Source organism: Phyllostomus discolor, chromosome 13, assembly GCF_004126475.2.
Source record: "Phyllostomus discolor isolate MPI-MPIP mPhyDis1 chromosome 13, mPhyDis1.pri.v3, whole genome shotgun sequence".
Classification (NCBI taxonomy): Eukaryota; Metazoa; Chordata; class Mammalia; order Chiroptera; family Phyllostomidae; genus Phyllostomus; species Phyllostomus discolor.
In genome coordinates this window covers 72,087,898-72,159,986 of record NC_040915.2, presented here as the reverse complement: position 1 = coordinate 72,159,986, position 72,089 = coordinate 72,087,898, and the positions used below count along the sequence as shown (strand labels likewise).

The 72,089-nt window shown below is 42.7% G+C and overlaps 1 long non-coding RNA gene and 1 pseudogene across 1 annotated transcript; both read right to left on the bottom strand.

Annotated features, from left to right (window-relative positions):
* Window positions 1-31,129: 31,129 nt before the first annotated feature.
* Window positions 31,130-39,834, bottom strand: LOC118497840 (annotated as a pseudogene).
* Window positions 39,835-44,262: 4,428 nt separating this feature from the next.
* On the bottom strand, window positions 44,263-50,065 carry LOC118497899. The gene is made up of 2 exons (XR_004900413.1): window positions 48,738-50,065; window positions 44,263-48,594 (listed from the first exon to the last, which is right to left on the bottom strand). It is a non-coding gene; the product is annotated as an uncharacterized LOC118497899 (long non-coding RNA).
* Window positions 50,066-72,089: the final 22,024 nt, after the last annotated feature.

The window sequence follows — 72,089 nt, the reverse complement described above, 5'->3', positions numbered from 1 at the left end:
CCAAAACTAGGAACAATAAAATGCCAAAAAATACATATCTATCCACAATTGAATCTAAACAACAAACTTAGCAAACAAGAAGAACTGAGACAGAATCATGGATACAGAGAGCATTTTGATGGTTGCCAAGTGGGAGGGGGTGTGGGGAAATGGGTGAAGAGGTGAGGGGATTAAGAAGTATGAATACATAGTTACAGAATACCTAAGGGGTTGTAAAGTACAGCATAGGAAATGAGTAGCCAAAGAACTTATATGCATGACCCATGGACATGAACAATGGTGTGGGGATTGCCTGAGGCGGGGGGGGAGTGCTGGGTGGAGGTGGGCAAAGGCGGAATAATTGGAACAACTATTATAGCATAATCAATAAAATATAATTTAAAAATAAATTTTTAAAAAGAAACTATTACATTATCTGGAGGGTTCTCTGTTTCTCTGGCCTCACATCTTCATCAGTATTATCAATGACTGAATTAAAGATATAAAAGATATTCTTGTCAAAATCAGAGGTAAAGTGATTGCCATGGTTGAAGCAAAATGCCTAAATATCTTGAAACCCTAGAATATAAGCCAAATATAACAGGACAAAATGTAACACAGACAGACAGCCTATGAAGATAGTCTGAAAATTTATCTCTAGGAGCATTAGGGTATGTTAAGAGTAATATTCATTATTAACCAATATTATGAACGAGGTGTCAACAAAAGAATTCTGTCTTTCTTCATTGGATTCCTATATTCATTCTTTTTCAAAAAATATATATTTGTTGACTATGCTATTACAGTTGTCCCCCCTGCACCCCCTCCCACCCGCATCTCCCCCCCCCCCCTTTAGTTCATGTCCATGGATCATATATATAAGTTCTTTGGCTTCTCCATTTCCTACCCTATTCTTAACCTCCCCCTGTCTATTTTCTACCTACCATTTATGCTACTTATTCTCTACCTTTTACCCCTCTCTTCCCACCCACTCCCCTGTTGCTAACCCTCCATGTGATCTCCATTTCTGTGATTCTGTTCCTGTTCTAGTTGCTTAGTTTGTTTTTGTTTTAGGTTTCATTGTTAATAAATGTGAGTTTGTTGTCATTTTAGTGTTCATATTTTTATCTTCTTTTTCCTAGATAAGCCCCTTTAACATTTCATATAATAAGACTTGGTGATCATGAACTCCTTTAATTTGACCTTATCTGAGAAGCACTTTATCTGCCCTTTTATTCTAAATGATAGCTTTGCTGGATAGAGTCATCTTGGTGTAGGTATTTGCCTTTCATGACTTTGTTTTGTGTGTGTGCGTGCTAAGCAACATTAATTTTATTTAAATTGTTGTTGCAGTACAATTTTCTATCTTTTACTCCCATCCCAACCCACCCACCCAGCCCTCCCCTCCTCCCTCCCATTTCCACCCACCCCTAGTTTTTATCCATGTGTCCTTTATACTTGTTCCTGTAAACCCTTCCCCTTTTCCCCTGAAATTCCTTTCATGACTTTGAATATTTCTTTCCAGCCCCTTCTTGCCTGTGAGGTTTCTTTTGAGAAATCAGTTGACAGTCTTATGGACACTCCTTTGTAGCTAACTGTCTCCTTTTCTCTTGTTGCTTTTAAGATTCTCTCCTCCTCTTTAATCTTGGCTAATGTAATTATGATGTGCCTTGGTGTAGTCCTCTTTGGGTCCAACCTCTTTGGGACTCTCTGAGCTTCCTGGACTTCCTGGAAGTCTATTTCCTTTGCCACATTGGGGACATTCCCCTTCATTACTTTTTCAAATAAGTTTTCAATTTCTTGCTCTTCCTCTTCTCCTTCTGGCACCCCTACGATTTGGATGTTGGAACATTTAAAGATGTCCTAGAGGTTCCTAAGCCTCTCCTCAGTTTTTTTTAATTCTTGTTTCTTCATTCTGTTCTGGTTGAATGCTTATTTCTTCCTTCTGGCCCACTCCATTGATCTGAGTCCTGATTTCCTTCCTATCACTGTTAGTTCCCTGTACATTTTCCTTTATTTCACTTAGCATAGCCTTCATTTTTTCATCTAACTTGTGACCATATCCATTCCTGTGGGCATCCTGATTACCAGTGCATCTGATAGGTTGGATATCTCTTCGTTGCTTAGTTGTAGTTTTTCTGGAGCTTTGATCTGATCTTTCATTTGGACCATTTTTTTTTTTTTTTGTCTCCGCATGCCTGTTACATAGTAAGGGGTGGAGGCTTCGGTGTTCACCAGGGTGGGGTAACCCACATTGCTGTGTTGTAATGCTGTATGTGGGGGAGGGGTTTGAGAGGCAACAATGTGGCTTACTCCTCTCTCTGCCGGTTTTTAGTCAATTCCTCAGCTACCCACAATGAAATTGGGCCCTTCTGGTGCTCATTCCCGAGTGTTTGGGTTTGTGTATGGTCTAGGACCCTGTTGGTCTCTCCAATGAACTCTCCTGTGAGGCTGGGAGTTTCTCCCACTGCTGCCTCAACCCCCACAGATGTTTTCAATCAGAGGTTTGAGGCTTTAGTTTCCCGCACTGGAACCCAGGGTTGTGAGGTCTGTCTCAATCCCTAGTTGTTCCTAGGGATTTATCTAGGTTTAAATAAATAAACCTAGATAAATCTAGGTTTATCTGCATGCGAATGTGGGACCCCCCAGTCTGCAATCTGCCACCTCACCAGGTCCACCAGCTGCAGCCTTGCTCACCCTGGTCTTCCGGCTGCTGCCTTGCTTCCAGTCCTCTGCCCAGCTGCCTGTCTCTGCTCCTCCTACTGGTCTGGATGAATGTGTTTTAACTCTTTCATTGTCAGACTTCCATACAGTTTGATTTTGTGTTAGCTCTGGTTGTTTTTTACTTTTAAATTTGTTGTTGTCCTTCTTTTGGTTGTGTGAGGAGGCACAGTGTGTCTACCTATGTCTCCATCTTGGCCAGCAAGATGTTAATGGATTCATATATTCATTCTACAATCAGCCAGGCACCATATGAGACCTTGCGGCTATTGCAATAACTAAGACACAGACATAGCCTACATTTTTTTAAATTGTAGGACCTAAAAGTAATGGAGGAGAGAATCACATTGTCATCTTTGCTTGGTAAGATTATATATGACTATTGAGCCAGGATTCAGTTGATCTATAGAGAAACCAGAGTTTGGTCTGAGAAGACTTAATAGAATAGACATGGTACTCAAAGTGTTGAGAATAACATAATGTTTATTAACTGTCTACTGTTTGTCTAGGAAAAATATGTCCAGAGAGGATGGGTTAGAATAGAATCTTGCGAAATATCAGTACATAAAGAACCAGCAGAGAAGAGGATCTGCAAAAGAGGCTAAGTAGGAAAAGCAAGAAGTCAGAGAAAAACCTGGAAGCTAAACCAAAAATGTACATCAAAGTTCAAGGGTATGTGATTTGACACCTCTCCTTCCAATCTCCTCTCTACCCCTCTCTCATCCAAATACTTGGGTCTTCTGGTCATTCTTCAAATATACCACCTCATTCCTAACTCTGGGTCCTTGTCTTTGCTTTTCCCACCAGCTGTCATGCTATTCCCCAGATCCAAGAGGGGTCCAGTCTTTCCTTCCTTCAGATCTCAGCTCTGATGCCACCTCCTCAGAGAGGACTTCTTTGATCACTCTAGCTAAAATAAGAGCCCTCCTTCCCTGATTTATTTTTCATCTCTGCAGTTATTACATTCCCTGACATTTTATACATTTACTCGGTCATTTGTTTATTATCTCCTCTCCATATCCCCAACCCCATACACAAACACTGCTCCTTTCACTGGTGAATCCACACTGCATACCACATTGCCTGGTACATTGCAGTTGCTTTGTAAATATTTGATAAAAGAATAAATTACATAAAATCAAAATAATCAAAATGCCAAGGACGACTTTGGTCATCTTTTTTTCCTATTTTATTGATTATGCTATCACAATTGTCCTGATTTTTTCCCCCGTCCATCCAGCACCCCCAACTTCCTCAGGCAATCCTCACACCATTGTTCATGTCCATGGGTCATGCATGTAAGTTCTTTGGCTATTCCATTTCCTATACTGGCTATTTACATCCCCATGGCTATTCTGTAACTACCTATTTGTACCTTTTCATCCCCTCACCACTTCACCCATTCCCCCACACCCCCTCCCATCTGGCAACCATCAAAATGCTCTCTGTATCCATGATTCTGTCTCAGTTCTTCTTGTTTGCTTAGTTTGTTGTTTAGATTCAATTGTGGATAGATATGTATTTTTTGGCATTATTGTTCCTAGTTTTGATCTTCATTTTCTTAAATAAATCCCTTTAACATTTCACATAATAATGGTTTGATGATGATGAACTCCTTTAGTTTTTCTTGTCTGGGAAGCTCTTTATCTGCCCTTCTATTCTAAATGATAGCTTTGCTCTCATTTGATAGCTTTAGTGTAAATGATAGAGTAATCTAGGTTGTAGCTCCTTGCTTTTCATGACTGAACATTTCTTTTCAATCCCTTCTAGCCTGCAAAGTTTCTTTTGAGAAATCAGCTGATGGTCTTATGAGAACTCCCCTGTAGGTAACTAATTGTTTTTCTCTTGCTGCTTTGAAGATTGTCTCTTTATCTTTAACCTTTGGAATTTTAATTATGATGTGTCTTGGAGTGGGCCTTTTCGAGTCCATCTTGTTTGGGACTCTCTGTGCTTCCTGGACTTACATGTTTATTCCTTCAACCAAATTAGGGCAGTTTTCTTTCACTATTTTTTCAAATAAATTTTGAATTTCTTGCTCTTTCTCTTCTCCTTTTTGCCCCCCTATGATGTGAATGTTGGACATCTTAAAGTTGTCCCAGAGGCTGCATTGACTATCCTCATTACTTTGTAATGAGTCTTTTTTCTTCTTGTTGTTCTGAATTGGTTGTTTTTCGCTTCCTTATGTTACCAACGATTGATTTGATTCTTGGCTTCATCCATTCTACTGTTGTTTCCCTGTAAATTGTTCTTTATTTCAATTAGTGTATCCTTCATTTCTGACTAGATCTTTTTATGCTGTTGAAGTCCTCACTAAGTTCCATGAGCATCTTTATAACCAGTGTTTTGAACTCTGCATTCAATATATTGCTTATCTGCACTTCATTTTGCTCTTTTTCTATAGTTTTGATCTGTTCTCTCATTTGGGCCATGTTTCTTTGCCTCCTTATTTTGGAAGCCTCCCTGTGTTTGTTTCCATGCATTAGGTAGAGCTGCTTAGACTCCATGTCTTAGTAGGTAGTGTAGCCTAATGTAGTAGGTGTCCTATAGGGTCCAGTGGCACAGCTTCCCTTACCACCCAAGCTGGGTACTCGAGGTGCATCCTTCATGAGGGCTGAGTACACCTTCCTCCGGTAGTTGAGCTTTGGTTGCTGTGGGTAGATCATTGGGAGGGATGTACCCAGGCTAGTTAGTTGCAAGCATTGGGTGTGACCACTTTCCACCAATCTCCATCCTTCATAGAGGACCAGCTGTGCAGGTGGTGTTCTGACATGGTCTATATCTGTCCAGTGGGTGCACTGGCCCTGGGTGTTTCCCAGATGATGCAGGCCAAGGTCAGCCCCTACCTGTGTTTTGCCTGGTGCCACCTTGCCTGTGCTATAAAGCAATCTGAGATGGCTGCTACTCATGTTGGGCTTGAAGATTTCCAAGCAAAGCCAAGCTCTGAATCCAGGTTGACTGTTTCTAGTGCTGGCCTGGGCTCACTGAGGCCAGTGGTCACTTGTTTGACAGGATTTAGGACTTTGGTAATCTTGACAAGAGCAATTTCAGTGAGGGATCAGCTAAATAAGGGACAGTAGATTAACAAGGTCTGATAAAGCAGGAGGTAATAAGATCGGAAACACTGATGGTAAAATTAGCCTAAGACAGGAGATGGGCACCTTAGGAGGTGAGGAGGAAGAGATGATCAGAGCTGCAGGTAAGCTCCAAGGCACAGAAGTAGAAAGTTGAGGGATTCCTCATCTCATGAATTCTATTTTATTTTTAAAGTAGTACTAAGGATTGATCAGCTGAGATAAAGGGGGCCAATGGTAGGATTATGGGTTTGAGGAAAGGAGTAGGGAAGATGTGAAATAGCTCCTGTGAGAAAAGCCAGTATGCAAGGCAGGTTCACTAAGAAGGAAAGCAGCATGAGAGCTAAAGTTATCAGGAAGAAATGGGTGGAAAAAAAGGCTCCTGGACTCAACTGGAATGGGGAAGAAAATAAATCCAAGAGGGAGTTTATAGATGGGGTCATGTAGAGCAGTCAAGAAATCAGCCTATGTGGGGACCAGGAACAATGGCATGCCACCCTGCCACTATCACCCAATTGAAGGGACAGGGAATATCTATGCTATATAAGAACTGAACCATGGAGTTGCAAAGAAGAAAAATGATCCATCATCTAAAAATTTTTTAAAAATCACTGTGAAAAGCTCTATTTGACATTTATTCTGTATGAGACTTAAGCCAGTAGATATTGTAAACAGGTTTGACCCAATGTTGAAAAAAATGCAAGGAATCATAACAGTCATAAAAATACCAACAGCTGATTTCCTGGGGGGCACCCACTTACAGATGTGTTTAAGAAGGGACTTGGGTGTTATGGGAGAGCAGGGCCAAGGGGAGAGCCAGTAAGGGCGGGGGGCGTGCTCCTCACTGTGGCTTCAGAGGCAGACAATGGGGGAGGACCAGACCAAACCAGTGGAGCACAGGGGCCCCTCCATTTCAGCCACAGCAAATCTACATTTATTTGCAAATAGCTGGACTTCTGATTAATGTTTTGCTTAAACAAAGTCAGTTTTTAAAATAAATAAAGTACTCTTGTTTAAAAAAGATATTAAAAGAACACTAAGACTAGGTGGATTTTAAGGTTCCTACCAAGCCAGAGGGCCTCACTTATTTTTTAATGAATTGATTTGAGCACAGATATTTCACACATACATTTTTAAATTTTAGAATAGTTTTAGATTTACAAAAAACTTGTGAAGACAATACAGAGTTCATATAAACTCCATACCAACTTTCACCTACTGTTTACATTGTACAGCCACATAGTACATTTGTCACAATTATTGAGCCAATATTGATACATTATTATTAGCTAAAGTCCATATTTCATTCAGGCTTCCTCAGTTCTTACTAACGTCCTTTTTTTCACTGTAGGATCCCATCCAGGGCACCTCATTACACATTTATTCATCATGTCTTCCTAGGCTCCTCTTGACTGACAGTTTCTTAAACTCTCCTAATTTTGGATGACCTCAACAGGTTTGAGGAGTACTGACTCAGGTATCTTATGGACTGTCTCTCAGCTGGAATCTTTCTCTGGTCTTTCTCTCATGATTATACTGGGCTTATGGGTGTGGAAGAGGAACACCACAGAGGTGGTATTGAACACACCATGCTAAACATGTTGTGTGAAGAGTACATACTACCGACATGACATTATTGATAATGTTGGCCTTAATCAGCTGGCTCGGGTAGTATGTCAAGTATCCCACTGCAAAGTTACTGTTTTTCCTCCCTTCCATTCCGACCACAGCTATTTTTAAATTATTATGTATAATCTGCATTTGTGGGTTTGGTTACTTGAAAGAAAAAGTGTTGCACATTGTGATGGTCAATTTATGTGTTAACTTGATTGGCTAAGGGATGTTCACGTGACTGGTAAAAACTAATTCTGGGTATGTCTGTGAGAATGAAAAAGATTTGCATTTGAATCACAGGCTGAGTAAAGATCAACCTCCCCAACGTGGGTGGGCACCATCCCATAGGTTGATGGCCTGAATAGAACAAAAGGGCAGAGGGAGGGTGGATTTGTCCCTGTATGACCTGGGACACCCATCTCCAGCTGCCCTCAGACATTGGTGCTCCTGGTTCTCAGGCCCTTTAACCTGAACTGGGGCTCATACCACTGGCTCCCTCAGCTCTCAGGCCTTCAGACTGAGACTGAGCTATACCACCAGCTTTCTTGGTCTCTAGCTTCTAAACAGGAGAACCACCCATAAGCCAGGCCTCAGTCCTTTCTTCCTTTGCCCACTGATCACAGGGAACTCTGCAATAGGCTGTAGATTCAGGCTGGGAGAGGCAAGGCAGTGTAACAGGAGTGGGGACCATAGCCATTTGAGCCATTCTTCATGTAACTTGTACCTGCAGGCCCTCCTGGGACCCGATCCCAAATATTGCGTGTGGTGGTGGCTCTGCACGCCTACTTTATGACTTGTAGGTTAGAAGACATCCGGCTAATGGCAGGTGGTGGCTCAGGTAGCATGGTGACCTCATGTCCTAGGGGTGGTGTTCAGTCTCTGTGAAGGCCCAAAAGCAGGCCAAGAGCTAACTCTTAAAAGGACAGTGGTTACCTGCAGAGGACAGCAGGGCCTTCCTCCAAAATCCTAAAGGCCTGTGCTGTGATCCTCTGGGGGGCTGCCAAAGGCTCCAGATGACATCCCTCTCTGACACCCACACTTTACGCCCCATTGGACCTGCTGGTCCAGTGGCCCCCTGTCAGAGCAGCTTGCACAGCAGCCTGGGTCCATTGAAGAGCCTGCTCTTATTCTGCACCCCATGCAGAACGTTTTGGCTTTTTGGATCACTCAGTAAATAGGTTGGGGTGATGCCAAATTAGGAACATGCTGCCTCCAAAATCTGAAGAGACCCATGAGGCATTCTGCCTCTGTCTTGGTGGTAGGAGGAGTCAGATGCAACAACCTATCCTTCACCTTAGAAGGAAGGTCTCAACATACCCCATTCCTGGTACCAATTTCTGCCTTAGTCCTCTGGGATTGCTATAACAAAAATATCATAGACTAGGTGGCTCATAAAAAAAACACAGAACTTTATTTCTCACAGTTCGGGAGGCTGGGAAATCTAGGATCAAGGCACCAGCAGATTCAGTGTCTGGAGAGGACTGCTTCCTGGTTCACAGACAGCCAGCTTCTCCCTCTGTCCTCACATGGTGGGAGTTGAGTGAGCTCTCTGAGTCTCTTCTATAAGGGCATGAGTTCCACTCATTAGAGCTTCACCTTCATGGCCAAATCACCTCCCAGAGTCCCCACCCCCTATAGCATCCCACTGGGGATTACGTTTCAATGTATGCCTCTGGGTGGGACACAAACTCTCAGTCCATGACACTAGGTCAGACAGGGCACTTTGGTGCCACTAGCAGGCTCGTGCTTGTTTTCATGCACAGAAGAGGGCCAGAAAATAAAACCTTGAGACCTCTAGGGATGCTAGTGTCTGAATCTAAGAAGTCAAGGAATTTATCACAGCCCTTGCTCTGTGGAACTGGCCCAAGAGAGCAGAGGCTGGGCTAGATACTCTGAACCTTCCACCACACTCCCTAGAATGACCATCTTTCATCTGCCACACAAAGAATGCTAAAGCAGTGTCTTTGGGGAGTTTTTGTTCCTCCTTTCCTACTAAATACAGTCTGTCTGTGATGATAAACACTGGACCGTATGTGTATGTGTGTGGGCCCATGTGTCAGCAAACATGCTGTCTTTCTGAAGCGTGTGGCAATCCACTCTGAGCTGTGACTCCATATGAGGACTGTGCCAAATTAGTTCTTTTTGGAAAAATCTTCCTGGGGATACTTTACATTTAGAGTCATTACTCATTAGGCCAGATGACGCTTCTTAAAATGCCAACATCTTGGTAGTCAACAGCTTTGCACACCGCAACTGAGGTGATTTGTAACTCTTTCGGGAGGCTCAGAAACTGCCTCTGGCCACTTCAGCCTTTCCCATCCCACCTACTCTTTAAAGAAACACAAAATGCCTAACCACAAGGCCCTCCAAGAACCTAACAAAAGGCAACAATCTTGTCCAACAGGACCTCAACGAACGTGGTGCATGGGTTCAGTGTACACAGAATGGGCTAGGCACACTGCCTGTTTCCCTCGCAAACATCAAAACAGGAGCTGACGTTAGCACCCTCCACTTTCAGATGAGCTGGGGGGAGGGGCGCTGGGTAAAGGATCTGCTAGACATCCTTTACAGCCAATGAAAGGGATTCCTTGGTAAATGTGCTCTATCTAGCTCCTGTCCTATTTGTCATTCACGGTAGCCAGGAGAGACTGGGCAGCTTTCTGTTGCTTAAGATGGAAGGACATCATTAGTCACATTCAAAGGGAAATGCTAAGAATCTGAGGTTTGAGGAGATTGAGTGCCTTGAAATAGAATGCTAGGAGTCACCCCCTGCGAACAAGTCCAATACTCTAGAAAGAAAGAAAATACAACAGAAAGGAGGCACTCTCCTTCTCTATCTGCCTTCCCTCTGCCATCTTTTCTTTATTGTTAAGAATATATATACACACACACATATATACATATATATACATATACATACATATATATTTTTTTAATCTTTACCCAATGATATGTTTATTGATGAGAAAGAGAGAGAGACAAAAAGAAATATCAATAATTTTCCTCCCATATGTGCCCTGATCTTGGGTCAAACCCACAACTTGGGGGATTGAACCCACAATCTTTTGGTATATGAGATGGCATTCCAATTAACTAAGCCACCTGGCCAGGACAAGAATATATATATTCTTAATTTAATCCTCATAAGAACCCTATAAAGTTGGTATAGGACCCCACTTAACAAATGGTAAAATAAGCAGGTTTAATAATCTGCTCAAAGTCAGCTAGGTCAAAAACTAGAATTCCAACTCAGTTTTGTGGAATTTCATAACCTATATAATTTCCTGATATTCCAGGAAGTCAGCTTGACAGAGAATGATAAGGAAACTGAGAGAGTATTTTCCCATACCTACACTGGAGACTCCTCAAGGCATAATGGTGAAGACAGGTGGGAAACAATAGAGGCAGATGTAGGAAGGGTATAATTGGCCTTATACATACCCACATAGCACTGTAGCCAAGGACCTATGACAGGGGTGTCAAACTCATTTTCACCAGGGGGCACATCAGCCTCACAGTTGCCTTCAAAGGGCCAAATGCAATTTTAGGACTGTATAAATGTAACTAACTCCTTAACAGTTAAGCAAGAGCTCAGTGCTGCAAGGTGCCAGGCCAGGTAAAACAAGGTGGAGGGCCAGATACAGCTCATGGGCCTTGTGTTTGCCACCTGTGACCTATGATATCCACTGACCAGTAGGACTCATCCCTTGATCCCAGTAAAGAGTTTTTTGGCTAAAGATGTACTTGAACTCAACAAACAATACCTCAGTGTGCAAGGCTTTAAGTTAAATGTGCATCTATGAGGATGAATGTGCCATGGCCCCTGCCCTCAAAAGCCTGCAGCACTGGGGAGGAGAGACGAGCATGGACAGCCAACCACACTACAAGGCAGGATGGGAGCACAGTGGGATATGAAGTTCACTCAGGACTCAGAGGCTGAGGAGGGCCTCTAGATAAGTAGCAGCATTAGGTCCTGAAGTATAAAGACCTTCATAGGCAGTAGAGGCAGAAAGGATATTCCAGAATGAAAGGAAAGAAAGAACAAAGGCATGAAGGAGCTAGTGGAAGCCAAGAAGAGGGTGAAGAGGCCTGAAAGAATGTTAAACAGTTTACATGCATTTGGTAGACAACAGAAAACTAAAAGAGGTGTGAGCAGGTGAGTAGAGTGGCTCACTAAGAACTGCTCAAGAACAGCGAGAATTAGTGATGAGGAGGTAAGTGCTGTCCTCAAGATAAAGTTCACCAGAGGTTCTAGTCAAGATGGCGACATAAGTAAATATGGTACTTGCATCCTCCCACAACCATATCAAAATTACAACTGAGCTACAGAAGAACCATTATTCAGAACCACCTGAAATATAGCTGAACAGAAGTACTACAATTAAGATATATAGAAGAAGCCACATCGAGTTGGGTAGGAGGTATGGAGATGCAGAACAGGCTGATCCCATACTCACATATAACATATAAAAGTCAGTTTCTGAGGTGTCCCTTGAGGAGCCAGGGGTCCCAGCCCCACACCAGGCTTCCCCGCTCAGGGTTCCAGTGCCAGGAAGAGAAGCCTCCATAGCTTCTGGGCTGTGAAAACTGGTGGGGATTGAGGCTGAGTGAGACGGAGGGCTTCAGGAACCCAGGTGTTTCTCTTAAGGGGCCCACATGGGTTTATTCAATTCAAAGCTCCAGGGCTAGGGCAGAAGCTTGAAAGGCCCCAGTAACATACAAGGAGGGACTAAAGTGTCTGGCTTTGGAGGGAGAATTGGAGGGGCAACTTTTTCCTAGACAGAAGTGCTGATAGAGACCATTGTTCCCTTGTTGAGCCCTCTCCACACAAGGCCAGCAGGCAGGCATTATACTGAGTCTCCAATGACTAGTCTCACAGTGTTCGCTATGCCCTGGTGATTCCCTGAGACCCTGCCCCACCAACTTTCTGGCCCACTCCCATGGTTTCTAGTGGCATTTCATACGAATGACCCATCTTAGCTCATGCTTTGGACTATCCTAAAATCTCTCAATCAGGAAGCATCTGGCCTTAGGGTGCCCCATACCTCTCACTAAGTGGCCCCAGACCCAGCACTAGTGGCAACTGGCCTTGGTTTGCAGTCTGGTCTCTCCTGGGCACCTCCAAGCCCAGTGCAAGTAGCAGCTATCTTCAGATCACTTTGTAACTCACACCAGGTGGCTCCAGGCAGAGCACAGGTGGTGGCTGACTTTGGTCTGCAGCTTCTGCAAGGCCCCACAGTCAGCACACATAGTGGACAGTTTTAGACCATATTGAAGCACCACCCAACCACCATTACAAGAGGGGCAGACTCAATCATCCCCAGAGCTCTGCTGAAATAAGTTCTGCTCTGTGGGGTATCCCCTGTATAACTGATTCTCCACATGGTCTCAGCCAGTCTTTGCAGCTGATCAGTCTGGGGATAAATCCCTCCCATTGAGATCCCAACAGCCATCATGGCATAACCACAACAGGAGGGTGCACACAGTCTACAGAAGAGGTGCACTTGGAGTACCCAGCTCAGGTGATAGGGTAGGCTGTGCCACTGGACCCTACATGACACCATCTACATTAGGCCACTCTTCCAAGCCTGGGAGACATAGTAGCTCTACCTGATCCAAGGAAACAAATACAGGAGGCAGCCAAAATCAGGAGACAAAGAAATATGTCCCAAATGAAAGAACAGAAAACTCCAGACAAAGCACAAAACAAAATGGAGACAAACAATCTACAAAATGCAGAATTCTAAACATTGGTCATGTGCTGAACAGTGTGACTCAGTGGGTTAGGCATTGTTCCTCAAAGCAAAAGGTTACCAGTTTGATTCCCAGCCAGGGCAGATGCCTGGGTTGCCAGTTCAGTCCCTGGTTGGGGCATGTATGAGAAGCAACTAATTGATGTTTCTCTCTCATTATCAATGTTTCTCACCTTCTCTTTTTCTCTCCCTTCCTCCTCTCTAAAAATAAATAAATAAAATCTTTAAAAAAATACTGGTTATATAAATGCTCAATAAGCTTAGGGGAAGAGTAAATTAACTTATTGAGAACTTCAACAAAGAGACAGGAAACATAAAAATGGAGATAGAAAACATTAAAAAAGAACCAATCAGAGTTCTAGTCAGTTGGCTCAAATGGTTGGAGTATCATCCCGTACACAAAAAGTTTGTGGGTTGGACCCCCAGGCAGGGCACATATCTAGGTTGCAGGTTCAATCCCTGGTTGGGGCACATACAGAAGGCAACAAATCAATGTTTCTCTTTCACATCAATGTCTCTCTCTCTCTCCCCCACCTCCCTCACTCCTCCCACCCCCATAATTAAAAACACACCCTTGGATTAGGACTAATTAAAAAAAAAGAACTAGTCAGAAATGAAGAATATATTAACTGTAATGAAGACTATACCACAGGGAATCAACAGTGGCATAGATGAAGCAGAGGACAAGATCTGAGATTTGGAAGATAAGGAAGCAGAAAAAAAACAATCAGAACAACAAAAAGGAATCTAAAATATGAGGATAGTAAAAGTAGACTTTAGGACAACTTTAAGCATTCCATGGATGTGCTGGAAGAAGAAGAGAGAGAGTAAGGAGTTGAAAACCTATGTGAAATAATGACAGAAAATTTCCCTAATCTGGTGAAGGAAATAGACATAAAAGCCCAGGAAGCACAGAGAATCCCAAACAACTTTAACTCAAGGAATCCCACACCAAGACACATGATAATTAAAATGCCAAAAGTTAAATGCAAAGAGAGAATCTTAAAAGCACCAAGAGAGATTCTCAAAATAACAGCCTAGGTAAAAATGCCTCACCTCCTCACACAACCATATCAAAATTACAACGAAACTATGGAACAGCCATCAACTGCAGAATTAAAGAAACCACGTCCATCCAGACTGGTAAGAGAGGCAGAGACTCAGAGACACAGAATGGGCTGGTCTCACACCCACATGTGGTAAATAAAAATTGGGAGGGATATCTCGAGAGTGAGGGATCCAGCCCCACAATAGCACCTCCCCCCAGCCCAGGGTTCTAGTGCCACAAAAGTAAGTCCCCATAACTTCTGGATACAAAAACCAGTGGGGATTGAGTTAGTGAGAACTGCTGGATTCCCAAGCAGTTTCTCTTAAAGGGATTGCACATGGACTTACTCAGACTCTATCTGAGCTCCAGCACAAGGGCAGCAGCTTGAAAGGCACCAGTGGCATACAGGGAGGAACTGAAGTGTCTGCATTAGGGCAAGAGCTGGGGGACAGCTTTCTCCCAGGCAGAACTGCTGGTAGAGGCTATTATGCCTTTTCTGAGCCCTCCACCCAGAGAGCCACAGAGTGGTGAGCACCATGTCTGAGACTCCATCAATCTAGTTTGCACTGTTTGACCTGCCCTGTTGATTCCCTGAAGCACCACCTCACCCAAATTATAGGCCCACCCAAGCTATTAACAGTGGCGTTTCTATATGAATGGCTTGTCTTTGCTCAAGCTTCAGATTTTCCTAAATCCTTTTAACCAAGAAGCATTTGGCCTCAGAGAGCCTCCAGATCTTATACCTCTTACTAAGTGGACCCAGGCCCTGCACTAGCAGCAGCTGGCCTTGAGTCACAGCATAACCATGCTTGGGCACCTCCAAACCCAGCATAAGTAGGGGCTATATGCAGAGCTATATGCAGATCTATCTGGGGCCACCTGACATAACCTATACTTTATAGGTTATAAAGTATAGCCTAAAGCATAGGTTATATCTATAGGTTATGTCTATAACCTGAAGTATAGGTTATAGGTTATACTATAAAGTATAGGTTATGTCAGGTGACCCCAGATAGAACACAGGCAGTGGCTGACCTTGGCCTGTACCTCCTGGGAAACCCCAGAGCCTGTGCACCCAGTGAACAGCTACAGACCACATCGGAGCACCAATACCCAACCACCTCCACAAGCAAAATACTCAAGGGGCAAACTCAGTGGGCACCAGAGCTATGCTGAAATAAGGCATGCTCTGTGGAGTGGGCCCCATTACAGCTGATCCTGCACAGAGGAAAAAGTTTAATAGTCAGTGATCACTGGAAATAAACAAACAAACAAAAAATTGGGGTAGCAATACTTATACCAGACAAAATAGACTTTAACACAAAGGCTATATAACAGGAGACAAAAAGGACCCAGCAATTCCACTTCTGGGTATTTATCCAAACAATAATTCAAAAATACATATGCATCCATATGTTCATTGCAGCATTACTTAAAATAGCCAAGATATGGAAGCAACCTAAGTGTCCATTAGTAGATGAATGAATAAAGAAGTGGTGCATAAATACAATGGAATATCACTCAGCCATAAAAAAGAATGCAATCTTGCCATTTGCAATTACATGGATGGATCTAAAGGGTATTATGCTGAGTGAAATAAGTCAGAGGAAGACAAATGCCATATGATTTCACTTGTAATTGGAATCTAAAAAACAAAATCAATGAACAGCAGAACAGAAACAGACTCATAGATACAGAGATCATTTTGACAGTTACCAGGTAGGAGGAGTGTTGGAGGGGTGGATGAAAAAAGGTGAAGGGAAAAGGAAGCACAAATTGGCAGTTGCAGAATAGTCGTGGGGATGTAAAGTACAGCACAGGGAATATAGTCAGTAATATTGTAATTACTATGTATGGTGTCAGATGGGCATTTGATTTATCAGGGTGATCAAATTAGTAAATGATATAATGTCTAATCACTGGGTTGTACACCTGAAACTAATTAATATTGTGTGTCAACTGTAATTAAATAAAAAATATTTAAAGTAAAAATCAATAAAGTTCACGAAAGCTTGAGCTACAGCAGTGATTGAATGACAAAAATTGCAGAAATGTGTTGGTGGGAATTTGGTCATTGATTGCACAAGGAGAAGGAGAGGATAAAGATGAACTAACTCAAATTTCTATCCTGGATAACTGGCAGAATAGAGGTAATAGAAACTGAGCTAAATATCACAGCTAGTGGATAGGCTTTTGGAGAATCAAGGAAGAGGAGATAATTTCAGGTCCTCTGAATTGAATCTGAAGTAGCACAAAGTCAATCAGGTGGCCGTATCCACTGATTAGAAACATGACCGAGTGAAGAGGTCTGCCAATTATGGACTGGAGGCAGTCGGTTTTTGCAAATAAAGTCTTATTAGGACACAGCACACCTATAAGTTTATTACCAATGGCTGCTTTTGCTCTAAAGCACCTGAGTTGCTTTAAGAAAAAGTTTGCTGACTCCAATCCTAGAGTCCAAAAAAGAGGTCAGAAATGTTCATTTGGGTGCATATAGTTGAAAAGAAGACTAAGAAAGAAACATTGGAGGAATATTACAATCCACCCTTCTTCATTCAACTAGTATTTGTTGAACGCTTGCTCTATATCAAGCACTGGGATACTGGGTCAAGTGGTGGGAAAGCACAATAAACAAGACAGACAAGGTCCGACTCTCCTGAACAGTAGAAACAATAGGAGGAAAAGTTGTATAAGTAATTATTAGCAACATCTGCATATTGTAGCTGAGAATGAAAAGAGAAATGAATGGGAGGGAGGAATCCTGGACAGGAATATTGAGAAAGACCAACAGGAAACCAAGAAAGCACACCAATGCAGAAATCAGACGTGTATTTCAAGAAGAAAGACAAGACTGGGACTGCACAATACTGTAAAGCAGGCAGAGGCTGGGAATGAGGATATTGGGTTTGGCATTTGGGAGTTAGAGACTTCTGAGATAGTTTTTGGTACAGTGGCGGAAAACAAGCCAGTGTGAAAAAGTGAAGTTGAGGGGCAGTGAAGAACTTGGGGAAATAAGTGTATGCTGACTTTTAAAGAAAATCAGAACAACAGAAAAAGAGAACCATGGCCAAGCTGTGGCATATTAGAGGGGTGCTAATGTTGAGAGAGAGGTTTCTTTTTGAATGTCAGGAGGATGTAAGTGTATTTCTAAAGAGAGAAGAGCCACTAGAGAGCAAAATAGGGAAGATTTAGGAAAGAAGAAATAATTCATTACCCAGAGCAGATATAGAGGATTTATGAGAGCAGTCAGCATTTATTAGACACTTAGCAGAAGCCAACCACCATACTGGGAGAAACAGACATTACATAAATAGAAAAAAGTGGTTGAATCTCAGACCAACTCTGACAATTTAATATTCCCTACCTTTTACCAATGAGAAAACCAGAACTTGGAAGTTTAGCAACTACCCAAGACCCACATTTAATAAGTAGTAGAGCTGGGATTTCAAGCTAATGTTATTTAGTTCCAGAGTCCAAGTACATTCCACTTAATCAAAATGCCACACTTTGGACATAAGGTTCTTCCTGCCATATAGGAGGAAAAAAACCAATGGGTGAAAAAAGATTCTGAAGGAGAAACACTTAGGCACAAGTCCAGGTGAGCCCAGGTATTCTCAAAAAACAGCCTCAATTCCACATTTAACTCTGGCCAAGTGCAGAGAGTTCCCATTTGCCCTTCAAATCTATTACCTTATTCTCTCCATCTTGCTCTGTGACCTGGGAGGTTGACCCTCACGAGCAGTGTAACTGGCTCCCTCGCCCTCCGGTTTCTGGTTGGGTCTGGCCTCGGGACTCTATGGCTGGAGAGAATGGGGATGTGGACTAGGCCCTGACCCTCTCCTTGCTGAATCATGGGGGACCAAGGGCATCTTGTGCTAAATACCCCAGCTCTGTCATGCAGCCCCTCTGACAGCATTGCCAACCTCCAGGGTGCTTTGTCATCCTTTTGCGACTTCCCTTAACCCCACACACATCTTTGAAAAGAGTCTCTTTATTAAACTCTCCCCCATTACCTGAAGTGAGCTATCTGTGTCCTGTCAAGCCTGAAAAGCCACATGGTCACATATGATCCTGAATGCTTTTTCACGATGTGTAACAGTCACCTCACATGCATCCATTTCCCACACACTTAAATATCTCTTCATACATGTACATCAACCCACTGCCAGGTCTTCAGAATGGAAAATGTGAGGCATTTTTCACAGTATGAGAGTGCTGAGCTGAACCTTGGAGGTCACTATCAATTTAAACGTCACACCAGGAGCAATTTAAGAATCAATGATGCTTAATCATGGACCTAAATATCCCTTAAAGAAACAAATCTTGGATTTGACTGATCTTGCTTCAGAAGTAGAGAAATGCACCAGATCTGAAGCTACAATTAGACTCACAGCTCTTCCCAGTTCTGGACTTGCATGTGAAACTAGCCAGTCTTTCTGTTATGACTCACACTCTGTGATAGAAACTTAATTTAAATATTAATTTGCTTTTCAAAAGGGAATGAACAAATAGAAACCCTCAGAACTGCTGTTTCCTCATTCTCCCCCCTCTCCTCACCCTCCCTATCAAAACCCCCATAGTTTTAAAATTGATGTCATTCACTTCTTCTGGGAAGGTGAAACCACCTACGCTTTACCTGTAATGCGTAGTTTCTCAGGCTCTGAGCACACCTTGCTGGTCAGAGAAGGCTTCTGGGCACTGGACACAGCATCCTCCACAGGGTGGTCAGCACAGCACTGGGCACTGCCAGTCACACATGCCCCATCTGAAGCCTCCGGTCCTAGCTGTGACTTCAAACCAGTTACCTCCTCACTCTTTTTTCCTACCTGGGCCCCTGTTTACTTCATCTGTAAGATGACAGGTTTACCATAAATCAGTAGTTTGCAATTTTATTAAGCATGGGGGTTACTTTATATCATGAAAAAAAAAGTATAGTTGTAAGAGAGAGTGCCTTTGTTTATGAATCTGGCCCACAGATCATCCCCAGGCATGCATGGCTTCCTGGAGTCTCCTGGAAACATTTAAGACATATTTCATACATGTGAGCCACATGTTAGAACTTCTGGACTCCAAAATCCCTTCTAGCTCCAGCATGTGGGGTTTTTTTATGTGAATACCTGAGACCTAGCATGAGAGAATCTCAGTATCTGCCCGCGCTGGGCTTGGCCCAGAGCATTATAAGGAACGGCTCAGAGATGTAAGTCCCTATTTAGATTCAGACCTAATCTATCAAGAACCAGGGGTCAAGTTTTCCTCACTTTGGACCCCAGATCTAACCACAGCTTAGATTTGAATTCCTGGGGCAGTCTGAGATTTTAGGGAGAAGCATTGTAGACAGCCTCCAAGCAAGTGTTATCTAATATCAAGGAGGAGGTCCCACTAAAGGCTGCAGTTCACACATCCATCCCCCAATCTGCCCTAGATCTCTTAGTTAGTGGGAACTAAACATTTCCCACTCAAAATATCACATTTCAAAAAAAGTCCTCGCTCATTGGACTAGATTTTTAAGCTATGATTGACTCAGGTGTGATCAACCCAGGTGTCAACCCCAAAGCCCCAGATCTTTCTTAGGAGCCTGAGAATAGCTATGTCCAGCATAGAGAAAGGCACCTGGGTTAATTAGTTTAAGTGTCAGGTTAAATGCAGTGCCATCAGGAGCTACAGGAGTGGCTTTCCATTTCTGTCCAATAACATGAACACAATTGTAGTGATTTGGGACCCAACTCATCTAGCTGGGACTTACCTCAGGATACAACAGGGAGAACCTGGATTGCCACTAAGAACTGTCCTTAAAACTGCCAGACAAGCACCCAGTGGGACCTTCCTCAGAGAGTAGCAGCTCCCAGGGTCACTGTCACCACCATTTGTTCAGTCCTAAGACTGAACAGGCTCAGAGGATCCTAGAGCATGTACAAAAACAGATGTAAGAGCTGCCCAAAGAAGGGCTGGGAGGAAGTGGGGAGAAGAATGAGGGAGACACTCTCAGAGCCCTACAGAAATGAGGGAAGCTTGATCATCTCACCCTGTTCTAGAGTCCCCTGCCTCTGGCCAGGGGTTTCCATGGAAACCTACTAAGTTCTATCTATAGCCAGAGGAAAAATTGAAAAGAAGAAGCATCTTGAGATATGTATGAATTAGCTCCAAGGAAGGCAGGCAGAGGAGGAGGGAGTGGGGCTCACATGAGAAGAAACAGAGCTGATCATTATCCTGAGACATCTTTAAAAGGCCCCGTGCAAACCAAGCTGCCTTTGGTCACAGAGTCAGGAGAAAGGTGGGGTGGACAGGTACATGTGAGGTACTGGGGGCCTGAGGTGGAGGCACCCCAGCATTTGTGAGTAACTCTGAGGACAAGAGGGGAATCTCGGGCCAAAGGTTCTTTCTGGAGGAGGAAGGACAGGACCGTAGGCAGAGAGCTAGTTCACTCGAGGGTAGTCTGAAGATGGGGACAGGCAGCAGCCTCCTACACTTCTCATCACCTTGGGCCAACTGCGGAGTTAATCAGTCTATCACCCACACTTCCACATTTGAACACTTCAAAATCAAGCACTGCAATAATAACAGAATCTCTGCAGATGTCTTATAAATCTTTGTCTTGTAAAACCACAGCACTCTGGATCACCTGAAAGAAAGGATTCTGCTGAACTCTTTTTCTCCTAATCTTGATGTCTCATAAAGTTTGAGTGAGAAAGGGGTACCTGAGTCTTAAATGTCAGGTGATTTATTTTTTAAAAACAGACCACAAGCATAAAAAAACTAAATATAAGAGCTAAAACTATGAAACTCTCAAAAGAAAACATTAACACAAATCTTTGTGGCCTTGGATTGGGCAACAGTTTCTTACATGTGACATGCAAAACCACAAGCAACGAAAGACAAATAAATAGGACATAATCAAAACTTAAAACCTTTTGTGCTAAGAAAGTAAAAAGACAACTCCAAAAATTAGAGAACATTTTAGTAAATTTTCTGATAAGGCACTTTCATCTAGAAAATGGTAAGTCCTCATTTAACATCGTTGTTAGGGTCTATGGTTTTAAGTACAACAATATATAATGAAACAAATTTTACTCTAGGTTAATTGATATAAACAATAGTTAAATTCTTACAGTATCTCATCAACATTACAACAAAATGGCATTGAAGGAAATGATGTTATTTGAAGACCTGCTATATAGGAAGAACTCTTATAACTCAATAATAAAAAGACAAAAAGGATTTTTAAATAGGAAAAGGTTCTAAATAGACATTTCTCCAAATAAGATATGCAAATGGCAAGTAATTACATTAAAAAAATATTCACCATCATCTGCTATCAGGGAAATACAAATCAAAACGACAATGAGATACCACTTCACACCCACTAGGATAATTATAATAAAAAAGACAGATGATAAGTATTGGTAATGGAGATAAGTGATGGTAATGGAGAAATGGTCCTTCATTCACTGCTGGTGGGAATATAAAATGGTGCAGCCACTTTGAAAAGCAGTGCAGCAATTCATCGAGAGGTTTTACATAGTTAACATATGATGCAGCGATTCCACTGCCAGGTGTGTATACCCAAGAGAAATGCAAACACCTGTATTCATAGCCACATTATTCTTAACAGCCATAAAGGAGACACAACCCAAATGTCTATCAACTGGTAACTGGATAAATAAAATGTGGTATAAACATATGTCCTATGAGATATTATTCACTGATAAAAAGAAATGGAATACTGATATGTGCCACAAAAGGATGAAGCTAAAAAACATTATGTGAAGTGAAAGAAACCAGTTACAAAAGACTACGTATTGTATGATTCCACTTGTAAGAAGGGCCCAGAAAAATCAAATCCACAGAGACAGAAGATAATTACAGTACTAGTTGTCTAAGGTTGGGGAGATCAAGGGGAACTAGGGAGTGACTATTATTGGGTGCAGGACTTCTTTTTGGGGTGATAAAATGTTTTAAAATTTATTTGTGATGGTTGCATAAGTCAGTGAAATTAACTAAAAACTAATCGTGCCTTTATTTAAAGTTTTGATATTTTGTTCACCATGGCTTTTTACATTATTATTAGTTCATATATGCATTGCATTAATATTTATCTTGATTGCTGAGTTTTCTGCCACCTGCTTAGATGTCTGTGCCTGAGGAAATTGCTTCACTTGCATCCCCTGGAGCTGGCCCTGAAGTGGGTGTGGTAACACAGATTCTCATTTAAAGAGACATCCCTGGTCCCCAGAGCCCTTTGTTGAAGGCTTCCTCCCAGTCCTCAGCTTTTGGCCTTGCTCCACTGAACTGCTGATCGTGTGCTTCCCCATGAACGCTCCTGATGTCATGTTGCTGCCCTTTCATACACACTTTCTCTCCCACTGGCTTTGTGTATGTGGGTAAAATATGAAAAATAAAAAAGATTATGTAAAACTGAAAGTGGCCAACTATCCCCCCAAAAAAAAGTATAAGGAAAAAAAGCAGAGACTACAAATTATAGAGCAGTGAGCATGAAATGGATCTCTAGCAGAATTCCAAAACTATTATTATTTCACAAGATGGTTTTAAGAACATTCAGAAAGCAGAGTGGTTGCCAATAGCTACCAGTAAAGTTTCACTAAAACCAAAGAATGTCAAATGAACCACATTGCTTTTTCAGGTACAGTTATTAGACTACAATAATATATTAGGGAGTTGTAAAATACAGTGAATATCTAGATTTTAGTCATGGATCCAACAGTATCTTTATATCATTGTTAACAGGATAAAGAAATATATACAAAATAATTGTATGTTAGGAAGAGTTGTAGCTATTTTATGAAAGGTACACAAGTTTAGTTTACTTTAAGTTCGATATATGACAACAGAGTAGAGCAGCTGCAAAAAAAATCTACCTTGACCTTGGGCTACGTCCAAGTCCAAGTCTTTGAAAAGAGTCTGCTCTACTCTCCAACTAACCATCCAGGAGCACTGTGCTTAGTTCTGGGGGTTCCACTTTTGAGGGGACACTAACCAACCAAAGTTCTTACAGAGGAGAACAATGTGGCTGGAGTAGAGAATGAAAAGATTACAAAACATTGTTTTATGACAAAATCAAGGTCAGGAATTTAGTTCATAGTAGTGGAGCCAAAGGGGAACATGGTGGTTCCTTTCAATTATTTGAAGGACTCAGAAGAAGAAGGGGGAGGGGGGAAGGGGAGGGCAGGGGAGGAAGAAGACAAAAAACTGAATCAGATCTCTAGAAGGGCAGAATTAAAATCAGACAATAGAAGTTACTCTTTAACAAGTCAGCTCAACACCAGTCAGTGCCCTTTCCACAGCCAGACCTGTCCCGCAGTCACATGGCCTTCGATGGAAGCATTCAAGTGAGAAAGCTCTGTTGGGAAGCTATAGATGGGATTTAAATAATTAGATGAGGTTGGAGCTTCTGTCTTACTGGATCCCTTCCAAATCAGAGATACTGTGAATCTGTTTCTTTCTTTCCCTTCCTTCTAGCCTTTCATGCATTGTCTGCTTCAGTGAGCACCTGGAAGATGTTAAGCTATAATCCATTATTTTTACCTTCCCACACCTCTAACTGCCCTCCAACCCTCCCTCTCTCCCTTCTTCCTTGTCACCCCTCCTTTGTTTCTCTTTAGGCTGACACAGTTCATTGCTTGACACTCTTACCATAACCCCCCACTGAAACTGGGTTATGTGGGAAAAAGGAACAATGGAAAGAAAGGAAAGAAAAGAATAATAGGAAAGAAGACTGAACTGAGGTGGCATACTGTGACTGTTGAGCTCTGATGTTGGGTCCCTATTGCTTGCTTGCTCTGGGACACACACAGATGTTCACTGAACTGACTGATCTGGGTTCACATGAATTAGCCTCACAAATGTCTGCATATGCTGTTATCTTTCTGTGTAACACTCAGTGCTTATAATATAGTCATTGTCTGTTTTTCCCTACTCTACATGTAAGTTCCAAAGGCCAGACCATGATGACCTGGTCTCTGTTGTATCCCCAGGGAGGCACTCAATACATAGTAATATTAAATGAAGTAAGAATTTCTCTTGTCCTTCCCCCATACATTCCAAACTGATTAACATTATGCTGATGAAAATTCTGCCTAAGAATAGGCATTAGACAATGCACAGAACTTGAGAGCCAGTAGGAATGTCAGGCAATACTAGCAAAACCCCTTCATGTGACAAGTGAATAAACTGGGCCATGAAATACTCAGCTAGGAAGTAGCAGAGCTGGGAATAAAAACCAGTTCTTCTGGTTTCCTGGAGACACAATGTCACAGAATAAAATGTCATAGGAGTAAATACCCATAGGTTTTGTAATCAGATGAAACTAGGTTCTACTGCCAAGTCTCCCTCCAACTAATTCCATGATCCTGAGCAAATCAAACTGTCTTCAGAAGTAAATGGGAAAGATAATACCTTCACCTACATCGCTATCCCAGAGGCTATGCTCAGTAAGTGATAGGTTTGATAACTATTACCATGTCTAGCATTCCGTCCAACAGAACACCCAGGCACTTGGCTTTGTGCTTGTAGGAAATGAAATAGATCCATGCTGAGGGGAACAAAGGGCAGGAACAAACACACACAAAGTGCCTGCAATGTGCCAAACACTTTACCACACTTGGTCCAAAGTACACAGGGGCTACGCACAAAATGGCAGAACAACTGCCATTCGCACAGATGCCCTCTTTCTTCTGGGAGCATGTGGCCATGAAGGGCAGTCACTTCAATCAAGTTCAATATCTTTTGTGAGGCTTCTCTTTGAATAGCTTACTTTTTTCATCAAGTTCCTACTGTAGGGCCTTCCATACACAGAGTAACAGAAAGCCACTAGAACTTCTAAGTGGATATTTGCTTCCAGCTACTCTGGATGGTACTTGAGGCCAGAGGGCAAGGAGCATGTCTGGTTTAGAGGTTTGTCAAGAAACTATTAGAATTGATAATGAATTCAGCAAAGAAGCAGGATACAAAATTAACATCCAGAAACCAGTTGCATTTTTACATGTTGATAATGAAGTATCAGAAAATGAAATTAAATTCACTGTAGAAGCTTCATTAAAGCTGGAATGGATAAAAAGTGCATGATGATGACCTACCCTTTCTTTTTGAGCTTGCCCCCCGCCTCCTCATCACCAGACATCACCCCAGCTTCCTTGGTGATGTGTTACCTTCTCCTCTTTCCTGATGGTGCTACCATGGAGAGGTTATACTTGAGAGACTCCTCGACTCAGATCCCCCAAGGAAACAACCCCTTTCCTGCACCCAGCACACATGTTGCCCTCTTAGCATTAATGCTTTTTCTGCCCAGAACATTTTATCAAACTGGAAACTGATCATTCAGTTTGCATGAGTGAGATAAATTATGCAATTAATTTGGCTGCTGATGTTTTGAAATTTATCTTTGATTTTTATGATAGCTCCCATCATGGTGCGAGGTGCACAGACAAGACAGAAGAGATGTTTCCCAGGATAAATCAGTCTAAAGGAAATTAATGCAATAATCTAGTTTTACTGGACCTATTTATTAGCCTGTCCAAAAAATTTTAGGAGCTGAGAGGAGAAATAGTTGGAGGAATGCATAGCTTGTTTGTCAAAGCAGACACTTGTGTTCTTTTAGAGCAGTTCCTGGGAATGATTCAAGAATGGATGGAAAGGAAAAAGGATAATGCTGATTAATACAGGTGGGACTCCAGGAACATTTTGTGGGTTTAAGACTTCCAGAACTGAACTACAAGAACTGTGAACTACAACAATTCTATATGTGTTACTTTAGTTAACTAGCAGTTACTGAACTCCCATAACTCCATGGCAATTCTAAAACATACCAACTACCTAAATCACAGAGTGAGCAGGGATAGCAACCCAGATACAATCCCTGTGGGAAGAGAGAATTCATATTCCAAGGACTTGATCCAAGTTCCTCTATTTCCTTCAAAGAAAGTTCCTGTTCCTTGAATAACTAACAGACAAAAGGGCAAGATTTGGGTAAATAGAAACAAAAAAAGAGAATCACACCCAAGGTCACAAGTGAGAGAGATTGTCTTTGCACCTAAAATGATTTGTTTGAAGTTATAGCCAAAACAATCAGACAAGAAGAAGAAATAAAAGGCATCTAAATCAGAAAGGAAGAAGTAAAACTGTAGGTGACACGATACTGCACATAGACAGCCCTAAAGATTCCACCAAGAAACTATTAGAATTGATAATGAATTCAGCAAAGAAGCAGGATACAAAATTAACATCCAAAAACCAGTTGCATTTTTACATGTTGATAATGAAGTATCAGAAAATGAAATTAAGAAAACAATCCTATCCACAATTGCTTCAAAAATAATAAAATACCTAGGAATAAATCTAACCAAGTATATAAGAGACCTGTGCCTGGAGAATTATAAGACACTGAAGGAAGAAATTGAAGAAGATACAAATAAGTGGAAGCACATACCATGTTCATAGATAGGAAGAATTAACATCATTAAAATGTCCACACTACCCAAAGCAATCTATGGATTCAACACAATTACTATCTAGATTCCAATGACATATTTCACAGACCTAGAGCAAATATTTCAAAAATTTATATGGAACCACCAAAGGCTCCACATAGCAACAGCGATCTTGAGAAAGAACAAAGTTGGAGGAATCATGCTACCTAATATCAAAGTATATTATAAGGCCATAGTAATCAAGACAGCATGGTGCTGGCATAAAAACAGACACATAGACTTCTGGCCAAGATGGAGATGTAGGTGGACACACTGTGCCTCCTTGCACCATCAAAATTAAGGACAACAAAAATTTAAAAACAAAAAAACAACCAGAACAAACAGAAAATTGAACTGTACGGCAGTCCGACAACCATTCATCCAGACCGGTAAGAGGGGCGAAGTTGGAAGCCAGCAGAAAGGGGTCGCAGCAGGAAAAAGCCATGCCTGGCAGACCTGGGTGCACAGGGCGAAGGCAGCTGTCGGCAGACCCCAGGCGCACAGGTGGTGGCTAGCAGACCCCTGGCATGGGGAGGCAACGAGCAGACCCAGCGAGGCTCACAAGGCAGCAGGCTGTCCGCAGCCACACATTTGCACGCAGATAAACCAGGTGAAAATAGGCAGTGAGATAGACCACGCAACCCAGGGACCCAGCACTGGGAAATAAAATCTAAAAGCACTGACTGAAAACACTTGTGGGTGTTGAGGTGTTGGTAGAGACTCCCAGCCTCACAGGAGAGTTCACTGGAAAGACCCACAGGGTCCTAGAATGTATACAAGCCCACCCACATGGGAACCAGCACCAGAAGGTCCCAATTTGTTTGTGGAAAGCGGCAGACGGGACTGAAATCCAAGAGAACAGAGCAAGCACCATTGTTCCCTCTCTGACCCTGCCCCCGCCATACAACATCAAAACCCAGCAACTGGGTTGCCCCACCCTGGAGAACACCTAAGGCTCCACCCCTCACATGTAACAGATGCAACCAGACCAAAACAAAAAAGATGGTTCAAACAGAACAAATGAAAGCCCCAGAGCCAATACTTTTAAGCGACCAAGACATAGCCAACCTATCAGATGCACAGTTCAAAGCACTGGTGATCAGGATGCTCACAGAATTGGTTAATTTTGGTCGCAAATTAGATGAAAAAATGAAGGCTACACTAAGTGAAATGAAGAAAAATGCACAGGGTACCAATAGTGATGGAAAGAAAACTGGATCTCACATCAATGGAGTGGACCAGAAGGAAGAAAAAAACATACAATCAGAAAAGAATGCAGAAATAAGAATTCAAAAAAATGAGAGGCTTAGGAACTTCCAGGACATCTTTAAATGTTCCAACATCCAAATTATAGGGGTACCAGAAAGAGAAGAGGAAGAGCAACAAGAGGGAAACTTATTTGAACAAATAATAAAGGAGAACTTCTCCGATCTGGCAAAGGAAATAGACTTCCAGGAAGTCCAGGAAGCTCAGAGAGTCCCAAAGAAGTTGGACCCAAGGAAGTACACACCAAGGCACATCATAATTATATTACGCAAGATTAAAATTAAGGAGAGAATTCTAGAAGCAGCCAGAGATAAGGGGACAGTCACCTACAAAGGAGTTCCCATCAGACTGTCAACTGATTTCTCAAAAGAGACCTTACAGGCAAGAAGGGGATGGAAAGAAGTATTCCAAGTCATGAAAGGCAAGGACCTACATCCAAGATTGCTCTATCCAGCTAAGCTTTCATTTAGAATGGAAGGGCAGATAAAGTGCTTCTCAGATAAGGTCAAGTTAAAGGAGTTCATCATCACCAAGCCCTTATTATATGAAATGTTAAAGGAACTTATCTAAGAAAAAGAAGATAAAAAATATGAACAGTAAAACAACAGCAAATTCAGTTATTAACAACCACACCTAAAACAAAAGCAAACTAAACAAACAACTAGAACAGGAACAGAACCACAGAAATGGAGATCACATGGAGGGTTAGCAACAGGTGAGTGGGAGGAGGTGGGGGGGAAGGTACAGAGAATAAGTAGCATAGACAGTAGGGAGAAAATAGACAGAGGGAGGGCATGAATAGTATGGGAAACATAGAAGCTAAAGAACTTATGACACATGAACATGAACTAAATGGGGGGAATGTGGGGGGGGGAGGGTGTGCAGGGTGGAGGGAAATGAAGGAGGGGAAATGGGACAACTGTAATAGCATAATCCATAAAATATATTTTTTAAAAAAACAGACACATAAAGCCCTGACTGGCATAGCTCAGTGGATTGAGCGTGGGCTGTGAACCAAAGCATTGCAGGTTCGATTCCAAGTCAGGGCACATGCCTGGGTTGCAGGCCATGGCCCCCAGCAACCACACATTGATATTTCTCTCTCTCTTTCTCTCTCCCTTCCCTCTCTAAAAATAAATAAATAAAATCTTAAAAAAAAACAGACACATAGATCAATGGAACAGAATAGAGAGCCCAGAAATAAACCCACACCTTTGTAGTCTATTAATATTCAACAGAGGAAGCAAGCACATACAATGGGCTAAAGGTGGTTTATTCAATAAATGGTGTTGGGAATACTGGATAGATATGCACAGAAAAATAAAAATAGACCACCTTCTTACACTATATACGAGCATAAATTCAAAATGGATCAGACTTATAAGACTCAAAACCAAAAAAACCCTAGAAGAAAACATAGGCAGTAAAATCTCAGGCATTGCTTGTAGCAATATTTCTTCTTATATATGCCACCAGGCAAGGGAAACAAAAGAAAGAATAAATAAGTAAATGGGAATACATCAAACTAAAAAGTTTTAGCATAGCAAAGAAAACCATCAACAAAATGAAAAGACCACCCATGGAATGGAAGAATATCTCTGCCAATAGATTTGATAAAGGGTTAATATCCAAAATTTATAAAGAACTTATAAAACTCAACAACAAAAAACCCAAACAATCCAATTAAAAAATGGGCAAAGGTCCTGAATAGACACTTCTCCAAAGAGGACATACAGATGGCCAATAGGCATATGAAAAGATGCTCAATGTCACTAATCATCAGAGAAATGCAAATTAAAACCACAATGAGATTTCACCTCACACCAGTCACAATGATCATCATCAATAAATCAACAAACAACAAGTGCTGGTGAGGATGTGGAGAAAGGGGAACCCTTTTTCACTGTTGGTGGGAATGCAGATTGGTGTAGCCACTGTGGAAAGCAGTATGGAGATAGCTCAAAAAATAAAAATGGATCAGCCTTTTGACCCAGTGATTCCACTTCTGGAAATATACCAGAAGAAACTCAAAACGCTAATTCAAAAGAACATAAGCACCCCTATGTTCCTTTCAGTGTTATTTACAATAGCCAAAATATGAAAGCAGCCCAAGTTTCCACCATTACATGAGTGTATAAAACAACTATGGGACATTTACACAATGGAATACTACTCAGCTATAAAAAGGAAGAAAATTTTACCCTTTTTGACAGCATGGATGTACCTGGAGAACATTATGCTAAGTGAAATAAGCCAGTCAGAGAAAGACAAGTACCATATGATTTCACTCATATGCGTAATCTAATGAACAAACTGAACAAGCATAATGGAGACAGACTCACAGATGGAGAGCAAGCTGACAGCTCTGAGAGTGGGTTGGGGGTGAAGGGATTGAGTGAAAAGGAAAAAGGACTCAGATATGGAAAATAGTGCAGTGATTGCAGGCAGGGTGGTATAAGGGGACTAAATGGTAATGGGAAAAAAAACACAATAAAAATTTTTTAAATGATTCCTCTTAGGGATGAATGGTGTTACAGTGATCCTGTTCTCACTCCTGCTCACCCAGATTCCAATCTTTCTCACGTCTCTTGATTCCTAAGAAGGTATTCCCTATTGTCTGTATTAGGACTAAGTTGCACCTTAAAAATAGTGTGTCAAATAATCTTCATTGTCCCATCTCCATTTAAATAGAGAAAAGAGAAAACAATTTCTAGAAACAACAGTGGGGATGAGGTCATGCATCTTGTTCTTATGAAGACTGTGCATGGACATTCATTCACTCATCACATGTTCATGAGCTCTAGCTCTGCAAATAAAGCAGGATGCAAGATTGTGCACACTCTGATTATAGGCACACACACAAAAATCATTATTTCCATGGTAAAAATATGAGAGATTATGCCCTGGATTATCAGAGAGTTAGGATTATGGGTGATTGCCCATTTTTAAAAACATTTTTGTAATACTGCCCTGTTGCTTTGATATTTTTTCTTTTTTTTTTAAGATTTTATTTATTTATTTTTAGAGAGGGAAGGGAGAGAGAAAGAGAGAGAGAGAGAAACATCAATGTGCAGTTGCTGGGGGTCATGGCCTGCAACCCAGGCATATGCCCTGACTGGGAATCGAACCTGCGACACTTTGGTTCACAGCCCGCACTCAATCCACTGAGCTATGCCAGCCAGGGCTGATATTTTTTCAAATTTAGAAACAAGTCAATAAGATGGCTATGCCAGAGCTGTTCTCTTTTGTTCTGATGTACTGGACGGGAAGACAGATTGGAGACAGGGTATACTCCAGCACATGTGTATACTCATGAAAGTAAGGAGGGGTGGGGCTCTGACCAAACGCTGATTCCTGACATGTTTGTGGAAGGCAGCCCAGCCAGACAACTCCTCAAAATACTGTTGAGAAAGGTACAGTGCTGACATTTGACCCTGAGTCACTGGAACCCAGTCTGTAGCAGACTTGTGGCCCAAGGTTTGATACAGACACTGAGGGTCTGTTCAAGTAGCATTTGCTCCTACCTTCTTGTACACAGTGTTTAAATTGTTCACATAGAGAACACAAGCACTTGAGGATAACTCGGTCCTCATTCTTGTTCTGTGACCTCCTTGGCTCTAACCTACATGTCCTCGCACAACGTCTAAAGTCAATATGACATTGGGATAAATAAGTATTAAACCCTGGCAAGACATTCAAAAAGGTAGAAGAGAAGTCAGTTGTGTGGCAGAAAGCTGGATTTGTCAATTTTCAGCAACCAACCTGGGGATGAACCAGATAAGCTTCTGAGAAAACCACGCCTCCTTGAAATGAGACAAGGCACCACCACATTCCTCTTCTTCCTCCTTCAAACATGAACATGACACCTGAGCAGTGGCAGCCCTTCAAAACCACAGACTAATAGCATAAGGATCAAAAGCAAACATGGTGAGGATGGTATGGTGGAACTGAGCTTTGGTCCTCAAATGTCTTGTCAAATACCTAAACCAATGCCAGAAACCACCTTTCTCTGGACTTCTTATGCATGAAAAAAACCATCACATATTTGTTGAAGCTGCTATTAGTTGGGTTTTCAGTAAAGCCAAAGACCTTCCTAATTGAATCATTCTCTTGAATCAATAATTTGCAACCAGACTAGATCTGCACAAAAATATGATTATGGCATTACCCAGTTCAAATTCTTCCATAGCTCTTCACTGTCTATAGAACAGTCTACAGATGTTGACATGGTGTCTAAGGTCCCTTATAACCATACCTAGTGCACCTACCAAATGTATCTCATTTCCTTCAAGCTGTCCCTCTTACTTTACATCTAGTAGTTTCAAATAACAATGTTTTCTCTAAGAACCACACTTCAGCCCCTGTGACTTTGCTCATGTTTTCTCTGCTTAGGATGCTTTTCCCACCTTCCTTTGCTTACTCTCACCTAGTCTTCAAAATATAAATGCTCGAACATCACCTTACCCAGGAACCTTTTCTCCACACTGACATGCAGGGCTAAGTGCCCCTCCCATTACTGTGGTGCCCAGTCATACTTCTATCTCTGCCCTGATCATGTTAGAGATAAAGTATCTATTTGCAAATCTGACTTCTGCCCTAAAGAGTGAGTCTCTCTGACATCAGGGCCTGTAACTTGACTCTTGTTTGCAACCTTAACACTTAGCACAATTGCTGGTACACAGTAGTTAATGACTCAGTAAGTAACTGTTGAAATACATTGGGTTTCAGATGAGTCTATGCACACACACATGCACATATGTTCCTGGGTGTGTAAATCTTTGTGCCAAATAATCACTCACTCACTGCCTCACTCATTCACTCACTTACTCATTTATTCATCTTTACAAAAGGGCAAAGCTTCAATAATGCAAAAGTGCTGTCACAAAGATAGGAAGCTAAAGAAAAACAAATAGAAGGAAATTTCCTTAAAATGTTGTAAATACACTCAATAGGAAATTCACCTGCTTGAGAAAAAAATGATCGTTCTAACGATAGACTGACAATTATTGCCACAAAGTCATCATGCAGTGGCAGAAGGGTTTAAGGATAATATAAACTTATGATGTAAGGGCAGAGAACTGAGTTGGGAGCTGGTGGTATAAGGAGGAGGTAATAACTGCACTGATGAATCCAGTTTTTAAAAGTTCTACTCATGTAGTTATTAGAATATAAAGCTATGAAATCCCAGTGGACAGGAAGAGTTCCTTTTGTTACATCTTTTGTTTTTTATTTCTTTAATTTCTTCTTCTGTCTATATCCTCTGTTTTCAAATATGTACTGGTTTTGCCCATTTTGAAAAAAAAACTTTAATCATTTCTGTGTCCCAGTTATCATCTTCATTTTCTTCTCCCTTCGCCACTGAACCTTTAAAATCAACATTCTACACTACTATGGCCACCATCTGTCCTTCTACTTATTAACCCCTCCCCCTGCACTACCAAAATATGTTCTCCAAGATCACTGATAGACCCATCATCAAAATCAGTCATCAAATTTAAAATCATCAAATTTCTCATGGTCTGTAATCTTATCTTCTCTTTGTTGCAAATAACACTCATGACCCCCTTCCCTCTACACTTTCTTTAGACTCCTTCTGAGCTTTGGTGACTTGACAGTAGCCAGATTCCCCAGTCCATCCTATGACTTTTTAATAGGTGTTCCTTCTCCTCCCATCGCCTAAATATGAGTATTCTTCATATAAAGTAATGGATGTTTTTGTCAAAGGAATGCCCACCCCACAATGTGAGGCCCCAAAAAACCTAGCAAAGGGGGACATGACAGAGGTAACCAGCTTGGACCTTTGTCAGAGAAGGTTTTAAATCCATCTACAGCTCCTACACAACTGATTGTAAACTTTGGGTCTACAAGATAAAGTCCCAATTCCTGCACTTGGCATCATTGAGGCTCTAATCTACATTTTCTTTTAGAGGAGATAAACCAAAAGTACTGTTCATCATTATGTTATACAAAAATCTAAAAATAAGAGATTTGTAAGGAAGAAACAAATAAATAAGTAAATAAACAGACAGATAGCAAATAAGGGGACAACAGAAATCATTTAAATTTGAATTATTTTCCATATTAGGATGAAAAACATTTCAAAGCACATATCTGACAAGATACTAGGTTTTGTTCCCTGGCCAAAGCCTACCATAAATAGAAGGTGTTCAGCATCTTCTCTGTGCCACTGGCTCTTGACCAAACCTTTGAGGGCTCTGGGGGCTCTTGGGCTGTACTGAGCTCCACCTGCTCATCTGCAAAAGTGTTGTCCACCCCTCTGTTGCAAAGAAACCCTTTAGGTAGTCCCATAAGGCCCAGGCCAGGTTAACAGTGTTGAGGGTGTAATTCATGCCCTTCCATTCATACTCACTGGTGGACTGAAAGCTCACTTCCCTAATGGAGAAAATGTCACTCTCATCCTCTCTTCTTGTCCAACCTCAATCTTTTGGATGGTGACAGTCCAACACAAGGGCCTTCTTGTCACCATTCCTTATAAATCCCACTTTGAAGGCACCTGTTCTTCGATCTTTGCTCTTGGCAGGGCTCCTCCCCCTGGACAAATGTTAGTGGGATGCTACTGCTAATGCTGAAAGCAATGGTGATCATTTCTCCAACAACGTTCCACAAGAATTTGGCTTCTGTCCCATTCATTTCCAGCTCCCAATCTCAGACATCTTGGGGAGGGACTTATGCATCTGTATCTTCTTTTCCTCCTTAATTGCACCACTCAGAAATTCAACAAAAGCTTTGTCCCCTCAGGGTGCAATGGTCTGCAGTTGCAGGTGCAGGGCCCCTGTGCAGTCAGGGGGGCTGGGGTCACGGCCCAGCACAGGCTGCAGCCGAGGTGGGGAAGAGTGCCGGCAGTGAGGAGCCCCAGTGACCGCTGAACCCAAGGCACCCTGTGGGCTGTGCAACAGAGACCAAGGTGGTGGCTGTGGGAACACATGCAGATTAGGACAACCAGGCCAAGGCTCCCCCTGCATTTTTGACCTTATCTCTCATTCTTTCCCTACAAAACACCTCCTCTGAGTAGGCATTCAGTTTGTATATGTTGACCAAACAGATGAATACAAAAATGCTTCATTCCTGGATAACTCAACAACGACCCCAGCCCCACCATCCCATAATATAGCATGCCTTGTGCTTAAATGCTCAACCACAGACTTGTTTGCACCTGTCTAGTGTGAGATGCTTTTCCTATTTATTTTCCATCTATGTAGTTTTGCCCACTGTTCAAGGCCTAATGTGAATTTCACCTTCTCCAAGACTTCTTCCTTGTTAATATATTATTTATTATGTTCCACATATTGGATATTTAGCATATTTTAAATTATTTTTAAAGTGACTTCTTGCCCAAAAACATTTGAAGCCATGTGGGGATAGCAGGAATCTTACACTCCTTTGTACACCCAGCCCCATAAACACAATCTAGCACCTTACAGAGAGGAGCTGCCTGGTACAGACTTTCTGATGACTTTTGTTTCACATAAGAGTTGTGTTGAAAGCTCAGGCTCTGGAATTAGACCTAGATTTGAATCCCAGCTCTGAACACTAGTGAAATGACCTTAAGGACATCATTAAATATCTCATGTCTTGACTTCCTCATCTGTAAAATTGGAAGATTAATAGTTCTGACTCACAGTGGTATTGGTAAGCTAAGCGAGATCATTAATGTACTGTGCTTAGCAAAGTGTTTATCACATGGTAAAAGTTTCAATAAAAACTATTGATGACAATGAAAATGATGATTCTTTAGATATAGATCAGACCAGGATCAATGCCAAGGTCAAATAAACATCTTTTATTGAAACCCTGTGACTACTTTAAAAGAGGCTCACTCACTGAAGAGAACTTTCTTGCTCTCTGACACACTGGGGAACACAGATGGCATCATGCCCCACCTAAGCTGGGGCAACTGAGCAATGGAGCTTTAAATTATGTTTTTCTATAGCTCATTTCTAGCATTTCTTCTCCCACATCTGTCATCTCATAACCCAATCACTCAGCAGAGTGCAAGAGCCCATTAGCTCTGTACCAGGTGATCTTGAAATAAAGCAGAGGGTCACTGTCTGTTGCTTTGCAGTAATTTAAATAAATGCTAAACAAGTGCACTGGGAGGCTCTCTTCAAAGTAAAACTTGAAGGTTGCAGGGCCTGTAGGGTCAGTGATCTGAAGGATGCCAAAACTGTATTTAACTTGCCCTTCCTGCACTGGGTGTGAGCTGGGCTGCCCTCCAGCTTTTATTCCAAAAATAGTAAATCTGTGGTCAGAAGTCTCTGGACCTTAATGATACCCGTGTTTGAGAGACGGCTCCTTGGAATGCTGGACTATGGTTTCAGTTAGAAGTTCAAGAGAGACAGTGGTTTATTATGAGAGGAAGGGGGCTGTAAGCAGCAATGTTACTTTACATTACCATCTTCTGTCTGAAAGACAACAGCAAAATGGTCTACCTTGGAAAACTAGATTCAGTTTCACTGGGGCAGGGGAGAACTGGATGGACAGAACACAAATTATTGAATGGGTAATTTAAAAACAGACAGAAATGATAACACAGATAGCACAGGGACAAACCAAACAACAAACACATCATTTATAACATTTTTGAAAGCAGTTAGATTTGTACAGACCAGGAAAACAGTCAAAGCATAGAGACCATCGACACATTACAACACCCACCACAGCTCACATTTCTCTTCCTGGCTAGCATGTCTGAGTATATGTTCTGTAAAGCTATTAACATGGTTGAGTACGTGGCTGTTAACTGATGTCTTGTCCAGATGGGAGGCTCTCAGGGGAAAGCAAAATCAGAGGGTAAAATAATCAACAAAATAGATAATAGATACTGCTCCAAAATGACCATGAGTTCTATACAGCTAAACTCTTGGGGACTCCAAACCCTGGCAAAAAGAGTCTGTATGATTCCTTTGAGGGTTTCACAATATAACTTATTAACTCATGTTCCAGGGAGCCAGAGATGGGAGACCAGGAAACTTTCCCAAAAGATTCCCATCATTTTCTTATGAGCAGTTTAATTGGCTCCCATACATTTCCTTGTGTGTGATCTTCTTCCACCTATATATATATGAGGTTAAACTTGGAGATGTCCTTTCTAAGCATGTTTTACCCTTTGCTAGTATGCCTTTCCTGTGGGGGGGGTGACAAAAGTCTGAGTTAGGGACACTTGCTTAGCACTGGCTTCTGCAGCTCTAAGCATCTATCCACCAAACTGACCAACAGGACAACAACTGGGGAGAATGTCCACTTCTGAAAGAAGCAGAGGTTCAGATTTCTCTTCCTAGGGCAGGTCACACAGTCTCTGTCACACCTTAGTAGGCCAGCAGCGAGGTGATCAGAGACTGACAACCAGGGAAATCTGTGCTATTATTGAAAATTCACCCAAACCCACAAACCATCTGGCTGAGACCTGGTAAGGCCTACTGCCACAATACATGGTTCCAGCCTCTCTGCTGTATGAGACCAGTAATGTAGAAAGGGCCTGCTTTCAATGATCACAGCAACTTTCTGCTTGTTAACAGGGGGTGCCCTGTTATAATAATCAGAAGCTTCATTTTTATTTGCTGAGTGTGCCTATGATTTTTAAATGTGTGGCGGTAAAACAAATTTACCTGCTCAAATTACTCTTCCTTAAGCACACAGTCACAGACAATTAGAGAAGCAGAGGATATTTTCAGTGGGTGCAGCATGAGAACTTTGTAAGATAATTTGCATGTAAGGCAAACTGAGGCCCAGAGTACTTGGCCTGCTGCCCCACAAGTGGCCACCTAAATGGGAACACCATTCTGCCCCACCTCAAAGTATCCTTCTCTGGCACTAAATTCTGTGTTAGGAGATAGAGGTGCTAGTTCCAAACCTGCCATCAACCACATTTATGAACTTGGATGACAGACTTCTCTTCTCTGGGAGCTCATTTTCCTAATCTGTGGATGGTTAAATGAGATGATTCTAAATAGTCAGGCTTCTAAATAGACAGAAATATGCAAAAGTAAAGCATGGAAGGCAACTGAGTCCTAATTTTTACTATTTTTTTTATCCAGAACTTATCATAACACTAAGTAATGGTTAAATCAGTGGAAGAGCACTCTAACAGATTGTTTCTTAGGTAATCGTGTTTGACGTCTACATCGAAGCCTTACATTTAGTCTCCTAGTGTAATAGCCATAGAAGAACCAGACCTACCTGGAAGAAAGGATAGTAGGCTAACATAGAAGGGACATTTAAAAACCTTGCTTCAAGTGCCCTGTAGTCGAAGTGAACAAATAAACAGGTAGATGAGGCATAGCTGAGACATTTGTTTTTCTGATTTCTAAAGCTCTCTTCGGATGAGAGATTGTCCACGGATACCTTGAGACTCGTGTTCTCTTGGTGTTTGCATATAGAACAAGACATGTGAGTATCACATCTGCATCATCACAAGCTGCAGATGTGATGATGATGCAGCAAAGAGCCCCTGGCAACAGGAGATGCCTGCTATGGGATGGGGTGTGAGGAGAACAAAGTCAGGACAGCAAACCCTAGAGACTCTCACAGAGCAAGTCAGAAGGGGCCAGAGAGATGTGGCTTATCACCTGCTGCACTGTTCCTGAATGCTGGCCACCACAAGCCCAGCATCTGCTGACTTCTGGTGCCAACACTTGCAGAAAATATGTGGCTTGGTGCAGAAGCAGCCCCACAGAATATGCTGGACTGGATAGAAATGGAAACCATTATGTTATTTGGCTGTAGTGGAGGTGTGGGGAATGGCCTACAAAATTCACTTCATGAACATAAAATTTCATGAGGATGAGAGATAGGAACTGTTCTCTGGAAGAGAGAAATTTATTTTAAGGCATTGATGATATAAAATAAAACAATAAAGCCCATTTAAAAATAATAATTCTGTGGCTTAAACTTTCAAAAGTCCTAGGAAGGAAAAGCTTAAAATGACATGTTTTAGAAAATCTTCAAATACCTGTTTGCTGTGCTCTGCACCTGCACAGAATCCTGACTTGGTGATGTCACCTAGCACAGCATTCTGTTCCCAGAGGGGCCCACACTTACCTCATCCCAGGTGGATAGGGACTGCCTAGTGCCAAACTTCACAGCCTTTCTCCTTTCTTGGTCATGCATTTGACAAAAAGGCATTTCTTCCTTGATACAAATATCTTTGACAATGCTAACTGAAGATAGGTGGTCACTGACATATATCCTGCTAAAAAACCTTGTATCTAGACATCAGCCCTAGAATCTCAGAGGACCTGTGAGCATCTCAACCTCTAATCCTTTGAAATTTTTCATTCTACCCCTCCCTTAAAACTGTCCTCTGTCTTTATGTTCCTCTAGGTCACTTTCCTCACCAATAGTCCCCCTAGCTCTGCCCAATGCCTTGTGGTTTTGCCATACCTCCCCAATTCATGTCCTGCTCCAGAGAGATCCAACCAGCTGTCTTGTGCTCAGCTTGTGGCCAGAGTGCAGGCTGCATTGGCAGGGCCACACAGGTGGGCTTTCAGCTCCAGAGCTTTCGGCACTGGGCAGAAATCTTTTCACTCACTCACAGTCACTAATTTTGACTCTTTAAACTTTCCCATTAAAAGCAAACAACACCAAACTTTTCCATTCTTCTTGAACTCCCTACTCCACTTCCTACTTTATTCTCAGAAGATGACTTCACTTTTCTTCATGGAGGAAATAGAAATTATTGATTAAAGTTCCCTTTTGAAGTTATCTCTTGAAGTGACTTCCAATGGTTCTTCACATTTACACTTCAAAAAGTAACATTCATTTTTTGTTATTTTCTTACTTTCTCCAAGAAAGGGACTTTCATTCTCTCCCTATATAGGGTTTTAATTGGAATTAAATCAACAAATGTGAGATACCTGGCCCAATGCTCGGCAGGCCACAAACATGGTTCCCATTCATTCTTTCTTCTACAAATTCAATTATATATAATTATATATGTCATATAAATTTAATATATAAACATATATATATTTAGGTTTTTCTCAAAGATTTTTTTCATTTATTTTTAGAGGAGAGAGAACAAAAGGGAGAGAAACATTGATGTGAGAGAGAAACATCCATCGGTTCGTTGCCTCTCATACACACCCTGACCAGGGATGTGGCCTGCAACCCGGGCATATGCCCTGACCAGGAATCAAACCAGTGACCTTTTGTTCATAGGCCAGCACTCAATCCACTGATCCACACCAGCTGGCACTTATATACATTTAATTTAATACAACATAGTTACCTCTTGAATTCTTAAAGACCCTACTCTCTTAGTTGTCTCTTTTCCACCCCCTGTATCTTTAATCTCTCCCTTTCTCTCCAGTTATTCTCCCCTTATTGACAAGCATATTCAAGAGCTTCCACTCTTTTCAAAAGCCTTATGCCCTCCCTTCTTTAAAAGGACTTTAGTTAGTATCCCCAAACTCTCTGTTTCTTCAACTTCTTAAGCTGTGGGCAATGGTACAATTTTGCTACTGTCCCATCTTTTCTCAAAACTTCACTGAACACTTGGAACTAATACAAAATAATATTGAATGTAAACTGTAATTGAAAAATTTAAAAAAACGTTAAGAACTTCACTGAAACTGTTTTTATGAAGTTTGTGAGTGACCCCTGCATCTTGACTCTGACTCCTTTCAATCTTCATCCTGCTCAAATTTTGATCCATTACCTTCTCTTTCAGTGCTGCTTCTTGTCTAGTATTCACATCTCAACTCTTGGCTACCTAGAACATTACTGCAACCTGTGGCTCCTCCCCTTCCTTCCTTTGGCCTCACCTGCTACCAAACTTGGATGACTCTTCTTTAAACTAATTTTCACATCTGAATAGTCCTTGCCAACCTTTCTTGCCAGAGTTGAGATTTCATCAAATCTCACCTGGACTACCCAGCAGCTCCATATGGCATCCAGCCTCTGGACTCTCCATTTTATTCATCCTCCACACTGCTGCCAGAGTTAGTTTTGTCCAAACTAACACTAAAACTAACCTGGTCTTTTCACCCTCCTGCTGAAAAATGTCTGTGGCTCCCAGTTGCCTCTGTTAGGTCCACACCACCTAACTGAACCTGGACAGTCTGACTCCAGCTCGCCCGCTGCTCCAGCCTCCTCCTCTGTCCTGAAGCTCACCTTGTAATGTGATGGCATCACTCTTCACAAGCTTGACTCCATGGTTTGGCACATGCTATCTAACTGAAATACAATTTCACCCTTCTCTAAGTGGAGCATGCCTAATCACCTTTCCAAACACAGCTCAGTTACAACCATTTTTTATTTGTTTATTTTTTTAAGATTTTATTTATTTATTTTTAGAGAGGGGAGGGAGGGAGATAGAGAGAGAGAGAGAAACATCAATGTGCGGTTGCTGGGAGTCATGGCCTGCAACCCAGGCATGTACCCTGACCAGGAATCAAACCTGGGACACTTATTTATTTAGTTTTTTGAAAAAAGCCTTCCCAGATTGACCTGGGCCATTCAACTCCCTGCTCTGGATTCGGTGAGCCTTTACTCCCTTGTTCCTACCTCTTTATAGCCATTAACAAGGTGTTGTTGACTCTTTTACTTTGTTTATCTTTCATCAAGAGACTATGAAATCTTTGAAGAATGATCTTATTCAACACTGTATCCCAATAACCATCTGGTTTCTTGTTTAACAAATGTTTGTTGTAGCACTATGAAGAGAAGATGTGGTAAAAAAAATGACAGAAATAAGAACAGAATAAAATTACATTCTTTCCATAACTGGTTGAGATAAGATACCCTTGCTGAAAAGAACAGGAGATCAGGATGCTTCCTGTTTCAGGCCTGTCTGTACCACTTTCATCCTCCCTGTAGGTCAGTTGTCCAAACTTGATCACAGTGTCATCAATGCAGGAATAAGACAACCCAAAGGCCCATGTCTAAATTAAATTCAGCTATTGCTAACAGATATCAGGCTTCAGATAAAAGAGTCAAGCCCAGCACTAGCATTAGTCTCATTCATGAAGCATCCAGATATGTTAATGATCAAACTTTGGAAGAAAAAAGAGGAGTAAGTAAAATTAGTTTTAAAATCTAGTTTTATAAGTCCTCCTGCCTCATTCTTAGCTAGGCAAATACTTTTAAGAAAAGAGCCCTACTGCCCTTGCTAACTTGTTCTTGCCTCTTGACAACCCAAAATACAGCCTTCAGCTTGGGTTGGTCTAACTGCTAAATAAAGTAAACAGCACAGTTTTATTTACCTGGGTTTGTACTTTCTTACACAAACAGCAGGAAGCTCATGCATGCAACAGACCAGCCAGGACCAGAAATCAGCATTCTCAATTGATCTCCACCTACTGAGTTCAAAGGGAGGGAATGGCTGGCCAAGATGAAGAAAAACCTCAAAAGGTTGATTTATAGACTTGAATCTTAAAGGACTTTGCTCAGCTCTCTGTTGGAAGTGGTAGCTTCCCCAAAATTTTCTTATTATTTCTTGTCTTACAGAAATTTATTTAGCCACTGATTCAGCTGAAGCAGGTTATGGGGCGGGACTTTTCCTTCAGAACAATCTACAAAAAAAGAGGAATATCATAATAGTAAGGAGTAGGTATAATGCTAACTTTCGTTCAGTATTTTATCTGACTTAAATGTCAAGAAAATTTGGAGGTGATTAAAATACCAAAACCTGAAAGAAAGGCAGTAGGTCCCAATGGAAATGGTATGGTCTACCTCGCTATTCTAAAGTCCTTTCACTGGGTCTGCATGGCTGTCCATAATTTAAAGAATCCCTCTGCGTGTCAACTAAAAGGAGGTGCTTGTAAATCCTACCTTCAGAGACAGAGAACTAATGAGAGATGATGGGAAAGGCTATGAGAAAAAAACGGAACTTAAAATGTAAGGAGGAATCCACAGGAGGAAGAATAGTATCTAATACTGAAGAACTGAAGACCAGAACGCTCATTTAAGTCCTGGCTCTACCACTTAGTGCCTATGTGATCTCGGGCTTCATGTCTGGAACTATAAAATGTGGATTATAATAATTTCTTTTGCATAAGGCACTCATAATGATTAAATAAGATAACAAAAGAGATTTATGAGCAATAACACACAATGTGAATGCTGTTTTAGTGACAATAGCATAATAATAATGAAAATCTCAGGGTGCTTTTCTTCCCTATCCACACGCATGAGATAGCTAACTGGTCATCCTCTCCAGGGAAGGAGAATTTCCAGATAAAGACTTCGTGTCATCGCTCTACTTGCAAACAAGCTCAGGAACTCATTCTGTGGATTCATTTAAATGAAGACTTGTGTGCAGAGTCCCAGGGTCCAAGCAAAGCAGTCTGGGGAAAACAAAGGACAAAACAATGATGGGACAGTCACACTGGGCCCCCAGGGCTGTGGGACTGGCCCAGAGGAGGGGGTGATCACGCTCCATGCTGAGACCTTTGATGGTGGGAAAGGAAGTCCTGACTTGGGTTTATCTTGTTTCCCTTTGCCCCCAAGATGCACACAAAGTTTCCTGGGCTTCAGAGCTCACACCTGGGTACCTGCCAGAACCAGACAGCCCGGAAGAAAGAGTGCTGAGAGAAAACGCATGTGGGCACCCAATGGAGGGTCTGGGAACATTCATCCATACGGCTAGTGTCAGCGCTCTCAGTCGCTCTCTGCATCAGAGACAGGACACCTTTCATAGTGGCTGTTGGGCACATTCTCTGACCAGGAAGCCCGCTTCACCCCAGCTGGAAACAGCAGCCTCTCGGGGCTGGAGGGGGAGGGATGCTTTCTCTAGAGTACCTCTGTCTGACAAATTGCTCCTTTGGAAGCCAGAAGTGACTCAAAAACAGCCTCCATCTGCTATCCATCTTAGAGACTAGATTTGTCAAAACAGCATTTTAAAGGTTAATAGAAAGTGGAACACACACACTTTCAATATGTATGGCAAAATACCCTATTAAACATAAACATGCATATGGGAGTGACAGGTCTTTTGAACATTCTCACATTTTTACATCTACTCAACCAACCTTGTCTTATTAATTGGTCCCCTTAACACATACTGTTATTGTTGTTGTTTTTCTCCAAAAGAATGGTTATGTGCAAAGGGGCATACATTTAATTGCTACTGAGTGTCTTGGGATTTAAGGTAGTAAGTCTGTGTCTAAACCAACAAACTCCTTATCTTCTCTGTTCTAACAGAGGATGAGGAATAAAACAATTTATTCTTGCTGCCTAAGCACTGTCCCACCAGCAGACTGGTGAGCTTCCCTGAGCAGGCCAGCAGATAGGGCAAGTGCCCAGGGCTTTCACTCAGGGTAAGTGCAACCAAAGGGAACCTTTTTTTCTCTTTCTTTCTTTTTTTGGGGGGGTCATCAATGAGATCTCCAAGGAGAACTGAACCAAAAAGGCTGGAATCAAACCCAATACAAAAAAGAAAAAGAAATAAATAAAAGTGTGGGAGAAAGAATGCTAAGGTCCTCCAGAATTCAGTTAACTGGAATTCTTCCTGCTACCAAGCCCAAAGGAGGCAGAGAACAAGGTTCCTTTCTGTCTTCTCTCACCCTCGTCAAAGCAGCTCTTCACAGGCTAGCAAAGCCCAGCTTCTCTGGAGGATGCCTTTCTATCTGATTAAATAGAATATTATACTAAATATTCAGCCACCTCAGCACTAGCTGTGTGGGTGTGCAGGATAAAATCTTCATGAAAACGCCCTCACAGGTCACTTGTTTAATTTTAATTCTGCAAAATGTAAAAATAGAATGAGCTGCCACGAAGGGTTGACAGCTTCAATGAGGAGGTTCCAATAGCACAAAAACCACGTGTCCCCCTGGTCACTTACTTTATCCCTCTGTCAGGGGGGAAAGGGAGGGAGAAAAATCAGGAAAGCAAGGTGCCACTTTCATTTGTCTTCTGCTCTTTCCCCCGCTTTGCCTTTTCTTGCACTTACTGTCTGTCTTCCTCTTACTCCATCTGTTTCCTGTCTCTCCTCCCACTTCACCTGCTTCCTCTCTCAGCGTCCGGCCCTCCTGCCCATCATCATTTTGTGTCTTTTCTCTTTTCCTCTTTCTCAGGACTGGTCCTCCCACGCTGCCATGTGGCCTGTGCCACCCCTGCTTTCCGGGGCAGTCTGTCTCCAGGCAACCTGGTCTCATGAACTTTTCTAGGAATTGCCTTCCTCCCCTCTCCCATTTCTGTCTCCTACTCTTCCCCAAGTCCCACACACTGAAAATGTTTAGAAAGATGGAATTTCAGAGATCAGTTGGATGAAAGGGTAGATGAGCCATAGGGACTGCCCTTTTCATACCCCCTCATCTAGTCAACTGTGTTACTCATGGACCTCAGCAACTTTGGTGGGGTGCAGGGGTGAGTGTTAGTGGGCTGGGAAGGCAGGTAGTACCTCACTGGTCTTGTGTTTTGGATAAATCATTTTTAGTTTTGTGCAGTTTAAAAAAACAAATGTTCAAATTGCACTTTCTAATTCTGACCCCTGAGCCAAGAGCCAATTCCACCTAACCTTATTCTGGCTCAGAAAGTGAAATTCTCTTTAGCCAGGGGCTCCAGAGCTGCACCAAAAGCTGTGCAGGTGCTGACAGAGAAGAGAAGCTTCCTGCTTCATGTCTGTTAGAATCTCAGAAAGGGTCCAACATTTGACCTAGCCTGAAACCAAAGGTTCAGGCTGCTTCAAGTCTGCTAGTATGGCTGATGGAACCAATGCAGTTTAACTTCTTCACTCTGCTAGAACAGGCTCCTCTTCTGTGGTGGCAATGAACAAGGAGCCGTCCTTCCCCAGCTCTGTAAATCACTGGTAACTTTCTCTCTGAAGAGAACCTCACTGTGGGTCTGAGGAAAGCATAATGGAAAAGGTGGTTAGCAGATCACTAACTCACAGATTCATCAACATCAACTCACTCTAGAAAAGAACTTAAATTCCTATTTTTATTGCTACCTTACACATATGTACACAAGTCCACTGACAAGGGGTCCCCTAGCTAAAGACCTCTATCTTCACACACAACAAATGAGGTGACCCCCAGAACAGCACATGCCTACTCAAGACCCCAGACTATCTGTTGTAACACTGTCTCCACCTGCCTCTTATTGGAAATGTTCATTCGTTATGAAGTTGTGCAATGCATACCCAACAGGTACAAAGCAGAGTAGATACTGGGGTATCCATTAGAAGCCAGGGTCTTGTGTACCACAAAATAAAGGGGATACAGATGCTGGACACCTAAAAGGTACATGCAGTGTTTCTGCTGTGTGCACATTAGGGTTCTGGATCAAATCAAGGCAAGGATAACTTCAGTACAATCTGAAGAAGGATCATACCTAGGCAAAAATGAAACATGATTCCACAGGTGTAGAGAGGGGAAATGGAAGGAAGAAAAGATCCTAATTAAGCTGAAGAACAATGAAAATAAAAACAGCATAAACTGCAGAAAGCACCCCAAGAGAAAGCACTCCATCAGCTGGGCAAGCGGAATGGGTGACAATCCACAGCAGAATTGTACATAACTCAAAGCCACAAGCAGGCAACAACTGCGTGACACCTGTGCGGAGCAATAGCTGGAGGTGGGGGACAGAGCAGTGGAAACCCCTCTGGAGTATAGCTGCACCCCTGGGATGACAATTGCAGTTACAGTGGAAGATTCCAGATGTATGTGATGGGACAGCACTGACGGGAGTCAAGAGTGAGCTGATCCACAGAGACATCGAATGACGGGTATGGTCCAAAAGTAAAGGCTAGAAGGTGGTGGCAGGGACAATGTCTAGAATGTGATTTCATCCAAGGCCTATCATCTTTAAAAATAGCTATGATCTTTAAAAAGATGAAACAAGGCACTCACATTTGGTGACAGTGCCAAAGTGGGGCCCCACAGCAGCACCCCATTCTCCCTAGGTAACTGATAAGTTGCTCAGAATGGTTTCTTCTCAACACTAGCACAAAAGCCCAGCCCCAAATTTCCAAAGCCAAACAACCTTTGAGGGTGGACAGGAAAAAAGAAACAACAGAATTTCCACATACCCTTTGGATACCCTGGGTCTCCTGAATACCCACAATGCCCAGCAAAACTCTTGGCCCAAATTGCATGTTGCGGACAAGATCTTCTGGGCAAGTTACAAAGTAAAGGAGCCAAAGGGAGAGGGTCTCAAACAAACACTGGTGACCCCATCTGCAACCTCACTGTCCACAGTCAAAGGCAGCCAGTTCGAGCTGTGAGAAGCTGCGAAGGTAAGGTGGCATGGCTAGGGACACCAGCTGTGAGCAAGAGACAGGATCTTCAAGTAAGGAGCAGAGGCGGGGGCACCACTGAATAGAAGGAATGTTTGTTAACTTCACCCAGAGCACAAGGCTGATTTGCTCACACCAGAAACACGTCTGTATTTTGCCCTCTAACCTGTTAAATGATGTTTAATGAGAGGAAGGGAGGGATGGAGGGAGGAAGGGAGGGAGGGAGGGAGAGAGAAAGCAGTTCACACTGGAGGAGTATGGACGTCTCTCTCTGAGGGTACCTGTTCCACAGCGAGCCTCAAGATCAGTTAGGGGCAAACTGGGACCTTAGAGTGGGGGATACAAAGGCAGCATTTGCAAACTGTTTCTAATGTTAGTTTTCTGAGCTTAAAGAGAGAAGCCCAGCTGAGATATGCCCCTCTTGAAAACGCCACAGGCTGCAGGCTCCTCATCTATAGCACACTGTTTGCATCTCCCAAAGGTGCATGCCCACGGAGGTGCTGGCAGAGGAGACAGCTCAGCTTCTCATGCAAGTTTCTTTGTCCTCGCCCAGAGTGGTGTGGGGGGGGGGGCAGTTTTACAACTGCTACTGTCATGAAAACATTTTATTTTTTTATAAGTCTTAAAAAAAATCCTGAGATAAAAGGAGGGATTTCCTAAGTACATGTGATATGCACAATCCTTGCACCCTGCCCCTCTTTAATTCTGGGCTTGGGACGCAGTCACCACTCACCACTGCTGCAGACCCACCAGGATACACCGCCCAGGAGCACACTATCGCCAGCTTGTCCCTAGGTGGCCCTGGAGCCTGTGCGCCCTGCTAACAAACTCTTCTGAGGACCGGCATGTCTCCAGACTTGAAGCTGGCTGATGGATGCAAACAAGTTGTTTGCTCTCCAACAGCTTCACTCTAATTAATGGCCACACCTTCTCATGCCTCCATCTGCTCCATACGATAACTCAGTTTCTTCTGGGATGGGACTTCATGCATCTCTAGCTTCAAGCCAAGCATTCCTAATCGGCCCACCTCCTCCCTAGGAGGACATTAGAAAATGAAGAACCTTTTCCTAGTCTTACTAGGGGTGAATCCCATGATGTTTGCTGTCTTTCAAATCTTGAATTTCCACAAGCAAGGGCACTAGGCATGAGATTGATGAGGGTGGTCACGTGGGAGGAAAGTCCTGTGTGAAGACAGAAGGCCAGGGTCCCCAGTTCAGACTTTGGCTGGGATGTTGAAGAGGGGCAGAAGCAGCCTCAAGCCCACAGCCTTGCCCTAACCACTTGTCCAAGCGCCTGTCCAGAAGTAATGGAAGAAAAGCGAGCTTAGTCTCCTCTGGAAACTCATGAAGGAGGCAGACAGTCAGTCCTAGTAGCTTCCTGGGGACACCAGTTCTCAGGTGGGGCACCACAGCCAGGCTATAGTCCATGTTAATAGCTTTACCGTGCTCTCTGGAACTTGGAGCTTGCGCTAAGAAAATTCAGAGAACAAACAGCGGGCCCCGCCCCCACCCCCGGTATTTCCACAACCTCCACAGCCCCGGCATCCCTCATTGTCAACCCTGCATCAAGGCGCATTTCTGCCAGGGCTCAGGAAGGTCAGGAAGTTCTTACCTGGGTCTGCTAGGGGACGCACTCATGGGGGCAGATCGGCAGGGCTCTCCGGATCGGCAGCGGCCCGGGGCGCAGCACCGGCTGCTAGCTACCGCTCGCCGTGCTCCCCTAAGCCTGGCTTTGCAGAGAGCAGAGCCAGCCCCCTCTGAAGGAGGGAGGGGAGCGGAGCCAGAGGGCGCCACCGGAACCGAGCCGGTGGGTACGCCCCCCTCTCTGTGGGCGGTGAGGCCCCCTGCAGCCCCCGGATCTATTTGCTGCCGTTTCTCCGTCCCTCTTACTATAAATATCTACACCCCCTCCCCGCGCCTCTGCGATCCTCCCGTGTCGCCCCTGACTGCCTCCGTGTTTCCGCTCAGTCTCAGCCTGTCACCTCTCTCCTTACCTCGCCCGCCCCCCAGGCCAAGCCGGCTACCTGCCACCTGGGTTTGCCTCGCTCCAGCCTTCAGCACCGCAGGGTAACTCGGGGACAGACTATGCCTTTAAAGCCATCAAGTTTACTGCGGACACAGTACCAGAAACCCCACTGCCTGACGGCTTCGAGGAGGTATCAGCCCATCTGGAAACTAGACTCCCGTCTCACACCTGCCCTGGAGAAGGGGAATGGGAACTCCAATGGCGCGGGTCCACAGGTGACCTGGGGGGTCTTCTGGAGGGGGCTGAAATCTCGCCACTGCAAAGCAGGCAAGAACCTGGGGAGCCATCACGGTCAGAGCGCTGTATTTGCAGGTAAGAAAACTGAAGCTCAGAGAGGTGCACGGATTCGCCCAGGATCACACTGCAGCTACGGAAGTGGAGAGCTGAGTTATGCCAGGGCCACACATCCAAGTTTCCACACCTGAAACAGAACATGCCTGCTGTGGAGTGGCCCAGAGCACCTATGTCCCTCTGGCAGGCCACCCGAGCCTACCAAGAAAAAACATAATTGACCGACTTCCAGATTAACCCTCTGCTCTTACCATGGCCACTGCTGAACTCTCCCCTCTCCCAGGAAAGCTGTGAAGAATGAGAAACACCAAAGGTGCAGCAATGCTGGAGCCACAAAAGAGTGAAATGAAAAGTCCTTTTTCATTGCTGTCTCCCAAAGACCTGGCCAACAGTATCTGCTGTATAAAACCCCCATTGCTCCCTTATTATTTTCCACACTCCTCTCCATCCCCCACTGCATTCTGACCAGTCTGACACAGATATTTTCACACTAACCATAAAAGAGAATACATTTCCCCCACCTGTTTCTTAGCCTACACTAAATTGCTACCTGGTAGTATCAGCTTGTCCCTCAAAAGGGCTTTCTCACTGGAGGACCGCTGAGGGCTCTAGCACTAACTGCCTTCCCAGACACTCACCCCTGGCAGAGTCAGAGTTGGCTCACTCACAGATGTTCTTCCCTGGGGCATTTCATGACTCGGGTGACAGAGCTTGTCTGGGCTGCTTCCCAGGGCAATGGCATTGGTGCCATCAGAGCCACCTCCCTTCCTGCTCGGTGGGGTACAATATTCTGCATGCATTCATGTATCCTTTTTTGGAAAGTTATCCTACCTATTTAACAATTGCATGCACTGCAGTAACTCAGAGAATGATGAAGTGCCCTTGGAGTTACACTGTAAGTCAAGAAGAGTTGCTTTGCTAAATGTGGCCCTTGAGAAGCAGGTAGCAGAGTGAGTGAGTCTGAACTCTGGAGTAGGTATTTCAGCCGCACCCTCTTTTTTTGTTGTTGTTAACTGATTTTAGACAGAAAATGGAAGGCGGGGGGAGAGAAAGAGAAATATTGATGTGAGAGAGAAACATCAATTGGTTGCCTCCCATATGTGTCCTTGACCGGGGATTGAACCCACAACCCAGGTATGTGCCCTGGCTGGGGATTGAACCCACAACCTTTTGGTGTATGGGACGATACTCCAACCAACTGAGTCACCCAGCCAGGGCCCCAGGCCCACTCTACCAGATTTGTCAACTTGGACAATTTCCTTACCTTTCTAAGCCTTGGTTTGTCTGAATGAAAAATGGGGAAAGCAATTGGTCCTGCCTTGGGAGTGGGTGAGATTCTGCATGCAGACCACCTGAACTTCATGCACCTTAGTGTTATTTATATTGTTCATATCACTATCCAGGGCCAGAGAGCCCTCTTAGAGACCTATCTGATCAAGTTGCTTAATCCCTCCCCATTTCTCTCAGAATCCAGGCCAGCTTAACCTCGAAAATGGGGATCATAATGTGTTCTTCATAGCACTGTTGAGAGGATTAAATAAAATTGTGCACGCAAAACCTCTAACATGGTGCCCATTACATAGATAAACATCCAAGGTGTGCTAGCACCAACCTCTTCATCTCCAGTTAGCAGATGTGTGATCCTGAGCAAGTTCCTTAACATTTCTAAACCTCACAGGGTTGCAAAGATTACCATCACACATGTAAATTATCTGGCACATAGTGATGGCTACACAGTAATTAGCCTTTTCCCTTTTGAAACTGCTCAAATTTTATTTTTACCTGGAAACATTCCTACCACATTCTCAATTACTCAGATCTCATTTATCCTTTAGTTAAGATCCTGTTGCACCAGTTTGTTTTATTTAAATGTATTTACAACTGTTTTACATTCCCTCATTCACTTAGCAAAATGTATGAAAGACTTACAATGTAATGTCAGGCACTCACTGTCCTCTGTTCTGACACACATGTATTTCTTTTATTTAAAGATACTTTTACTGTATTTTTCCATTACCATTTAATCTCCTTATATCCCTCCCCCCAGCAATCACCACATTGTAGTCCCTGTCCATGAGCCCCGTTTCCTTTCTGCTCAATCCCTCCACCCCTGACCCCCGCCACTAGCCATCATCCTTCTCTCCATCTATGAGTCTGTCTCTATCTTCCTTGTTAGTTCAGTTTGTTCATTAGATTCCACATATGAGTGAGATCATATGGTATTTTTCTTTCTCTGACTGGCTTATTTCACTTAATGTAACATTCTCCAGGTCCACCCATACTGTATTTTTTTTATAGGATTTTAAATTCCCAGAAGCTAGGAATGTGCTTTCCTTGTGTGTTAATCTTTCACCACCTTCTAGAGATGTACTCACAGTCACAGATTCATTGAGCCAGAAGGAGGACTGGAGATTATATTGGTCGATGTTCTCATTTTACAACCCAGAGAGGATAACTGACTCACATACACTATTAAAGCTACAATGGTGGTGATTTCTTGCCTCATTAGCCAGTGTTCTTTCAACAGGCAACACTTTCTAGCCATCTGCTTCATGGCGTATTAACAGGTGGCACTTAAATGAAGGGCTCTATGGCCAAGTGTATTTGAGAAATAATGGGTTAAGTAAAGTAAACCATGTAATTTTTTTTAACTGCAAGACTTTTCAGGGCCCTTTTTGCTTCTGGGCGTCATGGGTTTCCAAGAGAGGGCTATAATGCACCTCACTTGTTAAATGCACCCCATCAGAAAACCCTTCCTCATACAGAGCATTTGGGAAACTAGTGATCTGAAACACAGATCCTTGGAGAACATGGTGCTGCCCCCTGGAAGTGTGGTCAGCCAGTGGAACTGCCCAGATTGCATGACCTCCAGAGAGGAGACCAGTCAGTCCCCTCTCTGGGTCAGGGGAGTCCTCTTGTATATGCAAATCTCAGATGAAAGGGGAACATGTCACCATGGGCCCCCTTTTCCTTAAGCAGCTGGCTTGGCATAGGGAAGAGGAAAGCGGCTAATAGACTGAACAGAGCTATGAGGGTGCAGTTCTTCCTTCCCTGCTTTGGCTCGGGCAACTTCCTGGCTACTCGGGCTGTACACACAGTGGTTAAGAACAGGGGCTTTTGAGCTAGACAGTCCAAGGTATTAACCCCATCTCTTTCTCACTACTTCTTGAATATTGGTCAATTTGCTTAACCTCTTAAGCCTCAGTTCTCTCCTTTATAAAATCAGCATAGTAATGCTGGATAAAAATACAGCAATATTGCACTCAAACCTCTGACACAGTGCCTGGAGCAGAGCAAGCACCCAGACTCAAGTAAGGTAACTAAGGGCGATAAGAGTGGTAGTACTAGAATAGGTGGAGCACTTGGTTGTCGACGCATACCTTGGTGATACAGCAAAGTTTTGCTGAATCTGAAAGCACAATTCTTCTCTTTTCTCTCTCCCCATGCAGTGTTCAGCCTTTTACAATCATTCCAACAACTGCTCTGTTCCCTCAAAGCTGGGAGGAAATGAATAGAAGATACTCTGTGAGCAAGCTCAGAAATGAAGGACAAGATAGTAATCATTAATCTAATGCAAAGCTTCCTTTAACTGAGCAGCTGCTCCAGGCCAGGCACTGTGCTAGGTGATTTATATTAATATTTATATTCATTATCTATCTATATATCTGTCTGTACTCCACAATCACTTGAAGAGGGAGGTATCTACTTCCCCATTTTGAAAATAACAAAACTAAAGTTCACACAGTTTATGGGCAGGAGGCCAAATTAAGCCAATGATAAAATGAACAACCACCAGCTTCCCTGGGCCCATCTCATCAGCCCTTAGTGATCACGGGCAGACTGTGGATTAGGATGTACTGCACAGGACCCGGCTGGGGTAAGTTCTCTCTGTCAGGGAAGGAGCAGTTGTGGAACAGGTGTTACTTACTGCCCAATTTACTAAGAAATAGAGCTGAGCTGTTGGCCCCATTGGAGCAATCATCTGGCCCCAAGGGCCATTGGCTGGACTCTACCTGTTAGCACAGGATATGTGAAGGGTACAGAATACTCCCTGTAGCACACCAAAGGGAACTATGGTACCAGCTATTTCATGTTAAGAAGGAAATGAAGACACAGTTTTCCTTCTGCTGCCAACAAGAGCCCAGGTACATGCAACAGGACAGGGAATTAATGCTGCCTCTTTCCCTCTCGCTGTCACCAAAATGTCCTTTTGAACTCCTCCACACCCACCTCACCCTTTAACCCCAGCACAGAAGCCAGCCCTGGGACAATGCCTTCTGAATGAAACCTTCCAAATTAACTGCAGTTCACTATTCCCAGTCTGCTCCTAATGGGGTTGACTCAAAGCAACAGACTCCCTTTGGTAGAAGCCTCAGGAGGAGAAAGCATCTACTTGTACCTCCTCCAGGAGGTCAGAGCCCTACAGGCAGCCACAGCTGACTGCAACTTCTGGCAGAAGACACAACCAGGCTGTTTTTTTAAAGGGAATTTGGAGAAAAACCAAGCTCACAAGAGGGTAAAGGCAAGAGGGAAGAAGAGAGAAAAGCTTTGTTATTTCCTCCAGGTGAAATATAAGATGAAAGTTCTGCAACAAAATCACACCTACATGTCAGAGATTGTAGAGGACAGCCATCCGAACACCTGCATTCTCCTGTCAGAGGGTCCACGTCTCTCTCCTCCTCAGACACATCTCCTGGGTGCTTGTGTGCATATTAAGGGGCTCAGGTGTGAGGTGGGTGAAATACCTACATTTTTTAATAACTACTACAACAGATCAGATACAGTGCTATCAGTACATGATTTTCTGTAATCCTTGCAATAATCCTGTGAAGTCAGCCCACTTTATGGACAAGAAAACTGAGTCTTAATAACAGTTAAGTAACTTGTCTGAAGCCACACAATATTTGGTGTGGGATTCTAATTCTTCTTCTATGACAAATAATATTAACTACCTCACATGTCAATCATATCCTTATTGGATAGCAAACAATCCTGTGAGGTATATCAAATGCGGCTTCCAGTTCACACCTGAGGAAACTGGGGCTCAGAGAGGTGAATTCTATTAAGGTCAAAGAGGTAGAAAATGATATGGTTGTGTCTTGAATCTAAGACTTTTCTACCACTCAGTCACTTTAGGGAAACAGACTCTTTCCAGGCTTTGGGATCCTGATGCCCCAAGAATCAGAAAACACAGCATCCTGGAAAAAAGTTTCTGATAAATTCCCATGGCCCAGCCAGTCCCTGCAAAGGGCCAATGCTGGGGGAAGATAGAAGCCACAGAAAAGCTGGAAGAACCCCCTGAATTTCTACTCACTGGGCAGAGGTCCCAGAGCTGAGCCCCTCTGCCTCTGTCTCATAGAAATTCAGGCCAAATGTTCTATTTTTCCTGTGTAGAAACAATATGAAAGATGAATGCTCATAGTAATAAAAGCATGCACTTAGTTATTACTTGTTTAATTGGGAGTCATGATATCTAATGGTTCATAATAGCATGTGCTATAATGATGGTGATAATACACAATTATTGTCTCTGTTTTGTAGATGAGGGAATGAGGAACAGTGAGGTGAAATAATCTGCCTGAGATGACATAGCCAGCGAGGGCAGAGCTAGGATTTGAACCCAGGGAGCCTTATCCAAAGTCCAAGTGCAAAAGGGCTGGTAGCTGTCTAGGATGCTGCAGGCTGTGTTGATGGATGGATGCCTTGGAGTGCCAGCTGGCCAGGCACATAAGGGAGACTCCATGGTAAACACCTGCATTTGAGGAAGGGGTGCTCTGGACCATCACTCCCCTCCTACAAGCTGGCCTTGGCCCACAGGCACTTGGCTAATTCCTCTGCCCATTTTCCTGCCAGCATCACCAGCTGGCCCTTGTCAGCCTGGCACCAGGGAAGCCAGATTGGCTAGGGGAGGGGTTGCCATGTCTGCTCCCTTCCTCATCAAGCAAGGAGTCTTCTTCCCCCACCCCTTCTCCAGAAGCACCCATCTGGCCTGTGTCACCAGCTGATTTGAGCTTTGAAGAGCCTACTTTCAAGTGAGGCCAGTGGGATTCGGTTTTAGGAACCAACCATGTCCCTCTATTCAACCAGGAGCATTTCCCTTGATTATCACCCAACCCTGCAGGGTTTGCTGTTGGCTTTGAAGCAAAACTGCAGCTGAGGTCCAGCCACAGAGAAGACAGGGCATCCAGGCCTTTCTGCAGGGGCCCATTCGACTGGGGACTTTAGAATGGCTTCCTCCTCCCTCTTTCCCCACTGTGTGTTGTGGCACGCTGGTGAAGATAGAGTCAAAAGGATATGAGTTGGGGTGCGGAACTGCAGCAGTCTGAGATGGGGAATAAGTACCAGCTTGGAGGCTCAAGTACAAAGTTCACTGGGAACAAGCTGTTTGAACTTGGGGGAAGCTATGTTCCCTCTTTAGGCTTCACTTTTCCTATGTACAAAAATGGAGAGTTGAATTACGTGGACATTAGGCAATTCTTCCCATGTTGCATGAAATGGAAGGAGTCCCCCAAGGAGCTCTTTCCAAGGAGAGAATAGGTAATAAACAGCCCAAGACTGCTCCCCATCTTATACACGCCCCCGCTCCAGCATTTGTCCTGGTGACTCTAATACGCACAACCCCCATCCTCTAGGACTCTGAGCATTGTCCTGACGTGGCAGGCACACGTACAGGCTGCTGGGCCAGAGTCTTTAACCTTGGAGGATGACCCCAGTGTCCCCTTCTGCCTCAGAGCAGCCAGTGCCTGGAGCCTGGGTGCTAGGTCGTGTCCTGACCCAGACTCCTCACAGCTGCTCTCCACTGAGCCTCACTGGTTGCCCATCTTAGGGTTAGATCTTTATTCGCCTTCTGATTTTGCTTTCCTCTTTGATTAATACAAAGAACAAAACTAATGAACCCTTGTGAGGTTCCAGGCAATTAGCTAGTCACAAATATGGTTGATAAGCTTTGTGACATGAACTGCCTCACAGAGAAGCTCTGTCCCTGATAGGCAGGAGCTATTGAGAACAGCAGCAGGACAGATGCTTTATTTTAAGAGGGCTATTCCTGTCTCTAAGTCACCCTGGTCTGAAAGAAATAAGACAAGGCTAAAAGGGAGCCAATCAGAGCCTGTGAGAAAAAAGCAGTGTCAGGAAGCCAACCCAGTACCTTAGGAGGTACTATAAATCTTAGAGGTGGGTGCTGCGTCTGACCAGACAGCTTTGTGCAGCACTAAGTACAGCACTGTAGCAACAAGTAATCACCAAGGCCTGTCCTGAGTAATGATAGATGACATACCTGTTCCTTGGTTAATGTCCCTTGCTCTTTCTTTGCCACCAGGTGTTTTACCTAATGATAGGGGCTATCAGAACAGAAATCTGGCTATAGGACCTTCCAAAAAAAAAGGTCTAGGGTTCAAAAGTTGGTTTCTGCCACAGATGGATCCCCTGTGCCCGGGGATAGACAGGACAACAGATAATGAGGGATGCTCTTCCAGGCTAATGGCACATGACATCTGGAGAGGATGATGACAGGCACTAGGCAGTGATCCCAGCATGAAGGTCCCCAAAGAGGAGATGCTCTAAAGATGGAGCAAAAGAACACGGGCCATGTGGGGGTACATGGTTAGTAATAGGAGGTAGTGCCCAACTCCCGAAAGTGCCCAGCTCCCTAAAGGGCTAGTGAGAACAAACAGAGGGCTGCCCCAGAGGAGCTGGTTCTAGGCAGGTTATGAAGTCAGGGCCATTGACAGATGAGAAAACTGAAGACCAAGTTGGCATTGCCTGCCTGTGGCAGAGCTGTGGGATGCCTACTAAGGGAGCCAGAGCCCAGATCCTGGATACTGACCCGCTCTACTGCCTCCTGGAGCTGGGCTGGATCTCCATGGTGAGGCAACTTGGGGCCTGACAGGTCCCTGAGATGCCGTTACAGCGTCACTCCTGGCCTGTGTGCACCTACAAATCCTTATGCATAGAGCTTCTCTGGTAAGTCCTAACAGGGCAATTATGGTGAGAGCCAGGGAGCGAAAGCCCAATTCAGTGAAGGGACGCTAACAGCAGTCTAGTGTCTGTAATCAGTGCAAGTGTTCAGACTTGGACAAATTCATCCCAGAATGCTGAAATTACATGCCAAATGCAAGCATACCAAAAACTTTCCCACGATTCTGAAAAATTGTGGGAAAGTAAAGGACCAAAGCCCTGAGCTCAGCTGCAGTTTCCAGAAAAGCAGAGATTGGAAAAATCTCTATCACAATGCAGGAGAGAAGGTTAAACATGTAACTTAATGCTGCCAGAGCAAAGTCAGCCTAGAGTCTCTAAGAGCCAGTCTTGCCAACATCAGTGAATGTAGCATTCAGATAGGTTTACTATAGAGTCAGAACACCCTCATTAATTCCTGGTGTAGACCTTTTGTTTATCCAAACAACATTAATTAAGCATCTTCCCCATGGGATAACATTTGTTAACAAGACAATTAAACATCTTTTCTCTCACTGTGTCTATTGGAAAGAGTCAGAAGACAAACATGTAAACAAATAAAATTTCAAATAAGGGTAAGTGCTAAGAAAAAAACTAAGCACAGCCACCAAGGAGAGAGGGATTAGGGGGAAGGATTCCTTTAGCCTAAGTGGTGGGGAAAGACTCTCTCAAGGTATTCGAGTGAAGCTGGGGCAAGGAGAGGGCCTGCATGTGGGGATATAGGGAGAAGTTGTTCCAGGAAGAGAGAATAGGCAGTGCACTATGCCCAATCTTGAGTGAGTTTGGCATGCTTCAGAAACCCGAAGGCCTCTGTGTCTGACTGACAGTGAGGCAAGGGAAAGATGGTGGAGACCAGCAAGAGGAAGTGGCAGCTGTGTGGCACTCTATGGACTGTGGCCAAGAGCTTGGATATTTGTTCCTGGGAAAGCAACAGAAGAATTTAAGTAGAAGAAAGACCTGATTCAAACTACTTTTTAAGAAGATCTCTTTGGCTGCTGGGTAAAGAGCTGTTTGGAGATAGAGCAAGAATGGACTCGGGAAAGCAGTCAGAGACCCAACGTGTTTGTTCAGAGGAGAAAAGTTAGTGGTTTGCACAAGGGTGGTCCAGGGAGAGAAGGTGCAGTAGTCAGATTCAGGATGTATTTTGGAGAGATAGATGCTACCTTTGGCTTTACAGCTAATACACATTCATTTTTAATTTTCATGTTTCAGTTTTTTCAAAGTAAGCCAGAGCTCCCTGGGGCAGAATTCTAACGAAGCACTACTGGACTTTTGGCCTTGGCCTTCTCTTTGGTGATACCATGCACCTCCCTGTAGGGTTATGAATTGCACAGTCCCTTTGGTGTAGCACTCCCCTAATGGCCATCCTCATCACAGATCTAACTTGGCTCCCATATGCATGAACTGCAGCTCTGACTGGATAAAAGACACTGTCTTTGCACCCAGTCTGTAATCAAGTCTGCCAGGGCCAGCAGGGTTTAGGAGGGCAGGCAAGTCCGTGATTGGGTAGTGGCTGCTGCAGGAGGAACTTCAGCCTCAGGTGAGCTTTTATGAGATTTGGCCTGTCTCACCACACTTATAGTCTAATGGGGTTTCTTGATCATTGCATGGCTTCTAGGCCACGGATTTGGTGGGCCCACTCCTTTCTGGACTGGGCCATTTTTCCTGCACCACCTGCAAAGGCAATGTGGGTGCACATGGCTCATTCATTAACTGGGCCCTGGAAACATGGCTATCACTACTCGTACGGAGTGGAGCCAGATGCTGCAATGAGAAAAAGAGCTTCCAAAGGATTCTGAGGCATTCCCTCCCTCTTAGTATGCCTATGAAAGAGAGTTCTAATAGGGGAAAAAAACTTTCATAATCAAAGATTATAGAAATGACAGTTTTATGCCAAGAGACTGACTTCTGATTTCATGGGGGCACCAATTACTGAGTCTGCACTAGGAAACCATTTCTCTTCCTGAGGGTCTGGCATATTTATATCCCCCCAAGGAGCAGTTTAGGCTGGAGACAGAGTCATGCAGGATAATAATCCCAGCAGACAAATGAGAAGAGACAGCAATAATAAATATCCCTGCTAAGAGTATAAAGGAAGGAAAAGCTTGGAGCATCTCAGGAGCACCAGCTGCTTAATAATAAAGGCAATGATAACATAATTCCTTGCAGGCTGCAGAAACATCTTTTAGTTACAGGTGTCTAAGTCCAGCATCTGACTCTTGCTTTATTACTGTCATTTAGTATGCTATCAGTATCTGCTCCCAGCAAAACATCTTTCTCTGACACCAGCAACACAAGGCTTTTTCTCTCTGAGTTCCCAAAGTCTTCCAATCCATTAAGCCCTATCCTGTCTGAGGCCTGGGGTGGGGCACACAGTTACCAAAATGCTGATAGTAAAAATACTGTTGTCTTTTAAATTAAATTACATTTAATTAAATTCCAATAGTAAAAAAACACCAACTGTTTTCTTTTTAATTCAATTCCATTTGTTGATCACAGCCTTTAGTGTTACAAGAAGTGAGATGACTCTAAAGGAATTTGCAATCAGTAGGAAGCTTGAGATATGCACAGGATTACAGCACAAGTGAAAAACAAACTGAATGAAAACAAGGGATCCTTTGGGCCACGAGGGATCTGGTACACAGGGACTCACCCCTCTGTGTGATGAGAACAGAAAGCTTAGGGATGCCTTTCATGTAGTTGGCAGCATTTGAGGTGAGTGTTAAGAGTTGGGACTGGGGTGGGGAGCAGTAGCAGAAGGCTGGAGCAATGAAGCAGTCCTGGACTAGACAGAAGAAATTGTCTTAGACAGAAAGTCTGAGCTATTAAGAACACCTGGGCAGTCATAGGCTCAGAGCCTATGGCTGAAGAAAACTTAAGTGCAGTTCAGACAAGTATCGATACCAGGAAAGCTTTCTCTTTCCTGAACAGAGAAATGTGAAATTCTAGGTAGTCAGGTTAGAATGTTGAGAAAACATAAGCTTTGTTATGATTCTTTTTCTCAAAGATTTTATTTATTCATTTTTAGAGAGAGGGGAAGGGAAGAAGAAAGAGAGGGAGAGAACCATCAATGTGAGAGAGAAACATTGAACTGTTGCCTCTCAAACATGCCCCGACTGGGGACCAAACCTGCAATACAGACATGTACCCTGACCAGGTGACCTTTTGCTTTGTGGAACAATGCCCAACCAACTGAGCCACATTTGTCAAGGCACAGCCTCACTATGATTCTAATAGATCTGTTCATTTCTGGAGAATAATTAGAGGCCCAATATTTGTGATGTATCCTTGGAAAGTAATTCATGATAAAAATATATAATCTATAGTTTTTAGATGAAATGTTCTAGTAATGTTTATTAAATCAATCTGTTCTGGTGTGACCATTAAGGCCATTATTTTCTTTTTAATTTTCCGCCTAGATGATCTGTCCATTGAGGTAAGTGGGATATTAAAGTTATTATTGTATTACTGTTTATTTCTGCCTTTACAGTCACTAATATTTGCTTTACATAATTGGATGTTCCTGTGTTGGGTGCATAGATATTTATAATTATTACATTCTCTTCTTGGATCGATACCTTAATAATAATGTAATGTCCTTTTTTTTTTTTTACATTTTTGTTTTTCAGTCTATTTTGTCTGCTATGTTTCTTGCTACCCCAGCTTTCTTTTTGTTTCTATTTGCATGGACTATCTTTGCCATCTGTTCACTTTTTAATTGTGTGAGACTTCCAATCTGAAGTGAGTCTCCTGTAGGCAACATGTAGATGGGTCTTAATTTTTTTTCATTTTCATGGTACTTTATCTTTTAAACAGTAACACTAAATTCTGGCCCATTCTGCCAATGTACAAGCTACAAGTGCTTGCTTGGTAGCTGAAAGGTACTCTTCAGGAGTGTTTGAAAACTGAATAAAAATCCTTATAAAAATATTGAAATAGTTTCCATAGGAACACAGATAAGTGTGACCCCATCTCCTCGCCTTCCATAATGTTCCATCTGGGCCTAACGTACTTACAAAGACATTTCAAAACTGGCAATAATTAAGTTAAATGGTCCCCTCAAATCCTTTACTTCAAGCTTCCCTGGCAGTAAGAGCTACAAGAGTGGCATCTACACAGAACTACAAACTGAAGTCCAGGTTGCTGGATGGTGTTTGCCCTACTGTCCCAGGCACAGGACACAGGCAGAGTGCTGACCTCCTGCTCCTCCAAGGTGGCTGGAAGGTCATGATTCTGGACTGACTACATCAGTTGCCACATTGGCCCTGACATCATGTCCATCTCTGGAATCCACTGAAAGTAGAAGCAGCAGCAATGGTGTAAGCACCCATGTTTTCAAAGAGATTCCAGGCCCCCACGAGCAGCTTGGTTGGGCCACAGCACTCTAAAATGTGACTGAAGCCGTCATGTGCTGGTCCCATATGCTAGATGAATGATACTTCTCATATGATTTAGGACTCCTCCCAGAAGGGGCCTCCCATGTGCGTGATCATAGAGGATGCAATTAAGTGATCCATATACTCAGATGGGTCTTAGTTTTAATCCATTTTTCCACCCTATGTCTATTTTTAAATTATATCTTATTGATTACACTATTACAGTTGCCCCAATTTTTTCCCCTTTGCCCCACGCCACTGAGTACCCCATACTCCTTTAGGTAATCCCCATACCATGGTTCATGTCCATGGGTCTTGTGTATAAGTTCTTTGGCTACTCTATTTCCTATACTATACGCTACACCTCCATGGCTCTTATGTAACTATCTATTTACATGTAATGCCCTCACTTCTTCACCCATTTCCCAATACACCCTCCCTCTGGCAATCGCCAAAATGCTCTTTTTATCCATGATTTTGTCTGTTGTTTGCTTAATTTGTTTTTTTAGATTCAGTTATTGATAGATATATGTTTATTGACATTTTATTGTTCCTAGTTTTGATCTTCTTTTTCTTAAATATCCCTTTAACATTTCTTGTAATAATGGTTTGGTAATGATGAACTCTTTTAGTTTTTGTTTTGTTTTGTTTTGTTTTCTTTTGTCTGAGAAGCTCTTTATCTGCCCTTTGATTCTAAATGATATCTTTGCTGGTTAGAACAATCTTGACTGTAGGTCCCTGCTTTTCATGACTTTGAATATTTCTTGCCAATCCCTCCTAACCTGCAAAGTTTCTTTTCAGAAATCAGCTAACAGTCTTACGGGAACTCCCTGACAGGTAACTAACTGCTTTTCTCTTGCTGTTTTTAAGACTCTTTATTTTTAAGCCTGGTATTTTAATTATAATGTATCTTGTTGAGAGCCTCTTTACATCCATCTGGTTTGGGATTCTGTGTGCTTTCTGGACTTACATGTTTATTCCTTCACCAAATTAGGGAGGTTTTCTTACACTATAGGTTTCCAATTTCTTGCTCTTTCTCTTCTCCTTCTGGCACCACTATCATGTGAATGTTGAAATGCTTGAAGTTGCCACATAGGCTGCTTACACTGTTCTTGTTTTTTTCATCTTTTTCTGATTTTTTTTTTTTTTTTTTTTTGCTTCCTTGTGTTCCAAATCATTGATTTGATTCTTGGCTTTGACTACTCTACTGTTGTTTCCCTATAAATTGTTCTTTTTTTTTTTTTCAATTAGTGTATCCCTCATTTCTGACTCAATCTTTTTTATGTTTTTGAGGTCCTCACTAAGTCCTTCGAGGATCCTTATAACCATTGTTTTGAACTCTTCATCTGATAGATTATTTATCTCCATTTTGTTTAGCTGTTTTTCTGGAGTTTTGATCTCTTCTTTCTTTTGGGCCATGTTTCTTTGCCTTCTTGTTTTGACAGCCTCCCTGTGTTTGTTTCTATGTGTTAGGTAGAGCTTCTATGACTCCCTCTCTTGGTGGCATGGCCTAATGTAGCAGATGGACTATAGGGTCCAGTGGCACAGCCTCCCCTATCACCCAAGCTGGGTACTTGAGGTGTGCCCTTCACATGGGCTGTGTATGCCCTTCTCTTGTAGTTGAGGCTTGATTGCTGTTGGCAGGTCAATGGGAGGCATTTACCCAGGTCAGTCAACTACAAGGACTGGCTATAACCACTGACCACCAACCTCCACCCTCTGTGGAAGATCAGCTGTGCAGGGGCAGGGTGGTGGTGCTCTGACATGTCTGTAGTCCTCCACTAGGTGCTCAGGCTCTAGGGTTCCCCAGATGGTGGAGGCCAAGGTCAGCCTCCACCTGCATTCTGCCCGGGACCATCCTGCATGAGCTATTGAGCAATCTGAGGTGGCTACTACTTGTGCTGGGCTTAGAGATTCCCATGTGAAGCCAAACTGTGAACATAGTCTGGCTGCTGCTAGTACTGGGCTTGGAACCACTTAGCAAGGGGTACAGGGGCTAGAGGCTGACTGAGGCTGGCTGTTGGTTGTTTGAGAAGATTTAGGAAGTTGTGAAGCATGAGCCAAGACCAATCATTTGTATGGAAAAGTCACCATTAACATTTTGGGTGGGCCCATAAGTTGGGTGGGATGGAGTCTCACAGGATCTTCAGGGCAAGGCAAACAGTTTCAGCCAGGTTGATGGAGTCTCAGACATGGCACCTACCTGCCAGCTCTGTGGCTCTGTGGGAGTTTGGTTCAGAAAAGGGACAGTGGCCTCTGCCCACCTTTCTGTCTGGGAGAAAGCTGTTTCCCAGCTCTTGCCTTGGTGCCAGGCGCTTCAGTTCCTCCCCGAATGCCACTGGTGCCTTTCAAGCTGCTACCCAGTACTAGAGGGAATGAATCTGAGTAAGTCTGTGTGTGGGTTCTTTCTGAGGAACTGTTTGGGACTCCAGAAGTTTCTTCCACTGATTCAATCTCCATTGGTTTTTGTAGCCAGAAATTATGGAGACCTATATTCCTGGCACTGGAACCGTGGGCTATGGGGCCTGGTATGGGGCTGGGACTCCTCACTCCCAAAATATCCCTCCCAAATTCTTACCTACCACATATGGATATAGGACTAGCCCATCCGTGTCTGCGCCCCTCCCACCAGTCTGAATGAACATGGTTTTTTTAATTCCTTAGTTGTCAGACTTCTTTTCAACTCAATTTCTGATGGTTCTGCATGATGTTTTTCTATATTTTAGTTCTAATTTTGATGTGGTTGTGTGAGGAGGCAAGCCAGGTTTACCTATACCACCGTCTTGACTGGAGTCCCAGCCTATGTCTTTTGATTGGAGCATTTAGACTATTGACACTTATTGTAATTAATGATAAGTATGTGCCCATTGTTGTTTTGTTAATTTTTTTGTTGTTTTTTTGTTGTTCTCTCTCCTTTACTCTTCTCTCAGTCTCTTTCCTTTTTATTTGCTGCTTTTCTTCAGTGATTTTTAATGTTTCTTTTTCTTTATTTTTTGTGTATTTTAGTAGATTTTTGGTTTGTGGTTACCATGAAGTTCAAATATATCTATTTAGGTTGTTAGCAGTCTATTTAAGCTGATAGATGTTTAGGTTCCAAATGCACTTGTACTACATTTATACTTCCCCCTCCATTCTCTATGATTTTGACATCATGTTTTATATTTTTTGTTTTTGATTTCATATTTTTATTATTTTGTTTTACGTATCCCCTATTTATCAAACGTATAGCTAACTTTGCTACCTTTGTCTTTTAACCTTTATAGTAGCTTTTTAAGTGGTTGAGTCATTGTGTTTATTATGTATTTGCCTATCCCACTGAGATTTTTTATTGTCTGTATTTTCTTATTTCTAGTTACAGCCTTTTCTTTTCTGCATAAAAAAAGGATGCTTTAACATTTCTCATACATCCACTTTAGTGGTGGTAAACTCCTTTAGTTATTGCTTGACTGGGAATCTCTTTGTCTTTCCTTGTATTCTGAAGATGACATTGTTAGATATAATATTCTAGATTGTGTATTTCTTTCTTCCAGCACTTTAAATATTTTTGCCACTCCCTTTGGGCCTGTAAATTTGCTGCTGAGAAATCAGCTGATAGCCTTAGGGAATTTCCCTTGTATGTGACCTGTTCATTTTCTTTATGCTGCTATCGGCTCTTTATCCTTAACTTTTGTCATTTTAATTACAATATATCTTGGTGCTGGCTTCTTTGGGTTCATTTTGTTTGAAACAATCTGTGCTTCCTAAACCTGGATAAGTCTTCCTTCCTAAGTCTGTTTCCTTTATCAGGTTAGAAAAGTTTTTAGCTATTATTTTTTCAAATATACTTTCTGCCCCTTTCCCTCTCTCTTTTACTTCTGGAGTCCATATAATACAAATGTTAGAGTGCATGATATTGTCCCAGAGGTCCCTTAAACTATTATTTTTTTAAATTCTTTTTTCATTTTTGCTATTCAGATTGGGTGATTTACAATATCCTGTTTTTCAAGGCACTAATTCTTACTTCTGTGTTAGCCAACCAGCTGTCACTTTCTCCTAATGTGTTCTTCATTTCAGGTATTATATTATTCATCTCTGACTGGTTTTTCATTATATTTTCTAATTCTGTTGAAGTGCTTTGTGAATTCTTCTATTCAACTCTCAAGTTTGTTGAACATCCTTATGACAGTTTCTTTGGATGCTTTATGAAAAATTACTTATCTCCATTTTATTAGAGGTTTTATTGAGGTTTTTTCTTGTACCTTTATTTGGGGCATGTTTTTCTGTCTCCTCTTTTTGTTTGACTTTCTGTTTTTTCCTATGAGTCAGATGACATAGTTATGTCTTCCAATCTTGAAAATGTTGTTTGTGTAGAAGTGGCCTCTATGTAAATTGTGTATGGAGTGGTTTTAGAAGGCTGGTTGGAAACAGGGTGGGCATATATAGTCAGTGTCTGGGGTGCTGCTTGACCCACAGGAGTAGGTTTGGGGTGAGCAGCCTAGTTTGCACATGCATGTAGTAGCTTCCTGTTACTCTGGCTATCTATGACCAGGCCACAATTAGGGCAAGGCAGTGTGTTTGTGAGCCCCTATGCCCTGGACAGGACAGCCCTTTGGTTGGGTGCTATAAGGCCCTGCTGATCCTGCTCTTAATCTGGGTGGGTCTGCCAGGTGTGTGCCCATGAGAGGCATGCACTGTTGTTTTAAATGACTGCTGCTGGAGCCCTGTCCAAGGTATACTGTCTCACAGGTATGATCACCACAGTGCCCTAATTCCCTCTAATTCTGAGATGGGCTGCCAACCTGGCACTACAGTGAGTCCCTATTGGTTTTACTGTTGCTCTGGTAGGGGCAGTCCAGTGGGTGCCTGTAGCCATGGTTTGGTGTGGGCAAGCCTTAACCTGTGTTGGGCCCACTGAATCTAGCTCCAGGAGGGAGGAAGAGCTGTACATGCTTGCTGTGGAACCCTCTTGTTCCTCCAGGAGAGGTGGCTAGGAACATGCTACTGTAGGCTCACAGGTTTGTCTAGAGCATCCAGGTGGAGTTTCCACTCATGCTATCCAAGTTCAGAGGGCATGCAAACAACAGTGCTCACTGGACCCTCTGACCCTGATGGGTTCACTCAGACTCTGGAGAACTTTCACTGCTCCCGAAATTTCTCTGTGTAGTTTCTCTCTTTTTTGTGTAGGACCTGCTCAGCTGTCCCTTGGTTTTCTCTCAAAAGGAATTGCTCTAAATATAGGTGTGCATTTCATGTGTTCATGGAAAGGGGTGAGTTCTACATCCTCTTATACTACTATCTTGGGCCTCCCTCCCTCTTTCTATTTTCTTAACAATATTTTTAGAAGAGCAGATAACTTTAATTGTGATAAAGGTCTATTTGTTCATATATATATTCAATGAAGCATGCTTTTGTGATCAAATATGTAGTCATTGCTTAACCCAAGGTCTCAAAGACTTTCTCTTGTATTTTCCTTTAAAAGTTTTATAGTTTTATGTTTTCAGGTTAGGTCTACAGTCCATTTTGAGTTACCTTTTGAGTGTGCTGCAAAGTATGAATAAGAGTATAATTTTTTGCATATGGATTTCCAATTACTACACTGCCTTCATAATAAATCTTAAAAATGATGTAACATTAGTCTTTCAACTTTGTTCGTTTTTCCAAGTTGTTTTTGACTGTTGTAGTCCTTTGCATTTCTAAATGAATTTTGGAATCACCTTGTCAATTTTTCTTTCTAAAAAGTCTGCTGGAATTTTGATTGGAGTTGCATTGACTATATACATCATTTGATGAGAATTAACATTTTAACAATAGTATGTCTTCTGATCTTTGGATGTAGTATTTATTGAGGTATTTATGTTGTCATCAATGTTTTATAGTTTTCAGTGTACAAACCTTTCACATCTTTAGTAAAATTTATTCCTCTGATTTCATTTAAAAATATAAGTATTTTTTATTATTTTAGTTACCAATTTATTACTAGCAAATAGAAATAAGATTTTTAAAATATGGATCTGTATCCTGAAAACATACTTGTTTTAATATCTTTTTTGTAAATTCCATCACATTTTCTACCAACACAATCATATGCATAAAGAGAGTTTTATTTCTTTCTTACTAATCTAGATGCTTATATATTTTTTGTGCTTCAAGAAAATTTTGATCACACTAAGTATAACCATAATTGTGCAGATGCATCTGAAGTCCAGAGAGGTGATATTTCAAGTCTCTTCTGCTTGACTTCTAAAAGACCAAAACCAAAACCAAGATTCTAACAAAGCAGACAAAATCTGCCAGATGTAGTAGCATTTGTGGCCTGCTGTATCAGTTTCCATAGTAAATGCATGTGACAGGTTACTTTAAAACCTCAGTAGCATACTACAATAATCACTTATGTAGCTGTTGAGTCTGTGAGGGTTTACCTGGTCTGAGCTGGGCTGACTTTTGGGTCTACAGTCAGTTGCAGGTTGGCTAGGTCACTCTACTTATGTTGTCTGGGTTCACTCTCCTGCATGGTGTTGTTTGGCTGATGTAAAACATAAGACATCCCAGCTGGGATGACAGAGGTGAAGAAACTCTGTTCTATGTGTCTCTTACCCTCTACCAGGGTAACCAGATCATAACCTTCTTATGGATATGACAAAAGGCAAGACTAGTAAATGGAAATGCATATTTTTCAAGCCTTTGAAAAATTTGCTAACATTGCATTGGTCAAAGCCATGGCCAAATCCAGAGTCAAGGTGGGAAGACTCTATGAAGCCACATGAAAAACGACATGGATACAGGAAGGATGGAAGAATTGGAGCTATTACTGTAATAATTAAGTGGTTAGAGACAAAGGGGTTAATTAGTACAGGAAATACCATAAATCATGGCCCTGAGGCAATTACATTTTCATTTTTTCTCCTCTGGTAGAGTGACTAGAAAAATTTACCATAGTTCTCTGCCAATTGCTTTGGCAAGATCTAAACATTTTATATGAGTAGAAAGTAAAGGGTGGGTATGATGTGGACAGCTAGATATCTGAATTTCCTTTTTTTTTTAAATGATTTTATTGTTGTTCAATTATAGTTCTCTGCATTTACCCCTGACCCCTTCCCCCAACCCCAGCCAAACCCACCTCCCTCTCTTGCTTCGACCCCACCCTTGATTTTATCCGTGTGTCCTTTATAGTTGTTCCTGAAAACCCTTCTCCCCATTATTCCCTCCCACTTCCCCTCTGGTTATTGTCAGATTGTTCTGAATTTCAATGTCTCTGATTATATTTTGCTTGCTCTTTCCTTTTGTTGATTATATTCCACTTAAAGGTAAGATCATATGGTGTTTGTCCCTCACCACCTGATTTATTTCACTTAGCATAATGCTCTCCAGTTCCATCCATGCTGTTACAAAGGGTAGGAGCTCCTCCTTTCTCTCCTCTATGTAGTATTCCATTGTGTAAATGTACCATAGTTTTTTGATCCACTCATTTGCTGATGGGCACTTAGGTTGTTTCCAGCACTTGGCTATTGTAAATTGTGCTGCTATGAACATTGGGGTGCATGGGTTCTTTTGGATTGGTGTTTCAGGACTCTTAGGGTATAATCCCAGCAGTGGAATTGCTGGGTCAAAAGGCAGTTCCATTTTTAGTTTTCTGAGGAAATTCCATACTGTTTTCTACAGTGGCTGAACCAGTCTGCATTCCCACCAACAGTGCACTACGGTTCCCTTTTCTCTACATCCTCTCCAACACTTGTTTGTTGATTTGTTTATGATGGCCATTCTGACTGGTGTGAGGTGGTATCTCATTGTGGTTTTGATTTGCATCTTTCTGATGGCTAGTGATGCTGAGCATCTTTTCATATGCCTCTGGGCCCTCTGTGTGTCCTCCTTGGAGAAGTATCTATTCAAGTCTTTTGCCCATTTTTTAATTGGGTTTTTTGTCTTCCTGGAGTAATGTTGTGCTAGTTCTTTATATGGTTTGGAGGTCAAAGCTTTGTCCGAGGTGTCATTGGCAAATATGTTTTCCCATATAGTTGGTTTTATTTTCATTTTAATGCTGTTTTCTTTAACCATGCAGAAGCTTTTTATTTTGATGAGATCCCATTTATTTATTCTTTCCTTCATGTCCATTGCTTTAGGGGACATATTACTGAATTTTCAAGAAATCTTCAAAGGCATAGGAGACCAGGCAATACTGAGAAATTCATTAAGCACTAGATTCCAGTGTCCAGAATATCATATATTAACTGGAACATTTTTTGGTCACAAGTGACAGAAATCCACATGAAACTGGATTAAGCAGAGAAAAAGTGCTTAATAGCTTGCATAACTGAAAAAAAATCTAGGAATATATCAGGTTTCAAACACAGCAGGATGCAAAATGCTAAATAATGATGTTGTGAGTCAGTCTGTCTTTATCTCTTGGCTCGAAATTGTTGTCAGCTTTCACTCCCAGGCAGGCTCTCTTCAAGTGATGGCTGCCAGCAGCTCCAACCTTACATCCATCTTCCATTTTAACAATTCCATGGGAAAAGAGCTTCATTTTCCTAATAATTCCAATAAAGCCCTAAAGCTGATCTCATTGTTCTAACTTGCATTACACCCACAACCCTAAATCTAATACTTAGCCCAAGGGAATGGAAAATGCTTATTGGCCAGTCCTGCTTTGGACTCACATAAGCACCAAGCATTTGTTTAAGAACATTCTGTTATTCAGGAATCAATTTTCAATTGACTTAGTTGTTTTTGATTTTTTGCTGACTTTTCCTCACATGAAAATCATAGTTTTAGGTCTAAGATAGCAGCATAATAAATGGGAGTTATGCTCACCTCCCAAGACCAAACTGGAATTATAACTAAATTATAGGACAATCAACCTGAATTACCAACCGAAAACTAGCTGAACAGAAGTTTTATAACCAAGGATTTACAGAAGAAGCCACATTAAGACTGGTAGGAAGGGCAGAAATATATAAAGGATTGGCCCCACACCCACATGCAGTGGTTGAGAATTGGGAGGGATACCTCAGCTACAAAGGTCTCTCCTGAGGAGTGGGGGGTATCAAACCAACACCAGGTTCCCCATTCCAGAGTACCAGAACTAGGAAAAGAGCCCACAAAGCACCTGGCTGTGAAAATTGGTGGGGATTTTGTCCACCAAGGTGAGACAGGAGACTCCTAGAAGAGACAGTGCACAAAATCTAATTCACAACCATTTGGCATGCCCCTTTAAAAGAAGCACAGCTCAGAGTGGACTGGAGTCATGAGAGCAGAGATTGATTTGTGTGGCTCAGAAGAGAGAGCTGAAGGTACAGCCCCCACGGCCCATGTGCTAAGTCCCTCTCCCATACTACCCACAGATGCCATCTTTCCTGGGTTGAGCACTCCTCTCCATAAGACATCAGCCTAGAAGAATGCACTAGGCCCACCCTCCTGATTACATGTTTCCCTATCCTGCCAAGATCACAGACTACAGAAGAGTAAGCTACCTGGGCCCCTGGTGCAGTCTTTCTTCAAGGCTTCTGGAGGAGGTCTGAGCAGACACAGAGGTTTTTAGAAACTAAACTGTGTGATTCTAGGGTGGTGTCATTTCTACCCTCCACCACCAGTGCCTGGTTGGTACTATCTCCCACAAAGTGATTCATTAACCTACACCTTTGATTCCAGGTAGAACATCCCTGCCAAAACTGTGCCCTGCAGAAAAGTCAGTTGGCTGTTGCTAGCCTGGGCTCACTATGCAGACTTTCTCAGAAGGTTCTTGAGGAGGTCTGGGAAGACTCAAGGCGAGACTGAGTTGTGTTTAGGCCTGGAGCTACTTGTCCTTGCATGACAGTCTGGCATCATCGTTCCTGTGCAGAGCCCTCCATTCACACAGCCAGATCTTGTCTGTTTGTGCCTGATGAAATCTGCTAGCCTTGCCCTGATGGTTACCTGACATTTTGTCCCACCAAAAGGTCTGTGGACACCCCATGTGTAGAGGCTGGCTTTGTATACCCTGAGAATTTTGCTGAGTAGCCTCAGACACAGCACTGGCCTGAAGTTTGAATATGCATTCATCTGGAGAACACCAATCTACTCTACCTAGTGCCTCACTGAGAACCTATCTCACACGACTTGCATACTACCAGAGGCTCTTTTAGTGCACCGCTAATGAGAATGCAGACTGGTGCAGACTTGCATCCTCAAGAAATTAGAAATGGAACTGCCTTGTGACCCATAAATTCCATTTCTGGGTATGTGCCCAAGAAAACCTAAAACACTCATTGGAAATAATGTATGCATCCCTATGTTCTTGCAGCATTATTTACAGTGTCCAACATATGGAGACAACCCAGGTGTGCATCAGTAGACAAGTGGATTA